Below are 57,977 nucleotides of genomic sequence, written 5' to 3'. Positions count from 1 at the left end.
CCTCCGCACACCTCCCGGCTCTGCCAAGATCCATGCGGCAGTCCTGGGGTGAAAGCAGTAATCCTTCCAACGAGATCCAGGCCTGGCACCGTTCCCAAAGCACCAAGAGCCTGGGAAAACAGGTCATGGCAAGACCGGGAAGCACGATCGGAATGTAGCTGCCTGTCAGCACATTCCTCCCAGAATTAACTCCTTTGTGGGCTCTGGTCAGAGCCTCCTGCTTCTCCTCCAGCTGCTCTTAAGGGCTGGATCTGGCCAGGGATCCTGGGGTCATGTTACCAGATCAAAGAGCCCTGAGCCTCTCCTGTGAGGTAGCCAATATAATAATAATGATAATGATGGTATTTGTTAAGCACTAAGTGCCAAGCACTCTTCTAAGCACTGGGGTAGATACAAAGTAATCAGGTTGTCCCATGTGGGGCTCACATCTTAATCCCCATTTTACAGATGAGGGAATTCAGGCACAGAGAAATTAAGTGACTTGCCCAAAGTCAAACAGCCGATAAGAGGCAGAGGTGGGATTAGAACCCATGATCTCTGATTCCCAAGCTCATGCTCTTGCCACTAAACCATGCCGCTTCTCTTACCATGCCTTGCCATTGCACATAAGCAGGCCACCCCTGCAGCTCAGTCCGTTAGCCAGCTTGACCTCCCAGCTGCTTCTTTCACTCCTGAGCTTCCTCAGAAGCCCCAGGCTCTGGGAAGAAAGATGAAGGGAGGAGAAGAGATGGAAAGAAATGATAACTTTAAAGAGGGCAAAGTGAAAAACCACAGAGCGTTTCTCGACTCAGTCCACTGGAGTCTCCTCTTCTCATCCTGGAAAAGAGGAGAAAAATCAACCCCTACCTTCCCTGGTACAGACTCTCCCTGACAACCTGGTTCCCCGTGGCCAATGGCTGCCAAACCCTGGGCCTGTTCCTCCAGGGGCACATAAAGCAGCCGTTCCTTTGGTTCCCACTCACTAAGCCCCAGGTTTGAGAGCTATGGATTGAGAACTTGAGGTTCACATAGGGGCACACAGACCTTGCATGGCCAAGTGGGGTGATGAACATGCATTTCAATCACTCAATCAGTGGCACTTGAGGGCTTACTGTAAAAAGAGGTACTAATGAATTTATATGGACGAATAGAATAATGACAAGAATCAAGTAAAAAGGATGGGGTGGGTCATCAATTGTGCTTGGATAGAAGAGTGATTAAGCAGGGAAGGTTTCTTGGAGGTGGGGGCTCGAGTTATAGTTTGAGAGAGGGAAGGTAGGTGTTTTGGAGAAACGGAGAGAGAGGTATTCTTCTTCACACAAGAATTTGGTTCCAGGCTCCAAGACAGGAGATTGGGGGAAGCTCCAAGAGGGCAAGCTGGCTAGCTGAGTAGTAGCTGTAAGTAGTAAGGGTTGTAGCATTTATTAAGCACTTACTGAGTGCGGGACACTGTATTAAATGCTGGGAGAGAATACACAGGTAGGGCAGACTAGGTGATGAAGAGAGCTATATATGGCAGCAGAATAATTGCTACCTGCACCCAAACACAAGCTCCACGGGGTGGCACTTCTGCCTTTGGGCACATTACCTGATATAACCCAGGACCACTGACTCAGTAAGAGAGGCTTTCTCTCCTCTCCTAGTAAATAGAAGCTGGGCATTTAGTAGGCATTTGAGCAGCCATCCTGTTCCACAGTGGTGGGGAAAAACTGGGAAGTTGATTTCAGGCCTTGGCTCTCCTGGCTGGACCCTCCTCTTGTCTCCTTCCTAAATACCGATACAACCTGGGCTGGAGCACTGAACTCTAAGCCTAGTGTTGGGGTGAGTGGGAGATTCCGTCTCTGGAGGAGGCTAGCTGGAACTGAGATGAGAGAACGAGCAGTCTGCAACTGCAGGGAACTTAAACAGGTCAACAAACTGTTTGGGTTGGAGCTGAAGCAGGATGAGCAGAGAGGGAGGTCATGCCCCAGATGGCTGAGGAAGACAAACAAAACCAAATCCCAGAACAACATAGTAGTAAACATCCATCAATCCTTGTCTATCACTCCACAACCCTTGCAAGTCTCAGCTGTCTGCTGACACCATTCCCTAAGCCTGGTCCCAGAAAATCCATCACTGGACCACCCCCTCCTGCTCCGTCAGGGGTCGCGACCAGCTTCCCTCACCAGGAGAGAGGATCCAGTTCTGAGTTTCTGAGTATTCTGCAACCAGGACAGTAGCTGCTGCGAATTTCAGGAATCCCTGTGCTGCAAAAATTCAAGTGGGCTGGAAGACCAGGAATAGATCTTTCCCACTGTGCTTACATTGGCCACAGCCATGTTCCCAATAGCCCCCACTACACACACTGCCACCTTAGCATTCCCAGACTCTTCATCAATCAGTAGTATCTACTGAGCAGAGCAGGGGATAGAACATGGACCTGGGAGTCAGAAGGACCTGGATTCTAATCCCATATCAGCCACATGTCTGCTGTGTGACCTTGGGCAAGTCACTTAACTTCTCTGGGCCTCAGTTATTTCATCTATAAAATGGGGAATAAGAGTGTGAGCCCCATCTGGGGCAGGGACTATGTCCAAGCTGATTAACATGAATCTACCCTAGTCTTTAGAACAGTGTTTGGCCCAGAGCAAACACAGAGCAAGTACCATAATAATTATTATTAGTGTTATTAGTGGTAGTAGTATGGAACTTGTTAAGCACTTGTTTACTTATTTTGTGCCAGACACTGTTATTATCATCAACTGATTGGGAGAATATAATCAAACTAGAAGGCCCACCCAATTCCTGCCTTCAAGGAGCTTTCATCTTCCTTGATTCTGACCCCATGGGCAAGAGCCTGCGACAAGGCACCACAACGAAGCCTTGAAACTTCCTTACCCTGCTCACCAGACCCAGAGATCCAGAAAACTTGTAAAGACAGAACAAAAAAGAGGGCCAGAGCATGAGTGATTCTCAGGCTTGGTTTTCACTAGAACCACTGCTTTATTTCTTTCCACTGCCATATACCTTTAGGGCCCTGAGTCCATGGGACAGTAGATGGTTATTTCAACTAGGTTAGAGCTGTTGGGATTCAGGATTTGGGCTTGAGGTAGTGAAGTTCAGTGGGCATCAGGAGATGTGGGACTGTCTCACAGCTCTACCACTGATGCTGTGTTACCTTAGGCAAGTCATTCCCCCCCTCTGGGGCTCAGGATTCCCATCTACAGAATGGGGCAGAATGAGGGCAGGAAAAAATTGACTTTCCAGAATAGAGCAAGGGACCAGCTGGGGCCTGGCACCCCTATAAGTAAAGCGGCAAGAACACCCACTCAGGGGTCAGGAATGGGCATGATGCAACTCTCTAAATAATGGGCTTTTCCCAAACTGACCAAGTGGGAGTGACAGCCTGAATCAATGACTGAAGACAAGAGTCCACTCTCTAAGGCTGAAAGTTGTGCATTTCCACACTTCCCAGATCCCTTGGGTGGCAGCTGGAAGAGAATGGGGGGCGGGGGGGGATGAGCAGGAGAATTTCCCAGAAGTTCATAACTTCAGCCAGTCCTGCCCAAGAGATTAAATCAATCCATCAGTGGTATGTATAAAGTGCTTACTGTGCAGAGCACTGCATAAAGTGCAGTATCAAGTTAGTACTAACTACTAACCTGATTACTTTGTATCTACCCCAGCACTTAGAACAGTGCTTGGCAAGTAGTAAGCACTTAAATACCATCATAGTATTATTAAGTGCTTAGGAGAGTAGGACACAACAGCATTAGTAGACACATTCCCTGCCTACATCAAGTCTACAGTCTAGAGGGGAGCCTACAAAGAAGTAACTCAAAAAAGAAGGAGCTTGTGGGTTAATAAAAAGAAAAAGTCACTCCATAACAGCTTATGTGTTGTGATATGTGAGGAGATATGGCATAATGTGGAAGGATACGAAGGTTCTGTATGGTAAGTGGGCAACAGAAAGATACCCAAAGAGCTGCTGAATGAAGAGCTGAAGCAGAAAGGAGGAAAGAAGAAACATTTTAAGGTTGCAGTTCATTCATTCATTCAATCATATTTATTAAGCACTTACTGTGTGCACAGCACTGTGCTAAGCACTTGGGAGAGTATGATACAGCAATAAACAGTGACAATCCCTGTTCACAACAAGCTCCCAGTCTACAGTTCCCACTTTTGTTTCATGTTATTTTATGGTATTTGTTAGCACTTATTATTTGCCAAGCACTAGTACTAGCCTAGTCACGTTGAACACAGTCCAAGACCCACATGGGGCTCATAGTCAATCTCCAGTTCAAGGCAATCAAGAAAGGAGACAAAAGGGCAGAAGTTTCAGAAAGATAAAGAGATAAGATGACAAAAACGAGGGTGGTATTGATGGGGTACTGAGGCAAGAGGGGTCACAAGCAGGGAATACAAAATGGTGTCGGGCAAGGTTTCCTGTTCAGGTCTTCCTGCTTGAACTTGCTGAGTCATTGAAACCTGGAGGTAGAGGAAACCCACCCCAAATAAGGAAGATCACCCCACGCTCAAGACACTGCCCCTGCGGCAAAAAAAAGGGACCAATCCAGGAACGCCCGCATTGCTGAAGAAGAGAGAAACTGCAGCAACGCTTAACTATAAAAGGCTGCCCAGCCCCAATGGTGGGGCACCTCATTCCCTTAAGGAGAGCTTGCCTACCAGTTGTGTTACCCACTATTTGGCTTACTCTGGATCCCCAAATAAAACCATTTGCTTTGTTCTTCTTCCTCTCAAGTTTTGGGTCAATTCTTTGACCGCGTGCGACGTTGGGATCTTGGGCAAAAGGCTTCACTCCGCCATCAGTATGAGGTATTACAAAACAATAAACATGACAATATTACAAGAGACAGTCTATGTCAAAACCTTGGGTCCCACATTGACCTTTTCTGCCACACAAACATCCCCGCCTCCCCCCCCCCCCCGAATTTCACTGTCAGTAGCATCTTTTTCAAGTATAACGAACAACTACACAGGAAGTCCTCAACCTAAGACATTTTTAAGTAAAGATGATTATCATTTACAAAGTTGCTAAATTAACACTCTATTTCAACTTTACAATATGACTTCCAACTTTATAACTCTAGCTGCCACTATTGCACAGGCAATGGGGAGGGTGGTGGAGGCACATGTGAGCTGTCAGGTGGTCAAAAGTTTGGAAGCACTCAGCCTGAGCTAGATATGGCAGGCTGATCTGCTATAACCCAGCCCACATGTTTCCCTCCACTAATGCCAACTTACTCACTGTACCTCAATCTTGTTTGTCTCACTGCTAACCTCTTGCTCACATTCTCCCTCTGGTCTAGAATTCCCTCCCCCATCACACCCAATAGACCACTACTCTCTCCACCTTCAAAGCCCTACTGACTTAGTGGAAAGAGCCTGGGCTTGAGAGTCAGAGGTTGTGGGTTCTAATCGCAGCTCCACCACTTATCAGCTTTGTGACTTTGGGTAGGTCACTTAACTTCTCTGTGCCTCAATTACCTCACCTATAAAATGAGGATTAAGACTGAACCCCATATGGGACAACCTGATTACCCTGTATCTATCCCAGTGCTTAGAACAGTGCTTGGCACATAGTAAGTGCTTAACCAATACCATTATTATTATTGTTCCCTGGAGAAGTTTTAATTTCTCCTATTTGCCCTTCCCTCTGCATCACCTGCATCTTCCCTTAAAGAGGTTTGATACTCCGTCTCTTGCCCCACATCACTTATTCTCTGCCATTTCTCCTACCTCTAATTTATTTTAATGAACCCACTCCTCTAAACCGTAAACCCCTTGTGGATAGAGATCATGTCTACCAACTCTATTTTACTGTGCTCTCTAGAGTGCTTAGTACAGTTTTCTGCACGTAATAAGCGCTCAATTTTTACCACTGATTGATTGATGGCCCTGGAATGCGGCTTGAAGTGTAAAGTTGCACTCTGACTTCAAGAGTCCTTAATGACTGAGAAGTCGCCTTCTACATACCACTCAGGACTTCGCTTTCTTTTATCTCTTTCTGCGGCTAAAAATCAAGTCACTGTATTGGCCTTAGTCTGAAATATCCTTCATGTGCATGCACTTTGCGACAGTACCTCGTTTGCTACAGGGACTCAAAAGCTGCTTGTAATGTTCAAATAGTCACAAGATGTCGCTGTCCGATCATACACGTGATTACTTCGCTGTGTTAGACACTTGCCTGAGCTTCAGGCTGGATCTGGAAAATCCCGGTGGTTTGGCCCTGACCCTACCCAAATCGTGACTATTTACTTCGCAAATTAGACAGATACTAGAGGCATCTCAGTGAAGAGAAGCCGGGGTGGAAGAAGAGGACCAAGATGGGCAGACTAGAGCAGGGCAAAGAACAGAGAAAGACAACTAGAGGATGGAGAATTTTCCCCTACTCTTAATTCTTAGGCTTTTCGATATAAACCATTTCTTAACTGCTCCTCCTTGTAACCACAAGGGGCCGGTCTGGGAAGGAGGAGGAGAAAGGAGGAGGAAGGAAGAGGGAGGAGAAAAAGGAGAATGAGGAGGGGGAGGAGGAAAAAAGAGATGGAAGTGGAGGAGGAAAAGGATATGGAGAAGGAAGAGGAGGAACAGCAAGAGAAGGAGGAGGAGGAGGAGGACACTCTCTCCCTGTGCAGGTTTTGCAACTGAATTCTACAAGATGTGACTGGCTCTGAAAATCGGAGTCCTGATCTCAGCAGCCTCCCACAAGTTTAAATTCCCCCAAGTTTTGTGTTTCAGTTCTGTACTTTGTGCATTAGCCTCGGAGGCAAGTTACCCACTTCAGGTTTTCACTTTTCTGAGTCCTGATTTCTGCTCCTGGCTCTCCTTCCTCATCTCCTCCCTCAGCCACTGTGATATACCTTCCTCTCATCCCCTTCCTGGGGCCTCTCTTTCCCCACAGGTTGGGACCCAGAAGCTGCATACAGCAGGAGCAGCAGTTTCAATCAATAATCAATTGTATTTATTGAGTGCTTACTGTGTGCAGAACACTGAACTAAGTGCCTGGGAGAGTACAATACAACAAAATTGGTGGACACTTCCCTTCCTATAAAAAGCTTACTGTAAAAAGGGGCAGACAGACATTAATATAAATAATTTGTAATATATAGATATATGTACATGAAGTGTTGTAGGGTTGAGGGTGGGGCAAATATCAAGCTGGTCACAGATTCATGACCAGATTCATTCTGGTCATGTGTTCTAATTTTGGTTTCGCCACTTGTCTGCTGGGTGACCTTGGGCAAGTCACTCAACTTCTCTGTGCCTCAGTTACCTCATCTGTAAAATGGGGCTTGAGACTGAGCCCCATGTGAGATAATCTAATTACCTTGTATTTACCCCAGCGCTTAGAACAGTGCTTGGTACATAGTAAGTGCTTAACAAATACCATAATTATTATTACTCATTCATTCAATCATATTTATTGAGAGCACTGTACTAGGCACGTGGAAAGTACAATTCGGCAACTAACAGAGACAATCCCTACCCAAGAGGCTCACGGTCTAGAAGGGGGGAGATCCAAGTGCATAGATGACATAGAAGGGAGAGGGATCCAGGGAAAAGAGGACTTACGGAAGGTCTCTTGGAGAAGATGTGAACTTAATAAGGCTTTGAAGGTGGGGAAAATGGTGATCTGGCATATATGGAGGGGGAGGGAATTCCAGGCTAGGGGAAGAATATGGGAAAGGGGTCAGGGATAAGATAGACAAAATGGGGGCACAGTGAGTAAGGTGGTGCTAGGGGACCCAAGAGTGCACCCTGGGCTGTAGTAGGAAATCAGTGAGGAGAGGTAGGATGAGATGAGCTGAATCGAGTGCTTTTAAGTGGATAGTAAGTAGTTTTTGTTTGATGTGGAGGTGGATGGGCAGCTAATGGAGGTTCTTGAGGAGTGGGGAAGACACTGACTGAGCAAATGATCCATACAACAAAGTGAAGTTTGGACTGGAGTGGGAGGAGGGAGGTCAGTGAGGTGGCAGATGCAGTAGTCAAGACAGGGGAGGATAAATGCTTGGATTAGCAAAACAGCAATTTGGATAGAGGGAAAAAGGGTGGATTTTAGCAATTTTGGGAAGATAGAATAAACAGTTTGGTGACACATTGAATATGTGGGTGTAATGAGGGAAATAGGTGGAGGACAATACCAAGATTACAGGCTTGTGAGACAGGGAGGACTATTGGTATTGTCTACACTAATGAAAGGAAAGGGAGATAATGAGTTTTGGATATTTCTAGTTTGAGGTGTCAGTAGAACATCCAAGTAGAGGTGTGCTGAAAGCAGGAGGACATGTGAGATTGCAGGGAAGGAAAAAGATCAGAACTGGAGATATAGATTGGGGTATCATCTGTGTACAGATGGTAGTTGAAGTTATGGGAGCAAGTGAGTTCTCTAAGGATGTGGATATAGATGCAAAATAGAAGGAGACCTAGAACTGAACGTTGAGAGATTCACACTGTCATAGGCAGAGTTCACCTCTGAACCTTCCTAAGATGGCCACCACTTAGGACATTCAAAATGGTGTTGTCATGAACTCCAGGTTTGTACCAACCAGGATCTTCCTGGACTGGGGCAGCCTCAGTGACACATAGTACAGTCAGACCACACCTCTACCAAAATTACTGTGGAAAATTTTTTTACTTAGCTTTACCAATGTGCAAGGGAGTGACACACACACATACACACTGACTCCACCAAGAGTCCAATACCAGTCTGCTGGTCAAGGGAGCCCATTCTGCCCATGCTGCTTCTTTCTACTTCCAAGTGCTGCTCTCCAGCATGCCTCTATGCACCTCTGTACTGCTTGCCCTTTGCATGTTTCCTTGTGATTCAAAACAGGTACCTTTTATCTGCTTTAGGTGTTACAGCTGTGACTCACGTAGCAGTCACTGATTGGTCCAGGCCTGTAACTAGGTAGAACAGGGAGAGAAAGCCACGACTCCCTCCATGCTCTGCTCCCACAGGCCCACAATCACCTGCAACAGGTATAGCCCATCAGTGCCTTCTCGAGTTTTTTTCTTCTTGTTTGTGAGATCAAAGACAGTCACTAATAAGGCAGCTTGTTGGGGGCTCACCAGAGGTGTCATTTCAAAGTTCTGATCAGGATGGCTACTACACATGCCCCAGATTGCCACCTCCACTCTCTCCACTGCCATATGCTTCCATCTTTAGTTTTCTTTATTACAGGACTGTCCATTTGCCTCATTCTCCCCTAACAATACAGTTTATTTTCAGGCTCATGAAATAAAGGCATTCTCTAAAAAGATTTACTTTTGATTTTTTATTTAAGCATCAGGAAGTCACAGGGCTGTGGGGGCTCAGGCCTGACTGGCAACCATAGGCTGGGTTTGGCTCTACTGATTCTGGGGAAGGATAGTTGGAGAGGCCAGAGTGGAGGTCTGAGAGAGGCTCTCCCTGCTCCAGGAAAGTAAGACTGGCCTGCAGACCAGAGATCCCAGAGGTCCCTAGAGACCCAGTGGCCTTGTCCTTTGTTCCTGTTTCTTGCCTCTGCAGGGGCCAAGTCAGAGCAACTGCACTGTAGCTAAAATTCTGGATGAGTCCAGCAGATCTCACCCTAGAGGGGTGTGGGCTGTGTCAGCTCCAATTCAACAGAAGAAGGGCTCTCACTTCAGGGCTCTTGACACTGTGAGGGCAAGATCAGGGTGTTACCTCAATCAATCAATTTAACAATCATATTTAATTAGTGCTTACTGTGTACAGAGCACTGCACTAAGTGCTTGGGAGAATACACTATAACAGAGTTGGTATACATGTTCCCTGCAGACAACAAGCTTACAGTCTAGAGAAGGAGATGGTCATCAATATAAATCTATAAATTATGGATTTGTATATAAGTCCTATGGGGCTGAGGGCAGAGTGAATAAAGGGTGCAAGTCCAAGTTCAAGAATGATGCAGAAGGGAATGGGAGAAGAGTAAATGAGGACTTAGTCAGGGAAGGCCTCTAAGTGAAGACCTGAAGCAGCCATCCCTAGTGCTGGTTCTGAGTTGTCACAGTCCCATCCAGGTTGTGACTCATTGCCTTTTCCCAGGCTATTGTTGGGGCTCTGCAGCTCCCTTCCCCCGACAGTCTTTCAGTCCTCCCCTGCCCGCAGACAAATCCCCCTCAGTTTACATGATAGCCACCCCCACCAGCTTCCAGACTCTCATCCTGGTCCTATCTGCCCCAAACCAGCACTACTGGGTGATTACTACAAGTCCCTGGCTGCAGGCAGCACCGGCAGGACATCTGGTCCTCTGCCCCTTGTGGGTCCTGGGCCAAAGCCACAGCTGCGACAATTGGAGGCTTGTGTACATTTCTGATGCCCCTCCTGCTGTCCTCTGAAGCAAAAATGTTTTGGCAATTGCCTTTGTTATAATTTTTTTTTAATTTAAATAATCGATCCAACAGTCAGGTCCAGTCCTGGCCCTACCCCTATTGCTTCCTGCACCAGGACTTCTGCCCACCTGGACCTCTCACCCAACAGTGACTCTGAGCCCAGGATGGCCATGTATCTTCACAGCTGCCATCTTGGAAATGTTGCCTCAGGTACTACATGGAGCAAGGAGAGAGAGGTCCTTCTGAAGACAGCCCCAGCTCCACCCAAATTCCTGCCCCTGCAGACTATGTCCTGCTTCTCCATGGGACCAGAGTACCTTGGTGACCCTGCCAGGTGACCACTCTCCAGAGAAGAGGCCGCTCTCCCCTTTGGAGCCCTTGTTTCCACATGTTCCAAAGAATTCAATGAGTCTGAAAAAAGCAGCTGCATCTGAGAGAAGCAGCATGGCCTAGTAGATAGAGTCCGGGCCTGGAAGTCAGAAGGGCCTGGGTGCTAATCCCAGTTCTGCCAACTGTCTGCTGTGCGGCCTTGGGCAAGTCACAACTTCTCTGTGCATCTGTTATCTGTAAAATGGGGATTAAGATTCTAAACCTTATGTGACACAGGGACGGTGTCCAACCTGATTAATGTGTATCTACCCCAGTGCCTAGTACAGTGCCTGGCACATAGTAAGCACTTAACAAATACCACACACAAAAAAAGCCACACACAAAACCTAAACTTCTTGTTTAGCTTTCAACCGGTGAGGTCCCTGACATTAACATCCCCAGTGAGTCCAGAAATAGGGAATCTAGCTTTATCTTGGGAGGTTGGAGTGGAGGAGCAGCGTGGCTCAGTGGAAAGAGCACGGGCTTTGGAGTCAGAGATCATGGGTTCAAATCCCGGCTCGGCCATTTGTCAGCTGTGTGACTTTGGGCAAGTCACTTAACTTCTCGGTGCCTCAGTTACCTCATCTGTAAAATGGGGATTAAGACTGTGAGCCTCACGTGGGACAACCTGATTCCCTTATGTCTACCCCAGCGCTTAGAACAGTGCTCGGCACATAGTAAGCGCTTAACAAATACCAACATTATTATTATTATCATTGAGTCATTCAATGGTATTTATTGAATGTTTACTGTGCAGAACACTGTACTAAGCACTTAGTACAGTACAACAATAAATAGACACAATTCCCTGCCCACAATGAGCTTACAGTCTGGAGATGCAGGAGGAAGAGGGACAGAGACATAACATACTAAATAGTATTCATTCCAGGACAGGAGTAGAGTGGGCTGCACAGGGCTCTGAGAGTTATGAGTGTGGTCTGGGGCTGTAAGTGTTGTATATTGCTCTGTAGGGGTGTGTAGGGTTGTAAAGGGCTTTGAGAGCTGTGTGGACTGTGGACTGACTGTTGTGTAGGGCTATGCAAGTCTGTGTGGGTTGTGAGGTTTTGTGTATAGCCATACAGGGGTGTGTAGAGGTGACTGAGTAAGGCTGTGAAGGCTAGAAGGGCTGAACAGCTGTGAGTGCTACCTAGAGCTGGTTGGATAGAGGGCTGGGAGGGCAGAGAAAAAAGAAGGATGGGAGGGTAGAGAGGATGGGAGAGTGGAAAGGGAGGGAAGAGCAGGGAGGATGAGGAGGACCAGAGGACAGATAAAGTGGGGAGACTGGGGAGGGTAGGGAATGGGGGAGGGCTGTGTGCAGAGCTGTGGGGACTTGGGTACCTCATGTGGGACAGGGTAGGTGAAAACTCCCTATTCTGGACTGCCCCTCATTCACAGCACAAGCACACTCCACACATTGTTTTATTCAAATGCTAGGACAACACTTACCATTTAGGTGTATTTTTAAATGTCACTATTTTAATTTTTTTTTCAGTCTCTAAAGGAGTGTGTGTAGGAAGCACATGGAGAGGGAAGATGAGGGAGGTTGCTTAGAGCTGAGGGAAACAGTCGAGACACTGGGGAGAGGTTATTAAGGGTCGAGACACCAGTGGGGGCTCAAGTAGCCAGAGCAAGGGCAAGGCCGGGTAGGAGAGGGGGAGAAACCATGGATCTCATGGGTGACTGTCTGACTACGCAAAAACTGTCCTTGGCTTCCCCACCTTCCTGGGGCTGGTTTAGAAAGGTCAAGTGGGATCCCTGCCACAAGAATGGGGAAACTTCCTGTGTTTGGCACTGAGAAAAGGGGCTCCCTTTGGGCTCCATGGAGTTCAAACTCCCAACACAGCTCTGAGGTCCCTTCAGTTCCCAGGGCAGTGGCGAGTGTCTCCTGAGGTATAAATGCCTGATCCACCTGGGCTTCCCGGAGAGCAAACACAGTGCTGTCACAGAAGCTTAGACTTAGGGGGCACAATCACAGCTCCCCACCCATCGCTGTGAGGGAGGGAAGTTTGGAGAGGAAGCAGGGCTGGATCATGGAGAACCAAGGAGTCATGGAGAACCAAGGACCTGTCTCCCCAGTCTCTGCCATTCAGCTCCCCTGGGGCCCAGCTGTGAGGCAAAAGCATAAATCACTGGTCTCAGGTTGCTCCTTGTTTATTTTAAATCCAAAGTCCAATATGAAAAGAAAACATTTACAAAGCCTGCACAAATACCTCCCACCCCATCCCTTCTAGGGAGGAGAGGGGACTGAATGCATGCAGCACAGAGCAGACAATCACAACATCCTCGGAGTGAAGGTGGGAACTCTGATTTGGGCTCAGGGTGAGCCTGGCTCCTCACCACCACCGCCTCGCCCCGAGGGCCTCATTGGCTGCAGAGCCCCTCTTCCCGTCTGGCGCCGCCTCCATCAACCACTGGAGGACTGGGGCCAGGTCCTGGGTACAAGGACAGGGCAGTCCTTCCCACAAAGGACAGGCAGAGCTCAGCTTCCAAGTCAGCTGCCGTTGGGCTCCTCACCTGTCAGAGGAGGCCGTCCCATGCTTCCTCTCCTTCTACCTCCCTCCTTGGCATTGGGCTCTCACAACCAGGTGCCCCAAGGTGGCTCTGCCTTCTCCCCAGGACACGCACACACACACCCAGGCCATGCCCATGGCCACACCACACTACTTCATTGCCCTGAAAAGCGCCTCCAGCTTCATGGCCACGTTCAGGTCCCCCTTCACCCGGAGTCGGCCACTCATGTAGGCAGCTAGAGGCCGGAGCTCCCCGGAGAACAGGGCCTGCAGGTCTGCCTCTGCCAGCTCCAGGACCACATCTGGGGGGCCTTCAGGCACTCCCTTTCCAGCCTTCCCGGCCCCTGCAGTCAGGAGAGAAAGTTGGGGTGGTTAGATTGAGGGACAACTGGACCTTTTTCCCAGACAGCAAGAACTCAGAGGACTAGAAGGGAGGAGGCTAAAACCAGCTCTGACACTAACATGCTGGATCATCTTTGCCAAGTCACATTGCCTCTCTGGGCCTTGTTTCCTAATTTGTCCAATGCCCTAACCTCCCTGCCTCCTAGGGATGCTCTGAGGACATATGAGACAATGAGGGCAAGTAATGCCACAGTGTAGGAGAGAGACTAGACAGGTTTGTAGAATTGTGACTGGAGCAGAACCCCTACAATCCTCCACCCCTAAGGATGGAGTTTTATGGCCTTGGCCTCTGAGCTACCTCGAAGGCCTACTCTGGGGCAACCCCTCCCAGATGACTTCCCCCCCAGGAAGGGCTACGTGAGGCCCAGGGGGTCTGACCTGACAGAGAATGCTACAGAAAAGGGCCGAGACCTGAGGCGAGATCTATGAAGTAGGTGCTCTTGGCTTTGGAAGGGTGGATGATATCAAACTGGTAAGAGGCCCCCACTTGGTTGACCAGGGCCTCTGACAGGAAGAGCTCCACTGCAGACAGCAGCTCATCCACGCTGGGCTTTCTCTGGCTACTGCTGCTGCTGCTGCTGCTGCTGCTACTGTTGGTGCTGATGACAGGAGCCGGAGTTTCTGTTTCATTCACCGTCTCCACCGAGTCCACTGGGAACAGACGAGACCAGAGAGCAGGGGAGGAGGGAGAGGGTGAGAGGTGCAGGGTTCTTGGGTGGGAGCAGTGCTAACGGCTTCAGAGTTCTCCCTCAACTCACCTCACCTAACATAGCTACTCCCTGTAACTGCGGCTCCCCAGCCTGATTTCTTGGCTCCTCCCATGCCATCCTTCTAACTGCACCTCACTCTTGAATCCCCCACCTCCTTCCCCCAGCTCATACAATTCCCACTGCTTGGAACTCCCTCCGGCCCTAAATCTAACCACAGACCACAGCTCTCCCCATAATCAAAGCCCTTCTGGAAGCCCCCCTTCTCCAACAAGTGAGGCGCAGTTTGGCCTGGTGGATAGAGCATGGGCCTGGGAGTCAGAACTACCTGGGTTCTAAATGCAGCTCCTCCTCTTGACTGCTGTGTGACCATGGGCAAGTCACTTAACTTCCCTGTGCCTGTTGCCTCATCTGTAAAATGGGGATTACAACTGTGAGCCCCATGTAGGACATGGACTGAGTCCAACCTGATTAGCTTGTATCTACCCTAGTGCTTAGTACAGTGCCTACCATAGTAAGTGGTTAACAAATAACAAAAAACATACCAAAACACCCTGCAAACCAAAAGCCTTTCCTGATTCTCAGAATCCCAACTGTAAGCCTCATGTAGGATGGGAACTGTGTCCCAAATGATTAGCTATATCTACCCCAGCACTTAGAACTGTGCTTGACACATAGAAAGTGCTTAACAAATATCATAACCATAATAATATAAACCCATCAGCCACATATTTTCTCATACCTATCCTCAGCATTTATGTACATATGCCTTTTCAATTGTACATTCAAGTACTGATTTTGGTAGTTCGACATGCAAATACTTTTGTTTCTGTATCCCCAGTTAAAGCACTCCAGGAGTAGCTGAGACCAGGGTGAGAGCAGACAGGGCCGGGGCTGCTCACCTGCCTCAGGGCCACCTGCCTCAGGGCCACCTGCCTCAGGGCCACCCCTGGGCCCGGAGGCTCCAGGCACAGCAGCACTGCCACTGAAGAAGTGAACGGCGAGCTGCTGAATGGCGCTGTCCAGCCCGTCCAGTCCAGGCAGTGAGGGGCTTGTGGTGAGGCCTTCCTGGGGCGGTTGCAGCACGGCCTCGAGGATCAGTTCCACCCGGTCGACCTCCAGCCCCCAAGACTTGGTCGTATCATTGATTTCCAACTGATGGCAAAGTGAGAAGTGAGGAGGACAGGAATGGCTACCGCCCACACCAGCTGGTGAGATAGGGCTTCCTCCATGCCCCAGGCACCAATGCCCAGCAGATCTAGCTATGGGCTTCCCTTCTGGGGACCTCAGGCTTCACCCTGGGCACTGGGACTGCAGGCCCAGGTATCAAGGACAGGTTACAGCTGAGGTCACAATCTTCCTTTTTAAACAAGCCTTTGAAGAGGGGGCATCGGGGTGTGAGATTCACAGGCTGTCGATTCGCTTCTTAGCTTCATCCCTAATTGCCTTGCCAATGACAGCAAGACCCTTCCCCTCTTCCTGTAAAAAATGCCCAGGATCAGTCAGGGAGCCAATATCTGGTGTTAAATCCTGGCAGGACTCCCATATTCTTCTAGCCTCCCCAACTTCCCTGTCCCCTCCATTTCCACCTCTGGTTCTGGATAAAAACTTAGGAGGAAAACAATTGGTGTGTAGTCCTGCTTGGAGGCAAGGGGCTGGCCTGATTGATCCCTGCCAAGTTCCCTTCCAGGCCTATGATGTGGACTCCTGGGTGCTTGAGTGCCCTCCAATTGGTGTAGTCTTCTTTCAGTTCCCCAAGTCTCAGGAATGTGACAAGAATCTCTTATGCAAAGTTCCCCTCCATGCCCCACACCACTGGTTTTCTTAGCCTTGCCCGCCAGACCCTGAGGTTGCCTGCGAGTTAGAGGATCTGCACTCTTGGGCAGGACCGAAAGATAGGGAGGAAGCCCTGGCAGGGCAGAAGGCGGCCACTGGACACCTCACCAAGAGCTGGTCTCCGATCCTCAGCTTCTCCGCCTGGATCTCCCGCAGTGGCTTCTTCAGCAGGGTCTTGGTCATGGCATTCTGGGCTGTCATGCGGGTGGCCGCGTTCAGGTCCTTCACCGTCATCACAGACAGTACCGGGTCCCAGACGCGGAACTGGACATCCGCCCCGATGGAGATCACAGCTCCATCCTTGGAGGTCAGCTGCCAGGGTCAAAGTGGGACCGCTCCGTTTCTAGGACAGCTGGCCAGCCACTCGCCCGGGAGGCTACAGACTTTGCTCCCTCCTGGGCAAAGGGCAGGGATGACCATACTGACGGGGCAGGGGTGATGGGCTGTGTGAACTGAGATTGGGAGAATAGTTCAGTCAGGGATTGATAGCTGGAATCCTTAGGGAGAGGGGGACAAATAAGGCTGGGCAGGGATGAGCGAGTTTGACCTTTCTCCCTTCTCCCTCTGTCATGCCCCTGTAGGAGCAGGGGTGGCAGCTGTTGGGCTGATCCTGTTGGCCAGTCCAGTTTGTATGTCCTGGACCACATAGGAGGGAGAGGCAGACAGACCCAGGGAGGGGAAGGGGGAGTGGGAGGAAGCGTCACCCAGACAACCTCCTTCCCAACCATGTCCCAGTCATTCTGGAGGGCAGTCAGCCTAGAGACAGACAGACACACATATACACATACTCTCTCTCTCTCTCTCCCTTTTCTCCCCCACCTCCCCATCCCCCCCCCCACCTGCTCCCCTGCAAGAATCACAATGCTAAGCTGCCAGCAGGGTCCGGCCGCCTCAGGATGCGCAGGTGCAGAGACATTTTCCCAGCTTTCTGCCAGGTTTCCATGGTGAGCCTTCGCTTGTTATTTCCAGAATAAATAAGATGACAGAGCCAGGAAGGGGGATGACAGAGCAGAAGAGGCCAGGATTTTCCAAGTCCTCAGGGCCAGATTCTCCTAGACTCACCCCTCCCATCTCCTCCTAGAGGCCTTCCCCATTTCCTCACTCCCTCTCCTTTGTCCCTTTTAAGCACTTAATATGCACCCCACCCTCAGTCCCACGGCACTTATGTGCATATCCATAATTTATTTTAATGTCTAGTTCCTCCTCTAGACTGTAAGCTCCTGGTGGACAGGGAATATGTCTACCAACTCTCTTACATGGTACTACCCAAGCACTTAGTACAGTACTCTGTACACAGTAGGTGCTCAAAATAGACCACTGATTGATTCATTGAACCGAAAGAATCAGTGAAGATTGGCTTCTGACCTGGAGTTCTCTCGCCATTCAATGACTGTGTCCTTCAACTGGAATCTGGCCAACATCACTCTCCCGAGCCTGTCCCAGCAAGAGCATGGCCACAGTCCTTTTCCCCACTGACTTTTAGATCCAGGAGCACCAGTTTCCTGGGACTGAGCCACTCATTCATTCATTCAATAGTATTTATTGAGCGCTTAATATGTGCAGAGCACTGTACTAAGCACTTGGAATGTACAATTCAGCAACAGATATAGACAATCCCTGCCCACTGATGGACACCCAGGGGCCTAAGCCAACTTCCAGAGGGGGAGCGACCCCCTCCAGCCAGCGCAGCTCACCTTGCACGGTGGGACACTGAAGGCTCTTGTCCTCAAATCCACCCGCTGCCAGCTGTCAATGAAGGGCAGCAACAGGACAATGCCTGGCCCCTGGGGGGCCCGGATGCGCCCCAGCCGGAACACGATCATCCGCTCGTATGTAGGGACGATCTATAAATGACATAATGGGAACAGAACAGAAAAGACTAACCTAGGATCAGCTCAGTGTGTCCCCTGCCCCACACCAAAAGCAGCCAATTGTTCCTTCTTGCCCACCCTTGGCTCATCCTTGTATCTGCTTCTCCTTGGCCTCACAGGGTACTGCCGTGTTTCCCAGGCAATAACCATCCTCATCTTTTGATCTCCAATCTCCAAGAAACTCAGAGCACTCTTGCCACTAATACCAGCTCCTTTCTAGCCCAAACTTCTATGGGAATCAGAGAAGGAATGAATAGCTCCTTCCCTTTTCCAGACTGGGAAAGTGAGGCACAGAGAAGTAAGCACCTTCCCCAAGGAAACACAGCACTTTGCTGAGGATGGGTCACATTACTCCCAAGAGCCAACTAGTGTGATGGAAGCCACTCAACTGGTTACAATGGTAAAGATGACCCAGAACAGTGGAGCCACAGGGTGAAAATTCAGGTAAGAAGGGGAGTGGGAGGAAGGAAGAAAATCTGGGGTGTGAAACTTGAGGTCTTCCCCAATTAAGTCCTCTTTTCCCTGACTCATTCTCCCTTCTGCATCATCTATGCACATCAATCTGTGACCTTTGGACACTTGATATTCTCCCCACATCCAACCTCAGTACATACCTTTAAATTGTATATTATAAATTACTTGTTTACTCATATTAATGTCCATCTCCCCCTCTAGACTGTAAATTCATTATAGGCAGGGAACATGTCTGCTAAATCTTTTGCACTATGCTCTCCCAAGCACACAGTACAATGCTCTGGGCATAGTAAGAGCTCAATAAATGCAGTTGATGGAATGATTGATGTGGGGGGGAATTCCGCTAAGGGGGACGTTTGAAGGTTGTTCTCACACCATAGGAAGAGCCTACTGCAAATGTCATAAATTAATAATAATTATAAAGGATTTATTAAGCACTTACTATATGCTTAGTACTGTGGAACTCAACATGAGCAAGACTGAGCTCCTCATCTTCCCTCCCAAACCCGGTCTGCTCCCAGACTTCTCTATCACCGTGGATGGCACGACCATCCTTCCCGTCTCTCGGGCCCACAATCTCGGTGTCATCCTTGACTCGTCTCTCTCGTTCACCCCACACATCCTAGCCGTTACCAAGACCTGCCGGTTTCACCTCTACAATATCGCCAAGATCCGCCCTTTCCTCTCCACCCAAACGGCTACCTTACTGCTACAGGCTCTCGTTATATCCCGGCTAGACTACTGTGTCAGCCTTCTCTCTGACCTCCCTTCCTCCTCTCTCGCCCCGCTCCAGTCTATTCTTCACTCCGCTGCCCGGCTCCTCTTCCTGCAGAAACGATCTGGGCATGTCACTCCCCTTCTTAAACAACTCCAGTGGTTGCCTATCAACCTCCGCTCCAAACAAAAACTCCTCACTCTAGGCTTCAAGGCTCTCCATCACCTTGCCCCTTCCTACCTCTCCTCCCTTCTCTCTTTCTACCACCCACCCCGCATGCTCCACTCCTCTGCCGCCCACCTCCTCACTGTCCCTCGGTCTCGCCTATCCCACCGTCGACCCCTGGGCCACGTCCTCCCGCGGTCCTGGAACGCCCTCCCTCCTCACCTCCACCAAACTGATTCTCTTCCCCTCTTCAAAACCCTACTTAAAACTCATCTTCTCCAAGAGGCCTTCCCAGACTGAGCTCCCTTCTCCCTCTACTCCCTCTACCACCCCCCCTTCACCTCTCTGCAGCTAAACCCTCTTTTCCCCCTTTCCCTCTGCTCCTCCACCTCTCCCTTCCCCTCCCACAGCACTGTACTCGTCTGCTCAACTGTATATATTTCCATTACCCTATTTATTTTGTTAATGAATTGTACATCGCCTTGATTCTATTTAGTTGCCATTGTTTTTATGAGATGTTCTTCCCCTCGACTCTATTTATTGGCATTGTTCTTGTCTGTCCATCTCCCCCGATTAGACTGTAAGCCCGTCAAACGGCAGGGACTGTTTCTATCTGTTGCCGACCTGTTCATCCCAAGCGCTTAGTACAGTTCTCTGCACATAGTAAGCGCTCAATAAATACTATTGAATGAATGAATGAATTAATGAATGAATGAATGAATGAATGGTAGATGTAAGATTAAGAGAGCAAACACAGGCCCTACTCCACTCAGGGATCACAATCTACCTTACTCCCTTTTTACAGATGAGGAAACTGAGGTCCAGAAAGGTTAAGTGGCTACACATAGTAGGCCAGGGCAGAGCTGAGACTTGAGCCCAGGACTCCTAACTTTCACTAGCCCACACTGCCTCCCCTCTCCAAAGTCCAAAGCCCAGACCTAGCAAAGCCTAGTACTTCCACTTCTCCAATAACACAGGGGTGGTGTTCTTAAAAACCTCTGTGTAATGGAAAACTCTTTGGTCTGTTAAGACCAAAGGGAAGGCTTCTAATGTTGGTATTTGTTAAGCCTTTACTATGTGCCAAGCACTGTTCTGAGTGCTGGGGTAGATACAAGGTAATCAGGTTGTCCCCTAGGGCTCACAGTTTTCATCCCCATTTTACAGATGAGGGAACTGAGGCACAGAGAAGTTAAGTGACTTACCCAAGGTCACACAGCTGACAAGCGGCAGAGCCGGAATTAGAACCATGACCTCTGACTCCCAAACCCGGGCTCTTTCTACTGAGCCACACTGCTTCTTGTATTGCTTCTTTCAGTTTTCCTGTATCTGACAGGCAACCAAGTTATTTTTTCTTTTATTTTTCTAATGGCTTTTTTAAGTGCTTACTACATGCCAGGCACTGTTCTAAGCACTGGGATTGATACCAAATTATCAGTATGAATAGAGTCCATGTCACACATGGGTCTTATAGTCTAAATCCCCATTTTACAGATGAGGTAACTGAAGCACAGATAAGTTAAATGCCTTGCCCAAGGTCACACAGCAGACAAGTGATGGAACCAGAATTAGAACCCAAGTCCTTTGACTTCCAGGCCTGTGGTCTTTCCACTAGGCCATGCTGCTTCATGCCAGCTGTGACCCTCTATGATTCCTGGAGCGTTTGGTCAACAATATTCTTCAGTCACTGATCCAGGATTTCTCTGTGAGGATCTCGCCAGCAGTGGAGAGTAATGAGATTCCTTCTTGAAGATGATGACAGTGACAACCTTTAGCTCCCGTGGCACTTCCGCAGTGTTCCATATGTTGAGGAAGAACTTGAGTAAGTATGTGAGCAGAGTGTCCCCCTCCATGCTTACAGATTCAGAGATCTGCTGTTAGGTCCAGGGGCACTGCCATTCTTCATGGTCCTGACTGCTGTCCAATAGTTGGGCTAAGTGTCATGTCTGTAGAGGGTAAATGCTCACGCCCTTGGGAAAATCTCTGAAAAGCCTCTGTGCTCCCTTTTCATACAGTTTATTGAGGGAGGAGATCACTGAGAACCAGCACTGCCTAGTGAGTAGAGCACAAGCCTGGGAGTCAGAAGGACCTGGGTTCGATTCCTGGCTCTGCCACTTGTCTGCTGTGTGACCTTGGACAAGTCACTTAACTTCTCTGTGCCTCTGTTATCTTTTCATTCATTCATTCAATAGTATTTATTGAGAGCTTACTATGTGCAGAGCACTGTACTAAGCGCTTGGGATGAATAAGTCGGCAACAGATAGAGACAGTCCCTGCCGTTTGACGGGCTTACAGTCTAATCGGGGAAGACGGACAGACAAGAAAATGGCAATAAACAGAGTCAAGGGGAAGAACATCTCGTAAAAACAATGGCAACTAAATAGAATCGAGGTGATGTACAATTCATTAACAAAATAAATAGGGTAACGAAAATATATACAGTTGAGCGGACGAGTACAGTGCTGTGGGGATGGGAAGGGAGAGGTGGAGGAGCAGAGGGAAAAGGGGAAAATGAGGGTTTAGCTGCGGAGAGGTAAAGGGGGGATGGCAGAGGGAGTAGAGGGAGAAGAGGAGCTCAGTCTGGGAACGCCTCTTGGAGGAGGTGAGTTTTAAGTAGGGTTTTGAAGAGGGAAAGAGAATCAGTTTGGTGGAGGTGAGGAGGGAGGGCGTTTCAGGACCGCGGGAGGACGTGACCCAGGGGTCGACGGCGGGATAGGTGAGACCGAGGGACGGTGAGGAGGTGGGCGGCAGAGGAGCGGAGCGTGCGGGGTGTTACCTCATCTATAAAATGGGGATTAAGACTGTGAACATCATGTGGGACATGGACTATGCTCCACTTGACTAGCTTGTATCTACCCCCAGCACTTTAATGCAGTGCCTGGAACATAGTGAGTGCTTAATAAATACCATTAAAAACATTACCTTTAATCCTTTCCAAGAAGCCCAAGAGATGGGCCACCAACCATGACAGGGAAGCAATCCAATTGGCCTGGAAACAAGGTGGACCACAGAGAGGAAATTCTCCACCCTTACCCAGTCGTCCCCAACCTGTGGTTTTGGTGAGGTTGCAATTACCCACGTTATTACCTTCAAAGCAAACCACCCGGAAATGGGGAACGTGACAATCAGCAGAAGGAAGACCAGGAAGCTCACAACCCCATGGCAGATCCATGACAACCAGCCCTGTCGGGATTCTGGAAGACAGAGGGAAAGATAGGGAGTGAAGGTCATGACAGAGAGGATGAGGAAGTGGTTTTTCCTGTGCATTCGAGGAAACACATTAGACTCAGTGTTGATGGGGGCAGAGAATGTGTTATACTTTTCCAAGTATTTAGTAGAGGGCTTTGATTGATGAGACTTCCTGAGCAAACCCACCAGCTGTCCTGGGGATTTGATACAGCCCTCTAACTTGGATATTTCAAAGCTGGCCCCATCTCACCTACCAGCTCTCACCACCATCCCAGATTTCCCTTTGTTGGTCTTTTCTTTTATTTCTTTTAATTTTTTATAATATTAAGGGCTTACTCTATGCTAGGCACTATACTAAGTGCTGGGGCAGATACAAGCTAATCAGTTTGGAAACAGTCCATGTTCTACATGGGGCTTACAGTCTTAATCCCCATTTCACAGATGAGGTAACTGAGGCACAGTGACTTGCTCAAAGTCACACAGCAGGGAAGTGGCAGAGCCAAGATTAGAACCTAGATCCTGCTGACCCACAGGCCCCTGCTGTATCCACTAGGCCATGCTGCTTCTCCTGTCTTCTGTTTCCTGCCAGTGTCTTTGCTGTCTTCTAGACTGTGAGCTCGTTGTGGACAGGAATATGTGTGTATGTTGCTATACTGTATTCTTCCAAGCACTTAGTACAGTGTTTTGCACACAGTAAGCACTCAATAAATATGCAAAATGGGGATTCAATACCTGTTCTCCTTTCAACTTAGACTGTGAGACCTATGTGGGACCTGATGATCTTGTATCTACCCCAGCACTTGGGAAAGTGCTTGGCACATAGTAAGCTCTTAACAGATATTCCAAGGAGATGACTTCCTCCTAAACTGCCCACAGACTAGATGGCACAACACCCATCTTGGCACTGGGGTTTGGCCAATGATATGTTGCTGCCTATGGATTTGGTTTGGTGACACCCAGAGTCCATGAAGTTTCAACAGTGAGTACATATTGAAACTGAAGCCACAGAATAATTTTCCTTCCCCAGCTGAGTGTTAGATGCTCAAAGGTTCGAGAAGAAAAGAAGTGCATCAGGAGGAAATAAGACCTAGAGTGGATAAGCTAGGCAGATAGATCCTCTAACTTTCTTCAAACCCCAGGAGGCAAATCAAAAAATAAAGAGCAGGACAAGTTAGAAGCAGGGAATCCAGAAGGGAAATCCACAAGGAAAGTTTTTCTCCCCATCTTCCAACTGAAAATTGCCATTTAACTCCTGCCTGGAGCAGGTAACAATTTCTGTCAAATCAGTGGGAATGGATGCTGATAGCATTCATTTAGCTATCAGTATTGGACTATGAGCCCCAGGTGGGACAGGGACTGTGTGAACCTGATTATCTTGAATCTATCCCACTGCTCAGTACAAGTGCTTGGCAAATAGTAAGCACTTAATAAGTGTCATTAGTAGTAGTAATTGTGTAGTAATAGTAATAGTATTGCTCCCGCCCTGAGGTGGCTGGGACACAGCAACGAGGGCTGGTAAAATAGAGGGCTGGTTGAAGTAGTAGCATTTATTTAATGCCTATTGAGTGGAGAACCACCTTCCAAACAATCCTCTACCCCCATCAGCAATACTCTACCCCCAGATATAAAATGCTACAGTTTCAGTAGCAGCATTTATTTAGCACTTACTGTGTACAGACTGCTGGGAGATGATAAACAGGTGAAAATTAGACATGGTCCCTTATCTCTCATGGGGCTCACCACTTTCCCAAGAGGGCTGCATAAACAGCAACTACTTCTTTTGCCCCATTTCACCTGGAGATGCAGCCACTCCTGGGGCGAGGCAAATAGTTTTACAGCTACAAGAGCAGCATATCACATCTCATCTTGCTGACTCGAAGGGATAGGGATGGATCTAAACACTGGGGCTTCGGAGTCTGCAGGGCCAAGAACAGGACTGTCCAGTAAGAGGAGGCTTAGCCCAAAAATAGACACCTGAGTCCTACTCCAGGGTTTGCCCTGATGGACTGCAAAACATTAAGTAAAAGCATCCTGGCCTCCCTGTGCCTTAACTGTTGAACAGTTTCTCTTGAGAACATGGGGAAAACCAGTAAGAACAAAATAAGCACAATCTAATGCCCTCATATTGGCTTTGGGGCTGTTAGAATGGGTACTCCACAGATAATAATAATAATAATTGTGGCATTTGTTTAGCACTTACTATATGCCAGGGACCGTGTACTAAGCCCCGGAGAAGCAGCATGGCACAGCGGATAGAGCATAGGCCGCGGAGTCAGAAGGTCATGGATTCTGATCCTGACTCTGTCACTCATCTGCTGTGTGACCTTGGGTAGGTCACTTCACTACTCTGTGTTTCAGTTCCCTCATCTGTAAAATGGGGATTGAGCATGTCAGCCCCGCACAGGACACGGGCTATGTCCAACCCGACTTGCTTGTATCATCCCAGTGCTTAGTTCAGTGCCTGCACACAGTAGCACTTAATGAATACCACAATAGTAATAATAACATTATTACCCAATGTGATCTTTGCAGCAGGAGAGGCTGGTTTGAGCTAAGCTAGGATCATCCACACACTCTGAGGAGGAAATCAATGGTATTTATTGAGGGCGCAATAATTGAAGGTATTTATTGAGGGTATCAATCAATCAATGGTATTTATTCTGGGCTCACTCTGCGCAGAGCACTACTAAGGCATTTAGGAGAATACATTACAACAGATGCTCCCTACCCACAAGGCTCTCACATAATGAGTGTATTTATTGAGTCAAGCACTGTGCTGAGCGCTAGGGTAGAAATCAGACAATCAGATGGGACACAGTCCTAGCCCACATGAGGCTCAGTCTAAAAGGGGGAAACACTGGTATTTATTTTAATCCCCATTTTACTGGTGGGGAAACTGTGGCACAGAGAAGTTAAATGGCATGCCCAAGGTCACACAACGGGCAAATGGCAAAACTGGAACTGAAACTCAGGTCTTCTGACTCTGGGTCTCATGCTCTTCCCACTAAACCAGGCTGCCTCTTCTAGAGGAACTCAGAAAACAGGTGCTTACTTCATGCGCATGTGCACCAGGCCCTATCTCCCATCCAAACAGTGTCAAGTGAAGCTCAGCAGCAGACTTCTCTTCCAGGCCCAGAATCAGACCTGAGTTCTTTAGTTCTTTGCCTTGTCCTGTGCCCCTCCCTGGGAGGCCTAAGTCAGTCAATCACATTTACTGAGCACTTATTGTGTGCAGAGCACTGTATTAAGCTCTTGAGAGAGCACAATAAAACAGATACACATTCCCTGGCCACAATGAGCTTACAGTCCAAAGGACAGGAGGGGATGTCCTGGAGATGCCTTCACCTGGGAAAAGACCCCGGCCTCAAACCTTGTCGCCTCCTGAGGGCTTAGGGTTCCACTCGTGATCCCCCCCCCCCCACCTCCATCCCTTGACACTCACCTGTGTCCTGCGTGTGGCCCATTGGATCCTGCCCATGTCCCAGGGAGAAGAAGCCTTTCTGAGATCCATAGAGCCCAATACTGGACTGCTGGAAGCGGTCAAAATCGCCCAAGGGGAGAGCCTGGTATCCTGACCTGCTGAACATGGTGAGCCGGCCTGGCCCGGCCGGGCCTCGAGTGGGGGCTCAGACTCACTCGCCTTCCGGGGTTCCCTTCTGGGGGTCTCCCCGATTCCCACAAAGCCTCCTGGACCGGCCCTGCCGGCTCGGCCTAGAGCTCTGACCCCTCCCGGATCCACACGGAGTCCCCACCGGAGCAAGGGCGACGGATGCTCTCTGACTGCAGGGCGCCGTTGCTAGGGGCGTTGGGAAGGACCGAGAAGCTGCTCTTTCCCTGGGAAAGGAAACCTTAGCCGAGACCCCTTCGTCCTTCGTCCTTCCCTCCAGGTGGGCGGGCTCTCCCGAAGGGACTATGGCTCTACGTCTTTTGCAGCCAGCCTTATCCGATCACCCAGATCAGATCACCCAGTCCCAAGCCCCCCGCAGGGCGAGCCGAAGGGCCTGGCGACACCCCTCATTCGGCTCCCCTAATTTCCCGCGATCAGGAGGGGAGGTTTCACCTAAGGGAAGGTCTTGGAGCTGCCGGCTGGGGTGAGGATAACCCCCACCCGGGCTCTGCCGGGATTCGGTTCTGTTGGGCGGGCAGACGGTTGACACCGCACCCCCCAGCCCCCAAGGTCCCAGCCCCCCGCTCAAACCCAGTGTCTCTCCTCCCGGGGAGGAGCCGGGCTCAGCTCCCACACCCCCATCGGCCGGGCGGCCACTGCTACCCGGGATCCGGGCCTGAATCAGCTGGGGAGGGGGCTGCCGCTGGGGAGGGGGCTGGGGCTGCTGCCAGAGCTGGGGCTGGGGATGCGGGGGAGCTGGAGCTGGGGTTGGGGAGGGGCCTGCGGCTGGAGCTGGAGAGGGGCTTGGGGAGGGGGCTGGAGCTAGGGTGGAGCTTAAACTGGGACCTCCTGGGGAGGGGGCTGCGGCTGGAGCTGGGGAAGGGACTGCGGCTGGAGCTGGAGAGGGGACTGGAGCTGGGGCTGGAGAGGGGGCTTCAGATGGGGCTGAGGCTGGGGCTGGGAGGGGGCTGTGGCTGGAGCTGGGGAGGGGACTGGATCTGGGGCTTGGGACTTGGGAGGGAGCTGGGGATGGGGAGGGAGCTTCAGCTGGGGCTGGGAGGGGGGCTGGAGATGGAGCTGAGCTGCGGCTAGAGGTAGGGAGGGGTCCGGATCTTCGGCTGGAGCTGAAGCTAGGGGCTTCAGCTGGGGCTGGGGCGGGCGCCGCCTCTTCTGCCAGGCGGTTTGTTCCGGGACAGCGGGCAGCTTCCTGCTGTTCCCTGGCCTCTGCTTGCCGGGTGCTGGGGGGCTCCTGCCTTCTCTGCCTCCGCCTCCTCCTCCTCCTCCTCCTCCTGCCCTGGGGGTGAGAGCCCCTTCGGTGGGCACCGCCCCCTTCCCTGCAGCCCCAGGCCGCTCCTCCCGCCCCCTCCTCTCGGAGCGGCCCTGCCCGGTCCTTATGTCATTCGGGAGGCTCAGCGAGGTTGGAGGAGGAAGAGGAAGCCCAGCAGGGCTTTAGGCATCGGGCGGGAGCACTGCTCCCTCTAGTCTTGGGAGGACCCAGGAGGACGGTCGTCTGCGGGCTCGTGGGCTTTCCGATGCAGGCCCGAAACTGTTCCAGAAGGAACTGGACCCTCCCGGGTGAGGACGAAATCTGAACGTTTTTATTACCCCGTCTGGCAACTCTGACAGCCAGTCGAGTTGACTGCTCGTTCATTCGATCGCATTTATTGAGCACTTACGGTGTGCAGAGCACTGTACTAAGCGCTTGGGAAAGTACAATACAACAATAAACGGTGATAGTCCCTGCCCACAACGATCTTGCAATCTGGGGGGTTGGGGGTGGGGGTAGGGGGAGACAGACATCAATACAAATAAACAGACATCGAGACAAATTCATTCATTCAATCGTATTTATTGAGCGCTTACTGTGTGCAGAGCATTGTACCAAGCGCTTAGAAAGTACAATTCGGCAACAGATAGAGACAATCCCTACCCAACAACAGGCTCATGGTCTATAAAGTGACAGATCTGGACACAAGTACTTTGGGGTGGGGAGAGGTGGGAAGAGCAAAGGGAGTAAGTCAGGATGACACAAAAGGGTGTGGGAGATGAGGAAAAGTGAAACTTAGTTTGGGAAGGCCTTTTGGAGGAGAAATGCCTTCAGGAAGGCTTTGAAGAAGGAAGAGTAATTGTCTGTGGGATTTGAGGAGGGAGGGCGTCCCAGGCCAGAGGCAGGATGTGGGCTAGGGGTCGGGGGGAGACTGGCGAGATGGAGACACAGTGAGAAGGTTAGCACCAGAAGAGTGAAGTAGGTGGGCTAGGTTGTAGGAGAGAAGGGCGGTGAGGTAGGAGGGGGCAAGATGATGGAGTGCTTTAAAGCCAATGCTGAGGAGTTTTTGTTTGATAAGGAGATGGATAGGCAACCACGGGAGATTTTTGAGGAAGGGGGCGACATGTTCTGAACGTTTCTTTAGAAAGATAATCCGGGCAGCAGAGTGAAGTATGGACTGGAGAAGGGTAAAACAGGAGGTGGGAGGTCAGCAAAGTGTCAGATGCAGTAACCTAGGTGTCCCCAGAGAGCAGCGAGCCCACCCATCTCTCCCCAGGGAGCGGCACTACCCCAGCTGTCCCCCAAAAGTAGCACAGCCCCGGCTTGTCCCTGGAAAGCAGCGCGCCCCCAATTGTCCCCAAAGAGCAGCACGCCCCCCAGCTGCCCCCAAAGAGCAGAGCGTCCCCAACTGTCCCCAAAGAGCAGCGCGCCCCCAGCTACCCCCAAAGAGCAGCGAGTCCCCAAGTGTCCCCAAAGAGCAGTGCGTCCCCAACTGTCCCCAAAGAGCAGCACAACCCCTGACTGCCCCGGAGACCAGCGCGACCCCCAGCCGTCGTCAGAGAGCAGCGTGCCCCCCAGCTGTCCCCAGATAACAGCACTGCCCCTGGCTGTCCCGGACAGCAAAGCGCCCCCAGCTGTCCCCAGAGAGCAGCACTGCCCCGGCTGTCCCCCAAAAGCAGCACAGCCTACTGTCCCCAGAGAGCAGCGTGCCCCCAGCTGCCCCCAAAAAGCAGCGCGTCCCCCCAGCTGTCCCCAGAGAACTGCACTGCCCCGGCTGTCCCCGGTGAGCAGCGCGCCCCAGCTGTCCCCAAAGAGCAGCGCGCCCCCCAGTTGTCCCCAAAGAGCAGCTCGTCCCCAACTGTCCCCAAAGAGCAGCGAGCCCCCCAGCTGTCCCCGGAGAGCAGCGAGCCCCCCAGTTGTCCCCAAAGAGCAGCGCGTCCCCAACTGTCCCCAAAGAGCAGCGAGCTCCCCAGCTGTCCCGGAAAGCAGCGAGCCCCCCAGTTGTCCCCAAAGAGCAGCACGCTCCCCAGCAGTCCCCAGAAAGCAGCACTGCCCCGGCTGTCCCCGGTGAGCAGCACGTCCCCAACTGTCCCCAAAGCGCAGCGAGCCCCCTAGCTGTCCTCGGAGAGCGGCACAGAGCCCGGCGGTCCCCAGCGCGAGAAGCGAAAGCTGGGGAAGCCCCGCCCCTGCCCTCCCCTGCCCGCCCCTGCCCCCCTCTTCCCCCAATGGCTGCCGGGCTCCCCGTTCGGCGTCAGCCTCCAGAAACGAAACTCTGTGAGCCCTCCGCCAGCCGGAACCCGCCTCCATCCCCCGGGACCCAAGCTCCGCGCCACAGCTCGGCCGCCGCCGCCGCCGCCGCAGGTCCCACCGCCACCGCAGGTCCTCCCGCCGCAGGTACCCCCGCAGGTGCCCCCGCAGATGCCCCCGCAGGTCCCGCCACCGGGTGCGGGGAGGCCGCAGGCCCGTGCGGGGCCCGGGGAAGCGCGGGGCCCCTGGCCTGCAGAGGGAGGAGAGGAGAGGAGCGGGGGCGGGGCGGGGCCCGGGGAGGTAGCGGGCAACCAGCTCAACCCTGGCTCGGCGCTGGACGCTGCGCTCTCCCCTCCGACGGCTCCAGTCCTGCCCCTGCCATGCCCCTGTCCTACCCCTGCTCCTGCTCCGCCCCTGTCCTGCCCCTGCCCTTGCCATGCCGCTGTCCTGCCCCTGCCATGCCCCTGTCCCTGCCCCTCCCCCGTCCTGCCCATACCCCGTCCTGCCCCTGCCCCTGCCCCTGCCATGCCCCTGTCCCTGCCCCTCCCCCGTCCTGCCCCTACCCCGTTCTGCCCCTGCCCCTGTCCCTGCCATGCCCCTGTCCTGCCCCTGCCCCTCCCCCTGTCCTGCCCCTGCCATGCCCCTGTCCTACCCCTGCCCCTCCCCCTTTCCTGCCCTTGCCCCTGCCATGCCCCTGCCCCTGTCTCTCCCCCGTCCTGCCCCAGTCCCTGTCCTTCCCCTGCCCCTGTCCTGCCCTTGTCCTGTCCCTACTCCTGCCCTTCCCCTGCCTCTGTTCTGCTCCTGGCCCTGTCCTTCCCCTGCCCCTCTCCTGTCCCTGCCCCTGCCCTGCTCCTGCCCCTACTCCTTTTCCCTGTCCTGCCCCTGCCCCCACCCTCCCGGGAAGCCGCCTCAGTGTGGCGGGGATCCAGCCCAGGGGAGAGGTCGGGCCTCGGAAAGGAGAGGAAGGCAGGGGTCCGGGGTGAGGGGGCGTCCTCCCACCGCGGATCCAGGCTCTCTTCCCCGGGAAGCCTCCGGCTCTGGCCTCAGAACCTCGTTAGCCCACCCACCGGGGTTCCCCTACAGTGCAGCTACAGCCCTGGCTCACCACCCTCCCCTAGGTTTACTCATTTGCATCCGTGTATCTATACCCATAACTATATTAGAGAGAGAGGTGGCAGCTGAGGGCACAGAAGCCATAGGCCATATGCCCTCAGGCGGTGCCATGTGATGGTGCCTTAAAATGTGTTTACAGGAAGTCCGACTTGAGGCTTCCTGAACTTGTGGTAAGAATACTAGAGTACATACAAATGATAAATGCAATCTTCGAATAATTTTGACCTCATAATTGGTAGATCTGACTAGAAAATCTTCACAGAGTTGTGAGTAGGATGGCCACTGCTGATATGGCACTGGACTTCTTCCCTGGTACTTTTATTTTCAGCAGTCCTCAGCTTCCGTCTCAGAGTTTCACATTTCAGAAGCATGCACATGGTTAGGAGAGGCTCTGCAGCAAGCTGGGGGTCTTGAGTCCTGCATGAGAGACTTTCCAGAATGGGATGGCCTCATACCTGCTTCTCCTCTCCTGTCCTCATGGTTTCCAGCTGGGTCAGCTTGGCCTACACTGCTTAACTTTCTAAAAGTCTCTCTGCTCCTGCCCTCACTCTCTCATGCCTTCCTTGGCTTGCAACCCTCACTGGCTCCTGGTACTGCCAAAGCAGGGTCTGGGACCAGCCTGGACAAGAAAGAAGGCGTGGGAGGGAACCACCGTCACCCTCCCTCATCCTGACTCTTCCGGCCTGGCCCACAGCATAATCAGTCCTGGGAGCTGGTTGGGGGCAGCAAGCCAAGGAAGGGGCAGGTGGTGTCAGTGGTGAGGAGATAAAATAAAAAGCAATAAAGTTGCAGGCCCAGCCTGGTGATAGTCATAGGACCAGCCTAGTCACAGGGCCAGCCTGATTGGGAAAGAGGGGAACTGTGAGAACAAAGGAGGGAAGGGGGCAGGGAAGTCCCGAGGATGGAGGAAGGAGAAAAAGGGAAAAGGAAGAAGGAAAGAAAAGAAAGAGGAGAAGAGGGAAAGGGGAATGGAGATTATATTTTCCGTTCCCCCCACCTCTCTTCACTTCCCCCATTTCCCCATTCCCATGGCCCCAAGTGCAGGGGGGAGGAGGGGCAGTGGGGAGCCAGGACTTCCGTCTTTCCAAAAGCAACTCTCCCCACCTTGCCCCCCGTGTCCTCACTTCCCACTCTCGATGATCAGATCTCCACTCTCAACTCCACCCTCTCTACTCATCTCAACTCTCTCGCCCCCCCCTTTCCCTCCGCCGCTCTCGCTCCACTAACCCACAGCCCTGGATCACCTCCTCTGTCCACCTCCTAGGCTCCTATGCTCGAGCTGCTGAGCGCTGCTGGCGAAAGTCCAAGCACCAAGCCGACCTCATACATTTCAAATTTATCCTTTCCTGCCTTAACTCTGCCCTCTTCTCCACCAGGCAAAACTTCTTCTCCTCCCTCATCGACACCCATGCCCGTCACCCCCGCCAATTGTTCCAGACCTTTAACTCTCTCCTTAGGCCCCCTGTTCCTCCCCCTCCCCCATCTCTCACCCCCAATGATCTGGCCACCTCTTTCATCACAAAAATCAACACAATCGGGTCTGAGTTCCCCAAAGTCACCCCTCCCCTTCTCCCCTCCCCCCCACCAACCCTCTCCCCTCCTTTCCCATCCTTCCCTGCAGTATCCTCAGAGGAGATCTCCTCCCTCCTCACAAGTGCCACCCCCTCCACCTGCGCCTCAGACCCCATTCCCGCTCACCTTATAAAAACCATCGCCCCTGCCCTCCTCCCTTCCTTAACTTCTATCTTTAGCCACTCAATCTCCAATGGCTCCTTCCCCTCTGTCTTCAAACATGCCCATGTCTCCCCCATCCTAAATAAACCCTCTCTCGACCCCACTTCCCCTTCCAGTTATCGCCCTATCTCCCTACTACCCTTCCTTTCCAAAATCCTAGAACAAGTCGTCTACACTCGCTGCTTAGAATTCCTTAACTCCCATTCTCTCCTGGACCCCCTCCAATCTGGCTTCCGTCCCCTCCACTCTACCGAGACTGCTCTCTCTAAGGTCACCCATGACCTCCTTCCTGCCAAATCCAATGGCTCCTACTCCATTCTAATCCTCCTTGACCTCTCAGCTGCCTTTGACACTGTCGACCATCTCCTCCTCCTCCACACCTTATCTCACCTTGGCTTCATGGACTCCGCCCTCTCCTGGTTCTCCTCTTATCTCTCTGGCCGGTCATTCTCGGTCTCCTTCGAGGGCGCCTCCTCCCCCTCCCATCCTTTAACTGTTGGAGTTCCTCAAGGGTCAGTTCTTGGCCCTCTTCTGTTCTCCATTTACACTCACTCCCTTGGTGAACTCATTCGCTCTCACGGCTTTGACTACCATCTCTACGCAGATGACACGCAGATCTATATCTCTGCCCCTGTCATCTCCCCCTCCCTTCAGGCTCGCATCTCCTGCCTCCAGGACGTCTCCATCTGGATGTCTGCCCGCCACCTAAAGCTCAACATGAGCAAGACTGAGCTCCTCATCTTCCCTCCCAAGCCCGGTCCTCTCCCAGACTTCCCTATCACCGTGGATGGTGCGACCATCCTTCCCGTCTCTCAGGCCCGCAACCTCGGTGTCATCTTTGACTCGTCTCTCTCGTTCACCCCACACATCTGATCCGTTACCAAGACCTGCCGGACTCACCTTTACAATATCACCAAGATCTGCCCTTTCCTCTCCACCCAAATGGCTACCTTACTGCTACAGGCTCTCGTTATATCCCGGCTAGACTACTGAGTCAGCCTTCTCTCTGATCTCCCTTCCTCCTCTCTCGCCCCACTCCAGTCTATTCTTCACTCCGCTGCCTGGCTCATCTTCCTGCAGAAACGTTCTGGGCATGTCACTCCCCTTCTTAAACACCTCCAGTGGTTGCCTTTCAACCACCTCTCAAAACAAAAACTCCTCACTCAAAGCTCTCCATCACCTTGCCCCTTCCTACCTCTCCTCCCTTCTCTTTCTACTGCCCACCCCGCACGCTCCGCTTGACTCGTCTCTCTCGTTCACCCCACACATCCTATCCGTTACCAAGACCTGCCGGTTTCACCTCTACAATATCGCCAAGATCCGCCCTTTCCTCTCCACCCAAACGGCTACCTACTGTTACGGGCTCTCGTTATATCCTGGCTAGACTACTGTGTCAGCCTTCTCTCTGACCTCCCTTCCTCCTCTCTTGCCCCGCTCCAGTCTATTCTTCACTCCGCTGCCCGGCTCATCTTCCTGCAGAAACGATCTGGGCATGTCACTCCCCTTCTTAAACAACTCCAGTGGTTGCCTATCAACCTCCACTCCAAACAAAAACTCCTCACTCTAGGCTTCAAGGCTCTCCATCACCTCGCCCCTTCCTACCTCTCCTCCCTTCTCTCTTTCTACCGCCCACCCCGCACGCTCCGCTCCTCCGCCGCCCACCTCCTCACCGTCCCTCGGTCTTGCCTATCCCGCCGTCGACCCCTGGGTCACGTCCTCCCGCGGTCCTGGAACACCCTCCCTCCTCACCTCCGCCAAACTGATTCTCTTTCCCTCTTCAAAACCCTACTTAAAACTCACCTCCTCCAAGAGGCGTTCCCAGACTGAGCTCCTCTTCTCCCTCTACTCCCTCTGCCATTCCCCCTTTACCTCTCCGCAGCTAAACCCTCATTTTCCCCTTTTCCCTCTGCTCCTTCACCTCTCCCTTCCCATCCCCACAGCACTGTACTCATCCGCTCAACTGTATATATTTTCGTTACCCTATTTATTTTGTTAATGAATTGTACATCGCCTCAATTCTATTTAGTTGCCACTGTTTTTACGAGATGTTCTTCCCCTTGACTCTGTTTATTGCCATTGTTCTCGTCTGTCCGTCTCCCCCGATTAGACTGTAAGCCCGTCAAACGGCAGGGACTGTCTCTATCTGTTGCCGACTTGTTCATCCCAAGCGCTTAGTACAGTGCTCTGCACATAGTAAGCGCTCAATAAATACTATTGAATGAATGAATGAATCCTCTGCCGCCCACCTCCTCACCGTCCCTCAGTCTCACCTATCCCGCCCCTGGGCCATGTCCTCAGGCGGTCCTGGAATGCCCTCCCTCCTCACCTCCGACAATCTAATTCTCTTCCCCTCTTCAAATCCCTAAAGCTCACCTCCTCCAAGAGGCCTTCCCAGACTGAGCTCCCACCTTTTTCCCTCTGGTTCCTCTACCCCCCCCTTCACCTCTCCACAGCTAAACCCTCTTCTCCCCCCTTTCCCTCTCCTCCTCCCCCTCTCCCGTCCCACCCCCTCAGCACTGTACTCATCCATTCAACTGTATATAACTTCATCACCCTATTTATTTTGTATAATGAGATGTACATCACCCTGATTCTATTTACTTGCCATTGTTTTTATGAGATGTTTCTTCCCCTTGACTCTATTTATTGCCATTGTTCTTGTCTGCCTGTCTCCCCCGATTAGACTGTAAGCCCGTCAAAGGGCAGGGACTGTCTCTATCTGTTGCCGATTTGTACATTCCAAGCACTTAGTACAGTGCTCTGCACATAGTAAGCGCTCAATAAATACTATTGAATGAATGAACGAATGACTCTCCAAGGTAAAGAGGAGGGGGCACCCATGCCAATAGCCCACAAGAGTCCATAGCTAGGACAAAATTGAAACCTCAAGGCACGAGCTCTCCAAAATCTTTCCCTCACGCCCCTGCCCCCAACTCCCTCTCAGTCCCCTTCCACCCCCTACCCCATCCATTCTCTCACCTTTCCTAAGCCATCTCTCCTGAGATCTCCTGCCCACCTTTAAAATCTACCCCCTCCAACTGCACCTCCCACCCCATCCCTTCACAACTTACAAAAGCCCTTGTGCCTCCTCTACCCTCCCTTACCGACCCCCAGCTGACAAACACACACACACACACACACACACACACACAACATCTTTTGATGGCCTGATGGCTCCCTCTCCGATGGTTCCTTCCCCTGATTTTCAAATATGCTCATATCTCTCCTATCCTAAAAATAACCCTATCATGATTCCACTGTACCCTCCAGTTATCACCCCAGGTCCCGCCTTTTTTTCCTGTTCAAGCTCTTCGGCAGGTTGTTTGTGCCCAGTGACTCCATTTCCTCTCCTCCAATTCTCTCCATGACCCTCTACAATCTAATGTTCTCCTTCAATCCACTCTAACAGTCAGTGCTCTCTCTGTACTAAGTGCTTGGAATGTACAATTCGGCAACAGATAGAGACAATCCCTGCCCAATGACGGGCTCACAGTCTAAATGAGCACTTGGGAGAGTACAATATAACAGAGTTGGAAGACATGTTCCCAGCCCATAGTGATTTTACAGACTAGAGGGGATGACAGATATTAATATAAATAAATTACAAGTATGTACATAAGTGCTATGGGGCAGAGGGCAGGGTGAATAAGTGCCAAATGCCACCTTAAGAAGCCCACACTTAGAATAGTGCTTGACACATAGTAAGCACTTAACAAATACCATCATTGTTATTACAATAGAGGTGAAAGACATAGTTTCTGCCCTCAAGGAGCAGTTGAGCTAATGGGAAAGGTATGCAAACACAAATGATTTATATTTAGTGGGAAGAATAAAGAAGAGCAAGATGTTAATAGAATAGTCAAAGGAAAGATGGGAAGAGGAACAAATATGTGAATAGGTAGAGCATGTAAATTGATATATAAGAAATGCTACGGTTGGCTGGAAGTGCAAAGGGGGAATGTATCTATAGAAGGTGGGGAATGTTGGGATTGTGTGATCTGGGGTAGTGCAGTTAATAATAATGTTGGTATTTGTTAAGCGCTTACTACAGTGCTCTGCACATAGTAAGCGCTCAGTAAATACCACTGAATGAATGAATGCTCAGTACAGTACTGTGTACACAGTGAACACTCAATAAATACGATTGTTTGATTGATTGAAGAGGCATTCAGTAAATACTGTGGATTGGAAGCAGATGAAACTTTAGGGATTTCAAATAGTCCACCCATATATACTTGAATTGTTATTAAGATGTGCCCCCATTTTCAAGTTCTTCTGACCACCTACAGCACTTATGTACATATCTGTAATTTATTTATTTATATTGATGTCTGTCTTCCCTTCTAGACTGTAAACTCCTTGTGGGCAGGGGATATGTCTACCAACTCTGTTACTTTATACTCTCTGAAGTGCTTAGTACCGTACTGTGCCCTGTAAGCACTCAATATATTCAATTGATTGAGTATCACCAGTCTGGATGAGCTATTGGACAGCTTTTATGGTCTTAGGCTTTGGAGGGTTTTGGGGTTGGGGGAATCTTTGTCATGGGGCATTTTTTAGCACCAATCTGCCTAGGGTGGTCAGGAGGTGACCAGCCTGGAGGCAAAGAACTGGACAAGGATGACCCCTTGAGGGTCCCCCAACTCTGATTCTCTGGTCCTCCCAGGTCATGGAAGAGGAGTTCCAGTTCCTGAAGTGCAGCAGCTGCCAGACTGAAGGCAACTGCCCCAAGCTGCTTTCCTGCATGCACACCTTATGTTCCAGTTGCCTGGAGACAAATGGCCCCGAAAGCCATTGCCCCATCTGCTCTGCCACCCTCCCCCTCGGTACTGACAACCTCTTGTTTGAGAGCTTACAGCGCCGGATCGACATCTACCGCAAGATCATCGGTGCTCAGGAGGCAGTGTGTGACTGCTGCAAGCAGCCGGCTGTCTTCTGGTGCTTCGAGTGTGAGCAACTCATCTGCAGCAAGTGCTTCGAGGCCCACAAGTGGTTCCTGAAGCACGAGGCCCGGAGAATGGACGATCTGAGGAGCGAGTCGGCCAAGGACTTCCTCGAGGCTACCCGGAAGACCAACAACCTGTTTTGTCCTAATCCTTCCCACCGGACACCCATCTTGACCAGGTGATCTTGTCTGTTGTGGTCACATTAGTTAGTGGATCTTGCAGGGTACCCCTCCAGGGGTCCAGGACTGGATTGTGGGCTGAGGCCCATGAGGAAGACTGACCCTTATCCCCACCTTGGGTAGCATGGAGTCTAATGGGTGAATGGTCCCGGGGGTAACACTGGGAGCAGCAGAACTGGAGACTGAGGCAGAGAGGCTGCCCCTGCGTGCCCCTGATGGGAGGGGTTTTTTCCTGTCTTTCCTTTTTTATGGAGTTTGTTAGGCTCTTACTATGAGCCAGGCACTGGGACAGATAGAAGCTAATCAGGTTGGACACAGTCCATATCCAACATGGGGCTAACTTTCTTAATCCCCATTTTATAGATGAAGTAAATGAGACACCGAGAAGTGAAGTGGCTTGCCCAAGGTCACAAAGCAGGCAAGTGGCAGAGCAGGATTAGAACCCAAGTCCTTCTGACCCCCAGGCCTGTGATCTATCCATTAGACCATGCTGCTCTATGGCATTGCTATATGGGCAGAGCCTATAGCCTTGAGGCAGCTGCAGTGGCAACTTGGGACATTCATTCATTCATTCAATAGTATTTTTTGAGCACTTACTATGTGCAGGGCACTGTACTAAGCGCTTGGAATGTACAATTCAGCAACAGATAGAGACAATCTAATGCCCAATGCCGGGCTCACAGTCTAATCGGGGGAGACAGACAGCAGAGCTAAACAGAACGAAACGAAAACAAGACAACATTATCACAATAAATAGAATCAAGGGGATGTACACCTCATTAACAAAATAAATAGGGTAATTAATATATGCAAATGAGCACAGTGCTAAGGGGAGGGGAAGGGGGGAGGGGGAGGAGCAGAGGTTGGGGTGGGGAGCAGAGGGAGAAGGGGGTAGCTCAGTCTGGAAAGGCCTCTTGGAGGAGGTGAGCTCTCAGTAGGGCTTTGAACAGGGGAAGAGAGTTAGTTTGGCGGACGTTAGGAGGGAGGGCATTCCAGGACAGCAGTAGGATGCGGGCCAGAGGTCGACGGCGGGATAGGTGTGAATGGAAGACAGTGAGGAGGTGAGCGGCAGAGGAGCAGAGCGTACAGGGCGGGCAGTAGAAAGAGAGAAGGGAGGTGAGGTAGGAGGGGGCAAGTTGATGGAGAGCCTTGAAGCCAAGAGTGAGGAGTTTTTGTTTCATGTGGAGGTTGATAGGCCATCACCTGAGGTTTTTAAGGAGGGGAGTGACATGCCCAGAGCGTTACTGTAGGAAGATGATCCGGGCAGTGGAATGAAGAATAGACTCGAGTGGGGAGAGACAGGAGGAAGGGAGATCAGAGAGAAGGCTGATTCAATAATCCAGTCAGGATATTATGAGAGCACCCTGGGCCTGCTAATGGCTGGAGCATCCTTTGACCTCTCCCTCTTGTAACTGTCCTTGAGTTTCTGCTTTCAGGAGACATGGGCCTATTCTCAGCTTCCCTGGGCAATGGCATTTCCTTGACCCTTCAGATCAGCCCCCCGCCCCCCCAAAAAAACACACATACTCCCCAGCCCTACACCTGGGGACAGCTGCAGAGGAAAGCTGAAGGCCACAATGCCTTCTTTGAAACCAGAGGCCATACTAGAATCCAGGCCAGCAGTTCAGTTCACAACTATTTAGTGAGTTCCCTCGATGGGTAGAACCCTGTGCCAGGCATTTGGTTTCTCAGACTTGAGCCCCATCAAGGATTCCCCCCACCCCTCGTGCTCCATATTAATCTTTACCTCCCTTCCCCCTCCAAAAAAAAAAGGCAGGGTGGCATGGGGACTTGGGCAGGGGGAAAGGAGGCTGGTCCACCCCTTTCAGATATCCCACATTGGTACTAGCCATTAGGTCTTTTGTAGTCCCGGTGTCTGCAACCTCCTCAGAAGTCTACCACAATCCTCTTGGCGGCCCTGACCTGCAGCTTGAGAAACATGGTTGTAGACCGCTGGCTGGGCATGAGATGAATAACCTTTGTTTCAACAGCATTTATTGCCGAGGGTGCTCGAAGCCTATCTGCTGCTCTTGTGCGTTGCTGGACAGCACCCACAAGGACCAGTACTGTGCCATCAGTGTGGAGATCCAACTGAAGCAGGAGCAGCTGGTGAAGATGACCCAGTCTCTGAGGAACCAGAAGGATATCTTCGACACGGCCCACAGGGAGCTCCAGTCTGCAGCTGCCAGCTTGAGTCAGGTGCAGCTGGAGACCCAGGAGCTGATCCGCTCCAAAGTCCGTCTGATGATGGAACAGATCCAGGACAAAGAGAGAGAGCTGCTGGAGATGGTGGACCAGCAGTACCGCCGTGGCTACGAGGAGATGGCGAGGAAGCTGACGCACACAGATGCCGTGTTGAAGAGGATCCGGGCCGGTGAGCTGATAGTGGAAAAAATGCAGCTCTATGCCTCGGACCAGGAGGTCCTGGAGATGTATCCCTTCATCCAAAAGGCCCTAGAGGGGCTCCAGAGAGAGCTCCCAATGGATATGAGACCAGCGGTCCAGGTGGAGTTTGAAGAGTGTAAAGCTGAACTGCAGGCCCTCTTTGCCCGAGTCACCGAGGACAGAGGTAAGATGGAAGACTTTCACTCTCCCCACCTTCAAACCCTTATTAAAAACCCATCTCCTCCAAGAGGCCTTCCCCAATCAAGTCCTCATTTCCTCTTCTCCTAATCCCTTCTGTCACTCTTTATTCAACTCACCCTCAGCCCTACAGTTATCCATAATTTATTTATATTAATGTCTCTTACCCTCTCTAGACTGTAAGCTTGTTGTGGGCTGGTAACGTGTCTACCACTCTTGTATTGTAGTCCACCAAGCACTTAGTACAGTGCTCTGCACATAGTAAATGCTCAATAAATACCACTGATTGATTGATCAATGGTTTGGGTTAGCAGTTTACCTCTCTTTAAGCTATGGCAATAGAAAGAACAGCCCGCCTATCCATCAGCAAACAAAACTGACTGAGGATTCATCAAAGGCAGAGCATTCCTGCAGAGGGAGGGTGGGGCTCACAAGCCTAGAATAGAAATGGTTCCTGCCCTGCAGGAGGTTACAGGGGACAACTGAGAAGCAGCGTAGCCTAGTGGATAGAGCACAGGCTTGAGAGTCAGAAGGACCTGCGTTCTAATTCTGGTTCAGCTATGTCTGCTGTGCGACTTTGGGTAGGTCACTTTACTTCTCTGTGCCTCAGTTACCTCATCTGTAAAATTCATTCAATAGTATTTATTGAGCGCTTACTATGTGCAGAGCACTGTACTAAGCGCTTGGGATGAACAAGTCGGCAACAGATAGAGACAGTCCCTGCCGTTTGACGGGCTTACAGTCTAATCAGGGGAGATGGACAGACAAGAACAATGGCAATAAATAGAGTCAAGGGGAAGAACATCTTGTAAAAACAATGGCAACTAAATAGAATCAAGGCGATGTACAATTCATTAACAAAATAAATAGGGTAATGGAAATATATGCAGTTGAGACTGGGAATCCCATGTGGGACATGGACTGTGTGCAACCTGATAAGTTTATATCTATCTTAGTGCTTAATATAGTGCTTTGCACATAGTAACCCCTTAATAAATACCATTTAAAAAAAAAACTGGCCCAGGTGGGTTAAGTGGCTTGGTACAGTGGCTTGCTCAAGGCTCTCCAGAGGCCGGCAGAGCTGGGTCTAGAATCTAGGGTTCCCAGCTCTCCATCCAGGGCTGTTTCTCCAGTCCCATTCTCGGATAGTCACAGGGACGTCACTGCAAGTGGAAGCCATTTTTTAAGAGCAAGAGAGGCAATGTGGCCTAATGAAAGAGCATACACCTGGGAGTCAGCGGATCTGGATTCTATTCCCGGTTCTGCGACTCACCTGCTGTGTGACCTTGAACAAATCATTTCACTTCTTTGTGGCTCAGTTCCCTCATCTTTCATTCATTCATTAATTCAATCATATTTATAGAGCGCTTATTGTGTACTCTACTAAGCGCTTGGGAGAGTACAGTATAACAGACACAGTCCCTGCCCACAATGAGCTTACAGTCTAGAGGGGGAGACAGACATGAATATAAATAAATTACATAAGTGCTGTGGAGCTGTGAGGGGAGAAGAACAAAGGAAGCACGTCAGGGTGATGTAGAAGGGAGTGGGAGAAGAGGAAAGGGAGGCTCAGTTAGGGAAGGTGTCTTGGAGGAGATACACCTTCAATAAGGCTTTGAAACAGGGGAGAGTTATTATCTGTTGGATTTAAGGAGGGAGGGCGTTCCAGGCCAGAGGCAGGACGTGGAATGGGAATTCAGTATTCATTCTCCCTTCTACTTAGTTAGGCCAATGTGGAATCTGATCATCTGTATCTACCCCAGCCCTTAGTACAGTGCTTGACACATAGCGAGTAACAGATGCCATCATTATTATTAAGAATAAGCCCATGTTTGCCCTCTTCTTTTTTACTCTGGCAGATGCTGCTGACCCAGATAGCACTCATCATGCTGCCTCTGGTGGACTTACTGTCATTACCACGGACAGCAACTCGGTGAGCTGGGATTCTGAACTTGGAAATGACTGGGGAAATTGGGGCAGGGAGCCAGGAGTCATGGGGTGGGGGCAGGAAGGAAGTTCAGGGTGATCAAAAGGTTAGGGATTGCTCCAAGAAAAGCAAATATACATTTTCCTGTTTGTTGCTTCATAGGAATAAGAAAAGGATGTGTGAAAAAGCATTGTAAGAGAGGGGCAGTGTCAGGTCAGTGCAGCAGGATGGAGGCAAGGTAAGTTAAAGAAAGGATTTAGAGATTGTTGGAGTCGTGAAATTCTGAAATGCCTTGTTCTGGGAAATTGTGCAATTTTCTTTTAGGAATCATGTCTTTGCCTCTCTGGGCTAGATAAGGTCCATTTTATAGGGAAAGGAGCGATAGGAATAAGAGTTAGATCAGCCTGGTTAGTATATTTCAAAATTCACTAGACCATGGAAATTGGGCCTTGTTTATAAATCCCTCACAGGTCCCACCAGTTCCTACCCCCAACCCCAGCAGACTCCACCTCCAATTAGGGCTCTCTGAATCCTGCGGCCAGGTGAAACAGCGTGGCATAGCGGAAAGAGCACAGGCTTGGGAGTCAGAGGACGTGGGTTCTAATCCCAGATCCACCACTTGTCAGCCGTGTGACTTTGGGCAAGTCACTTAACTTCGCTGGGCCTCAGTTACCTCATCTGTAAAATGGAGATTATGAGTGTGAGCCCCACGTGGGACAACCTGATTATCTTGTATCTACCCCTGCACTTAGAACAGTGCTTGGCACATAGTAAGTGCTCAACAAATGCCATCATTAGAACCCGAGCACCAGGAAGTCCTTTACCTTTAAAAACAATCAATCAATAGTATTTATTGAGCACTTACTGTGTGCAGAGCACTGTACTAAGCATTTAGGAGAGTACAAAATAACAGTGTAACAGACACATTCCCTGATGACAGCTTACAGTCTAGATCACCGGCTTCATCCCTAGAGAGGTGGATGTCTCTCCATGCTCTGGGCCAGTTCTATCCTGTTGCCTGGGAAGGGTGAGTTTGACCAGTCCTTCCCCTTCTCCAGGCCAGGTAAGGCCCACCGGGCTACCAAGGAACAGCCTGGTGAAGGGTGCAAGAGGAACTGGGTAACTGAGTAACCTCTCCCCACACAGTTCTGAAGCAGCCAGCAGTCGAGGAGCTCTTGGGTCAGGTCTCACTCCCATTCCGAGGTTCAGAGCTCTGACGAGGCAACGGGGAAAGGGATTCCTCCGGCCACAACCTGTTCCACCCTGATGCCTTTTTTTATGGTATTTTTTAAGTGCTTACTATGTGCTAGGCACTGTACTAGGCATTGGTGTAGATACAAGATAATCTGGTTGAAACAGTCCCTGTCCTACTTAGGGCTCACAGTTTTAATCTTCATTTTACAGATGACGTAACTGAGGCACAGAGATGCTAAGTGAGTTGCCCAAAGTCACACAGCAGACAAGTGGCAGAGCTGGGACTGGAACCCAGGCCAGGCCTGGGGTCTATCCACTATTTTGTTCATTCCAGCAATCTGTTTTGAGGGGATCAAAGGTGAAAAAGAGATCAGGCATATGATCAAATTGTTTCCCTTACCCTTTTTCCAAGAATCTCAGTCCCTCCCTTGGGGACTTGCTCCCATCTCCCACCATCCCCCAGTGATCTCCTTCTATGACCTACCCCGGCTCCTGGGGTTTCTTTTCTCCCGGGTTGTCCTGGCCTAGCCCCCAGCTCGGGCAGGAGAAGAACCTGCTCCAAGTTCCAAGGTGCAGAGCAACCTTTTCAAGGAGTTTGTTTCCTTCTTATGCTCCAAAGCCCAGCAAGAGCAAGAAGGCTCAGGAACACCATGAACAACTAAGCCCAGGCTAATCCAAGGTCAGACATCCAAGGGCAAATTGGGGGATAACAGCAGTCTACTACTTCAGGCTTCAGCTCTTAGGAAGGTGCTGAGAGTCCCACCATGGTCCTGACAAGACTTTACTCCATCCAAATGGCCACCAACCTGGTCCAGGCTCCCATCATATAATGCCTTAACTACTGTGTCAGTCTTCTCACTGACCTCCCTGCCTCCAACCTCTCCTGCCTCCAGGCCATACTTCACTTTGCTGCCTGGATTTTTTTTTTATATCATTCTGCAAAGCCCTCCCTATTCCTCAAAAACCTCCAATGGTTGCCCATTCCTCTATGAATCAAGTAGAAACTCCAGGTCAATCACACTTCCCCACAGCCCTTCAAAGCCCTACTGAAGGCTCACCTCTTCCAGGAGGCCTTCCCAGACTAAGACCCCCTTTTCCTCAGCTCCCGTTCCCCCCCAGCTGCCACGACTTGTTCCCTTTTCTCTATCCCCCTCCCCGCCCCACAGGACTTTTATATATAGGTACATATCTATAATTTTATTTATATTAATGCCTGTTTACTTGTTTTGATGTGTATATATAGCTATAATTCTATTTATTTAAATTGATGCTACTGATGCCCATTTAATTGTTTTGATGTCTGTCTCCCCCATTCTAGACTATGAGCTCGTTGTGCATGGTTTGTCTCTCTTTTTGCTGAACTGTGCTTTCCAAGCATTTAGTACAGTGCTGTGTACACAATAAGCGCTCAATAAATGCGATTGACTGACTGACTGAATGAATGACTGACTGAATGAATGAATGAATGGCTTTAAGGCTCTCCCCCTCCTACTTATTCTCACTCCTCTCCTCTCCTCTCCTTTCCTCACTTGCATGCTTCCAACCTACTCTCTGAGCCTCATTCTCATCTCTCCTGCCTCCAGCCTCTTGCTCACATCCTTCTTTCTGCCTGGAACTCCCTCCATTTCCACAATTGGCTGGTCACTGCTTCCCCATTGTCAAAGCCCTTCTGAAATCATATCTCCTCCGGGAAGCCTTCCCTGATTACTCTTTCTCATTTCCCCAACTGCCACTTCAGCACTTCTGCATCACCTAAGCACCTGGGTACTCATACACTTCCATGGCACTTATCTACATGTGTTTACATGCTATGTCTTCCTTCTCCCTGTGATCTGTTTTAGTATCTGTCTATGTCACTAGATTGTAAGCTCCTTGAGAGCAGGCATAGTGGCCACTAACTCAGTTGTGCTCACCGGAGCTCTGAGCACAGTGCTCTGTACACAGAAGATACTCAATAAATATGACTGATTGATTGATCTATCCTTGAAAGCTCAAATGTGTCAGTGCATGAGCCATTAAGTCAACAGAACATCATGGTGGGTTCTACAAGTCACACTAGAATTCCTCCCCAGATGGCAGTGGCCATGGTATTATGGTACTTGTTAAGCACTTACTTGTAATAATAATGTTGGTATTTGTTAAGCGCTTACTATGTGCCGAGCACTGTACTAAGCGCTGGGGTAGGTACAAGATAAGCAACTTTGACACAGCTCCTGTCCCACACAGGGCTCACAGTCTTAATCCCTGTTTTTATAGATGAGGTAACTGAGGCACAGAGAAGATAAGTGATTTGCCCAAGGTCACACAGCAGATAAATGACAGATCCAGGATTAGAAGCCAGGTCCTCTGACTCCCAAGTCCATACTCTTCCCACTAGACCATAGTGGGGCATATGGGTGGGGGCCTTACAGGACAAGCCAGTTTTGGCCACCCCTCAAGAGAGCAACCACATTAGTTAGGACAGAGAGGCAGGACCACCTTAAGAAGCAACCAGAAAAACTGCCTTATGACCCCTGGGTTTAGGAGCACTAGGGGTTCTTGTTACCTAGTGGCATCCTTAGAGAAGCAGCATGGCTCAGTGGAAAGCGCATGGCTCAGTGGAAAGCGCACGGGCTTGGGAGTCAGAGGTCATGGGTTCGAATTCCCACTCTGCCACTTGTCAGCTGTGTGGTTTTGGGCAAATCACTTAACTTCTCTGTGCCTCAGTTACCTCATCTGTAAAATGGGGATTAAGACTGTGAGCCTCATGTGTGACAACCTGATTACCCTGTATCTACCCCAGCGCTCTGCACATAGTAAGCACTTAACAAATACCAACATCATTATTATTATTATTATTGTTATCCTGTCCTTGGAAGTTCAAGCATTTTTGATCTTTCTGGTTCAGAACTTGGAGCACGCACCATGGAAGAGTTCCTAGCTCCCACCGGACATGCTCCAAGCCCAAACTATTAGTCCCAGGTGGAGGTGGGACTTTAGGCTTCCCCGACACCATACCTCTTTGTCAGATCGCTGCTGCCTTCATGTTCATCATGCTTCACACTGAAATGATGCCCTGGGACTCTCAGCCACATTGGTCCCTGGTTGATGAGGAAAGGGCTTTTACTCAGTTATTGCTTGACCCAAAGAAATTGGGGGATCTGGATAAACTCTGGACCTGAATTTCATCACTCTCAAGGAGGAATTACACCAGTTTTGTCATCATCCTAAGTGGCATTTATTGAATGCTTCCTGTGTGCAGACCACTGTGCTAAGCGCTTGGGAGAGTAAGTATAACAGAGTTGGTAGATGTATTCCCTGCCCTCAGTGAACTTACAGTCGAGCTGGGGAGGCAAGACATTAATATAAATAAATAATTTGTAATATGCAATTTATAGCTAGGTATATAAGTGCTGTGGACCGAGAGTGGAGCAAACACCAAATGCCCTTAGGTCACAGATACAAGTGCCCAAAGAAGATCATTGACTTTCAAGCCCTCAGTCACCTTGCCCCCTCCTACTACGTCCCTGTCCATACACATCACTCCTCTAAAACTAGCCTTCTCACTGAACCTCAGTCTCGTCTATCTCAAAGCGAACATTTCACCCATGTTCTCCCTCTGGCCTGAAATGCCCTCCCTCCTTATATCCAACAGACAATTACTCTCCCCATTTTCAAAGCCTTATTGAAGGCACATAACCCCCAAGAGGCCTTCCCTGACTAATCCCTCCTTTCCTACCTCAGGGGTTAATACAGTGCCTGGCACATAGTAAGCACTTTTTTAAAAATGATATTTGTTAAGTGCTACTATGTGGCACACACAGTTCTAATTGCCAGGATAGGTACAAGTAATCAGGTTGGTTACAAAGTCCCACATGGGGTGCACAGTTTTAATCCCCATTTTACAGATGAGGTAACTGAGACACAAAGAAGTAAAGTGATTTGCCCAAGGTCACACAGCAGACTAAAGGCAGAGGTGGGACTAGAACTGACACCCATGCCTCTTCTTTATCCACTAGGCTATGCTGCTTCTCAAGCGCTTAACAAATACCATTAAAAAAAAAAAGCAAATGCCAAGAGTCTGCCTGCAGCCACCAGGCTCCCCGTGCTCACCCAGCCACCCAGGCCTATGACAGTATTTAACACGGCAGTAGAAAGGGACAATAGAGCTTGTTTGGTTCCACGGAGGTAACCTGACTGATACCTTCTGGGCCTGTCCTGGTTTGCTGGAGGGGCTGAGTGTGTGGGCCAATGCTGATTTTCATCTTTGGACTCAGGGGTTTGTCACTCTATGAAAAAAGGCCCATGAACCCCTGTCATTTGTTAGTAATGGATAGCGACATTAAGACCTTGAAAGGCTGTAGCACCCACCCTCTGTAGAAAAGCTCCAAGCCCTGCCCAAATATTATCTCTTCGATCATCCCAACGTCCCTGGATGGAAAGAAGAGAGATCCCTGGCTAAGCTCTTTCGCCCCCTTCCCCAGAGCAGGCAATGGTTTGGACCAGGGGAAAGGGCAAGACAGCTGAGCTCATTGATTTGGGGCTTCATGGTCCTTTGGCTGTAATATACTTATTTTCCAGGCTGGTTGGTGTGGGTTGCTATAGCCAGGAATCCTCCTCATCTCCACCAGGTGGTGCCTTAGGTTAGCTCTGGGCTGAGTTTCATGACCTTTTCTGTCTCTTCTGTGTGTCACCTTGCAGCATGAGGAATCCAGGAAGCCAAAGATTCAAGTCCATTCCACACCTATGTTCACCTTCAGCTTTGACGACAGAATGGTAAGAGCCACGTCTGGTCACCCCTTTCCCACTACCCTCTGCCCCCTGTAGTCTCTCCTAAGCTTCGGGCTTCCATTTCCTAGGTCAGGAGTTGGCAAGGCCGTCTCTGTCCACTAGTTTCCCCTACCCCCACCCTCCTCCACACACACACACGCGTGCGCGCACACACACACACACACACACACAGAGTCCAACAGGAGGCAACTCCCCTCAGCCAGAGGGATTCTGAGAATAAAGAGAGGACGTTTTCTGAGTTCGTAGATCATGGCCAAAGTCCTATATAATAAAAAGAAACTTGGTTCTGGGAGGTAGCATAGCCTAGAGCATTGGACTGGGAGCTGAGAGACCAAGGTTCTAATCCCAGCTCCACCACTTGCCTGCTATGGCACCATGAGTAAATCCCTTAACCTCTCTTTGCCTCAGTTTTCTTATATGTAAAATGGGGTTAAAACACCTGTTCTTCCTCCCCCTTATACTGTGAGCCCTTGTATGGACAGGGACTCTGTCCAATCCGATTCTCTTTTATCTACCCCAGCACTTAGCACAGTGTGTGACACACAGTTAACACAAAATTACCATCACCATCATTTTTGTTATTGCTGTTGTTGTATAAAGTGTTTGCTCCCCTTCCCAGGCCCCCTCTAGCTCATCCACTCTAAAGAGGAAAGCAGTGCAGACCAGCATCTCCTGCCACAGCCCCAGGAAAGCCATAAAGGAGGAGGCTGGGGACAGATATTTGAAGACCAATGACGAGCTGGAGCAAGACTCCCTGGATCTGCCTGGCACCAGCAGCTCACAGCCAATGCCCCGGCAGAGCCAGGACAGCCCGCTCAGCCCAGGCCAGGGCTCCCTTGTGCAGTCTCCAGGTGAACAGAGCTCTCTGACTTCTCTGAATCAGGTAGGGAGGACACCCGGTGGGGTCACCGTGCTCAGGCTGGGGCAGGTTCCCTTGCATTGCCGGGAGGCCCCATGGTTAAAGAACTCACACATACTTAGTAGTACCCTCAGAATTCTAGCCCTCCTGGGCCCTAGAGCCCCAGGTCCTTTGAAGGTCAACTGAGCAGTTCATCTCCTCTATACCCTCTTACCTGAGTACTAATTGTGGGCAGGTCACTATCTAGTAGACGTTTTCATAAAAAACAGGGCCCTTGTTTAGCCTCCCCTTAGATTCTGGCCAGCACCTGATTGCTGCCCAGTGTGAATTCAGCACCAGACGCCTCTGTGATAAGTATTTCTATTTTAAACACTTAGTGTCCCTCTCCCTGACTCCTGCTGATAAGTCTCACAGCTCAGAAGCGGCACCTGTGTTTAAAAGGACCTGAGAGGAAAATGAAAAGATTCTGGAGCGGATAAGGACGGGATGAGTCTGGAGTCCCAACACTTCTCCCCCAATGAGGCACTTTAGGTGTAGGAATTTTTCTGCAAAATACACTGTCTTCATCCTTTACAATATTCTACATGTCCAGGTTGACACAGGTTCAGTCCCATGGGTATACCTACTGTCATTGGCCAGCCTACATTTAGTATGTAGCCCTGTGTCCTGCAATCCTTTGCTTAATATTGAGCACCCACAAAGTGCAAAGCCCTATGTGGTTACAATAGTGATTATCTGCAAAGACCAATTAATCAATTGTATTTAGTGAGCCCTTACTGTGTGCAAAGCACTGTACTGTGGACTTGGGAAAGTATAATACAGCCATATAACACAGTTATATGTGTTAACTGCACAACTGCACAGGCAAAGTGGTGCTCCCTGGAAGAAGCCCTGGGCTCCCTTCTAGCTTGACCCAGGGGCTCATACCGGTCCAACCAGCAAGTTGACCCCAGTGTTTCCTAACAGTACAGAACTCCTCAAGTTCAACCCAGGGTTTCCCCTTCCACCAAGGTGTCCTTGAGTCGAAACCCATTGAATCCCACTATTATTCCTCCTACCCATAGGCGCATGTGCACGTGCACAGACAGACAGACAGACACACACACACACACACACACAAAGTTCCCCTCTGGCCCTCCCACCTGACGGCCCACTTCTATTGCAGATCCTATTGTGGTGATCAGCAGTTCCGAGGACACCGATGATGACACAGTGGTGAGTGGACTGGTCACGCACACCCCAAGGGTCCACCTTGCTGCTTCCCCAGCTCACACCTTCTCTTCTTCTGATGATCCTGGCTGGAATCCCCTGATGATATTTTCCAGCGAAGCAACTGCCAGCTCCTCGCTGCCCTCACTGGAAACCTCCAGAATCCCTAAATCCATCAACTGCATCAACACAGCCCCTGGCTCTGGGAAGCTCCCCAGAGCTCCTGATGACTCCTCTCCCTTGTGAACCTGCTCTAGGCTCAGAAGTGAGAGAGAATGTCTTCCCCCTATCCTTGGTGGATCAAAGCTCCACCCCCAGTACCACCAAACTTCACCAGTCATGGAGACCTTCTGGGGCAGAGGCCCTGGCCCTTCACTCTGCCGCCATCCAGAAATAGGCTGGGGAAGGAGCCTGTTTCACTCAGTCCTTGATATGAGACCACTGGCCCCTTGAGTCCATCCAAGAGAGTGGGAGGGGAGCCAGCATGGCAGACACCCCTTGGGACCAGCCCAGCTAGGAAGGGGATAATAGTGAGTGGACCTGGGCCAGAGATGCAGCCCTGACTCCGAGGATCCATTCCCAGCTGAACCACTTTTTTGCTGTGTGGTTATAGAAAATTTGCTTCCCCTCTCTGAGTTGGATATTCACTGACCCAATGACCCTGGAAGCCCAACAAGTTCATTATGTTCTAAAGCAGCCCACTCTTTGGTGAATTTGGCCTTTAGGAACTCCATTTTCTACAGGAAGAGGTGGTGTGGCTTTTCAAGAGAGGAAAACACTGGCCCAGGGGTAGCTGGCCAGGAATGCCAAGGGGCAGGAAGGGTCTGGATTTTGCTCTGGACTGGTGAAGCCCCATAGTGTTATTACTGGCTCTGCTTTTAGCACATAGAGTTTGTGCTATTTCCTAACCTCTCTACTATGTCTTCTATCTCCAGTTGGATTTAAAGTTAGCACCTGCAGGCAGGGAACTCCCTCATCATAAATAGGTACTAAATCCAACATCTAAATGAGCTGAGATAGAGTCTGCTTTTATTTACTGATGTTCTTATCCCCTCCCTCAGCCCTCCCAGGGAGATTTTCACACCCTCAGCCCTCTCCACTGGGAAGGGCACTGAAGCTTAGCTCTGCATCCTGCCTGCTGGGTGACCTTGAACAAGTCACTTAACTTCTCTGTGCCTCAGTTTCCTCATCTATAAAATGGGGACTAAATCCTGTTTCCTCCTATGTAGACTGTGAGTCCCATTTGGGACAGGGACTGTGTCCAAACTAATTACCTTGTATCTACCCCAGTCCTTGGTACAGTGTTTGGTAAATAGTAAGCGACTTTATTAACAAGCACCATTAAAAAAAAATAAAAAGTGAGACTGGTCCCACTTTCTTCTTCCATCAAAACCACATTAGAGTAAAGTTGAATGGCTGATAGTGTCTTTAATAATAATAATAATAATGTTGGTATTTGTTAAGGGCTTACTATGTGCCGAGCACTGTTCTAAGCGCTGGGGTAGACATAGGGGAATCAGGTTGTCCCACGTGGGGCTCACAGTCTTAATCCCCATTTTACAGATGAGGGAACTGAGGCGCAGAGAAGTGAAGTGACTTGCCCACAGTCACACAGCCGACAAGTGGCAGAGCTGGGATTCGAACTCATGAGCCCTGACTCCAAAGCCCGTGCTCTTTCCACTGAGCCACGCTGCTTCTCTTTCCCCATGGCTCTAGAAGTTTTACTCTTGTTTTTTGTTGTTTTTCTCTCTAGTAATCCCCTGTTTTAAGGGAGAGATCATACTACTCATCCCTGGACTGGACCAATCCTGAAGCCCCAGGCGGAGCAGCCTGTTCCCTCAGCGGAGGGGAGGGCACGACCTTCTCTCTATTGACCTTCATAGCAGTTGCAAAGGACCAATCAGACATTTAGTGGGCCTAATTAGTACTTAGAATAAATGCCTCGAGGTGCAAGACTGAACCCCCACAATTAGTAAAAGATTTTGAGCATTTGTCTTTCCATCAAGAGACCAGAGCTGGTTGTCGACTGTAGATCCATGCCAGGCAGCCAAGAACCCTCTGCAGCCAGCAGGATAGGACTCCCTGAGAAAAGGGCAGTCTTGCTGGATGTAACAGAGCAGACCTATAACCGTGAGGGCTACCACCTAAATGCAGTTCAGTCTGGCTAAGCTGTTACTTGAGTGCTGCAAGGTGTCCAAGAGGGCCTTCAGTTTTATTTAGGCTTCTCTCCCTAATCTCTCTCCCCCGACACCCTGTTCACTGTCTTTGCCTGCCCTTCTAGTTCTGCGTCCCTTGGACCTTGCGATTCATTCATAACCTTGAATGGTTGAATGAACCTCAGGTCTAGATTCAAGAGCTGGAGCAGGTGTTCTCAGGTCTGCAGAAAATATAGGTACCCGTCCACCTTCCCAGGCACAACAGTTCTGTCCCTTGAACTGAAAATGGTAGCTTCCCCTCAAAAGTAAAGAGCAGAGTCTGCATTTGCCTCAAAATCTTCTGCAACCTCCAAAGGATTCCAGAGGTTATCCTGGATTCCAGAAGCTCCAATCCTCATTCTGGTGGCTTCAGGCCCTGATGCAGTCTCAACCAGATCTCAGAGCACCTATCCATTGGCCTGGGCCCCTCTGCTGGGCAACCTGAGGCCCCACATCCTTGGAGAAGAGAAATGGACTTTTCCAGTTGGACTCCTGCCTGCGACAATCAGGGAACCAAGATGCCTCAGTCCTGCAGGGTCTTGCTAACTCAAGGACGAAGACGCTAAAGGTCATTCCCACAGGAAGAGTTTGCTGTGCCATTGCTGCTGCCTGGATGTGCCTCGGGTCCGGCCCCTGTGTCTGGGCCCCACTCCTAACAACCAGCTTTCTAGCTCAGAAGGTCCATTTGGAATGGAGGGAGAGCAGCACTGCTAAAGGTGTCCTGCATATGGAAGCGGAGGACACACACCAAAGAAATAGGCCCCGCCCTCTGCAAAGAAAATGAGGATTGGAGGATCTTGTCTGTAAGGTACTTGGAGATCTTCGGGAGTCAGTCAGTCGGTTGTATTGTTGACGAGACCCGGGGCATTGAAAAACTCTGTGCTCTGCCAGAGCACATTTCAGAGAAACTCAGTGAGCTCCCTGTGCTTGGGACATGGCAATCCCGGTGGGAATGTTTATCACTCTCCCTTCTCGGGCTGACCCTGCTGGCTTTCCCTGGGTCTTCTCTCCCTTTCCCCAGAGCTCCATCCCACGCCTGACTCGGTCTCTGTCTATCTGCACACACAACCCAGAAGATTGTTCAGCGGGCAGCCATGAGTGGAGAGAACGGCTTCTGAGGGACCAATCAGCTGCTGGACTTCATGCTTTTCCCAGGCGTCACCCTAGAGACAGACCTGCAGCAATCCCTCTGCTGCCTCCATTCTGGCCCCAGGCCCTTCCTAGCCAAGTTCCAGCTCCAGTCAGGCAAACTCCCCATCTCCCTTGAGGATCCAGAGGGCCCTGGCAGTCTGGGACAGTTCCTTATGCCCCTATGCAGCCAACCCTTAATCCGCAAAGAGGTACCTGTAGCGAGGAACTGTAAACCAGATGTCTTTGTCAAGACCTACCTGGGGAAACGAGTGCATCGGGGCAGCTCCAGGGTCTCTGTCCATGCCCTGTGGGATCTCAGCAGGAATCTGGAAATCCACTCAGGACCAGGCTTGGCTCCTCATGACCTTCTCCTTTTGCAGCTTGGTGGTCTGGGCCTCTCCAACCCCTGCTGTATCAGGAGCAGTTCTCAGCTCCAGGCCTATGTACTCTTCCTCCAGGCCAAGACCCAGACCCAGATAATCTCCCTTCAGACCCAGGCCAAGGCCCAGAACCTCTTCCTCCAGGCCCAGACCAAGGCTCAGATCCTCTCCTCCAGACCCAGATCCTGGGCCAGACCCAGCCCAGATCCTCTCCCTTTGGACCCAGGTCTGAGCCAGGTTCCTCTCCTTCCATATCCAGTCCCAAGCCCAGCCCAGATCCTCTCCCTCCAGACCCACAGCCAGCCCAGATCCCCTCTTTCCAGACCCAGAACTTTGCAAAATCCTGGGGGTGATACATGAGAAGCAGTGTGGCCTAGAGGAAAAAGCATGGGCCTGGGAGAAGGACCTAGGTTCTAATCCCAGCTCCACCACTTGTCTGTATGTGACCCTGGGCAAGTCCCTTAACTTCTCTGTACCACAGTTACCTCATCTGAAAAATGGGGGTTAAGACTGTGAGCCCCATGTGGGACAGGGACCATATCCAAACCAATTATCTTTTATCTACCCCAGTGCTTAGTACAATGCTTGGTGCATAGTACTTAACAAATACTACATACACAAAAAAAATATCTGGGCATCTTGTCCTGTAAAGTGCTCTCTCCCACCCTCTCTGATTTGGAATCAATTGTCATCCACCAGCTCAAGAGAGTCGTCACAGTAAGAGCCTCCTCACACTCCACTTTCCCAGAGTACCCCTTGTATGGGATGTGTGTGTGTGTGTGTGTGTGTGTGTGTGTGTGTGTGTGTGTGTCCACCCTGGGCAATGGGGTTTGCCCCAGCTTCTTTTCTGCCAGAATGAGTCTTCCTCATCTTCTGTTCTAACAATAGTTCACTTAGTTCCAAGTTACTGTAGAGCTGAGACACCAAGATACTGACAATACTCCCTTGCCCAGGGCAAATTCCCCTGGCATGTCACCTGACCTCCTTTCACCTGGTCTTGCCCTGAGCTCCTTCATCCCCTTCCTTTCCAGTCCTCCCAGCTCTCTACTTATTGCTGTTCCAACTGTGTCCCCTGGAGAGAAAAACCTTCAAACTGCACTGAGCAGCTTGTTTCAATGCTCATTTTCATCTAGCATCAGCCCTACCATGTCTCTGTGAGGACGTCCATATTTTACAAGCAAAGGGAATGCAGGATCAGAGAGGTGAAGTAACTGACCCTAGATAGCACAGCAACTCTAGTTGAGTCAAAAAGAAAAATCCATCTCTGACGCAGCCTAGAACTCTCACTCCTAGAAGCAGCATGGCTTAGTGGAAAGAGCATGGGTTTGGGAGTCAGAGGGCAGGGGTTATAATCCTGGCTCCACCACTTGTGCTATGTAACCTTGGGCAAGCCACTTAACTTCTCTGTGCCTCAGTTACCTCATCTGTAAAACGGGGATTAAGACTGTGAGCTTCATTTTGGACAACCTGATTACCTTGTATCTACCCCAGTACTTAGAACAGTGCTAGGTACATAGCAAGCACTCAACAAATATCATAATTATTATTATTATCCTAGCAAACCCCAACTTTGCACAAATAGTTGAGGCCTATTGCTGAGAACAAAGAATAAAATCTACTCAATAGAAATGGCTTTGGCTATTGGGTACCAAGTCCTTTGCTCTGTTCTCTTCCATTTTAATTAACTAAGCTGGCAAAGCCAGAAAATAGTTCAAAGTCTTCAGCTTCCAAGCTCCCCATGCCTCTCTGACCAACAAGTGAGTGGAGATGCACAATGCCTTGCTGAAAAACTCTCTGGCGATAGGTGTGGCAACAGACCTCTCCTGCTGAAAGAAATGGCTTCTCTCTGCTCAGAGCTCCTTACTAATACCTATCTCATATCCCTGGTTAACTGGTTTCTCTTTAAGTTTCAGAAACTGATTAAGTTGATATCTTTATTCTGCTGAAATGAGTGCCATGATGTTTTCCCTTGTACATCCTCACTAGGCTTCCATTTTTACAATAAAGTTTTTTATGTCCTCTCTACCTTAGTCTATCACTGAGTGTGGACTGTTGTCCCCTCCTCAGTGATAGTGATAGTCTTTCTCTACTAACCTGGGAAGAAGGATTTCCAGTCCTCAGTTATCCACACCAAGACTAGCTTGCAAACTTCCAATGATGGAGAAAATGGACAGTGCACCTATCCTCTTCTAGTTCTTTCTCTCTGGCAGCTCATTCTCAGTCTCTATCATGGGCTCCTCCTCTGCCTCTCACCCCCTAACTGGGAGTCCCTCAAGGCTCAGTTCTGGGCCCCCTTCTATTCTCCATCTACACCCACTCCCTTGGAGAACTCATTTGCTCCCATGGCTTCAACTACCACTTCTATGTAGATGATTCCCAAATCTACATCTCCAGCCCAGATCTCTAGCCTTCTCTGCAGTACTGCATTTCTGCCTCCCTTTAGAACATCTCTACTTGGATATTTACTCATTCAATGGTATTTATGGAGCTCTTACTGTGTGCAGAGCTACCATCACCACAAACAATGTCCAAAGCAGAACTCCTTATCTTCCCACTCAAAGCCTGTCCTTTCATGACTTTCCTGTCACTGTAAACAGCACCACTATTCTCTCTGTCTCACAAGCCTGTAACCTTGGTATTATCCTAGATTCATCTGTATCATTCAACCCACATATTCAATCTGTCATCAAAGCCTGTCGATTCAGCCTTCACAACATCATTAAAATCCATCCTTACCTCTCCATCCAAACTGCTACCCTGTTAATCCAAGCTCTTATCCTATCCAGCCTTAATACTGTAACAGCCTCCTGGCTGACTTCCCTGCCTACTGCCTCTCCTGACTCCAGTCCATACTTCACTCTGCTGCCCAGATTATTTTTCTACAAACATGTTCAGTCCACATTTCCCATCTCAAGAACCTCCAGTCGTTGCCCAACCACCTCCACATCAAACAAATCTCCTTACCATCAGCTTAAAAGCACTCAATCACCTTTGTTCCTCCCTGATTTCCTACTACAACCCAACCTGCACACTCTGCTCCTATAATGCCAACCTACTCATTAAACCTCAATCTCATCTATCTCATGGCTAACCTCTCACCAACATACTGTCTCTGGCCTGGAATGCCCTCCCTCTTCATATCCAACAGGTGATCACTCTCCCCCCATTCAAATCCTTATTGAAGGCACATGTTCTCCAAAAGGTCTTCCCCAACTAGACCCTCATTCCCTCCATCCTCCTCCCTCACTCCCTGTCCCTTTTACTATCCTTCCCACTAGCAGCTCTCCTCTCCGCCTTCCTGCCTCCCCTCACCCTCTGCCCTCCCCAGGTTGGCCCCTCTGGACCCAGCAGGGAAATAGATCATGGCAGACACATCAATTCGTGGAAGTCTGTCTGAGGCTACCTAAACCTAGCCCATTTCTAGCAGAGGCTTCCTGTCTCCCCACGCTGGCTCCAGGGTCTTTGTGTTCCCCTCCCAGGACTCTCAGAACATGAGCACTACTTCCAAGCCATGGAACTCAGTGGCAGGAGCTGAGGGGGAGGAAGACAGGGCTTTAAAAATAAAAATTCCAGACATAGGATGGCCGGTGCTGTATCCATGCTGACCATGGGACAGAGTGGCTGAAAACCTGACTGTCCAGGATAAAACAGAACAAATGGCCACCACCTCTTCCCTTTCTCCTTCCCTCCCTTTCCTCTCCTCCTGTCTTCCTTCCTTTCCCCACCCCATGTTTTCTCTCTCCCTGCCCCCTTCATCTTCCCCTCTCCTCTTTCTACTCTTTCTCCCCATCCCCTCCCTGTAGAAACAGCCACCTTTAATAGCCCATTCCTGGCTTGGGAGAGGTCTGCCAACCTGCTTGTAGCCACTAGAGTGGGCAGAAGTACTCAATCAATCTATTAGTGGTATTTAATAATGTTGGTATTTGTTAAGTGCTTACCATGTGCAGAGCACTGTTCTAAGCACCAGGGTAGATAGGTGGTAATCAGGTTGTCCCACATGAGGCTCATAGTCTTAATCCCCATTTTACAGATGAGGTAACTGAGGCACAGAGAAGTTAAATGACTTGCTCACAGTCACACAGCTGGCAAG

At 50.3% G+C, this 57,977-nt stretch overlaps 2 protein-coding genes across 3 annotated transcripts; one reads left to right on the top strand and one right to left on the bottom strand.

Moving 5' to 3' along the window:
- Positions 1-12,813: 12,813 nt before the first annotated feature.
- On the bottom strand, positions 12,814-26,888 carry STOML1 (stomatin like 1). 2 transcript variants are annotated; one of them, XM_029066282.2, is made up of 7 exons: positions 25,989-26,888; positions 22,445-22,551; positions 17,830-17,979; positions 16,244-16,447; positions 15,202-15,454; positions 14,004-14,243; positions 12,814-13,534 (listed from the first exon to the last, which is right to left on the bottom strand). In XM_029066282.2, the coding sequence occupies exons 1-7, from the start codon at positions 26,131-26,133 to the stop codon at positions 13,341-13,343; spliced, it is 1,293 nt and encodes a 430-aa protein (XP_028922115.1). In that variant the 5' UTR covers positions 26,134-26,888; the 3' UTR covers positions 12,814-13,340. The 2 variants fall into 2 exon arrangements, with proteins under 2 accessions (XP_028922115.1, XP_028922116.1); XM_029066283.2 differs by having other exon boundaries at positions 15,232-15,454.
- A 2,775-nt stretch (positions 26,889-29,663) lies between these two features.
- PML (PML nuclear body scaffold) lies at positions 29,664-52,150 on the top strand. Its single transcript, XM_029065530.2, has 8 exons — positions 29,664-29,814; positions 37,181-37,638; positions 39,631-40,208; positions 42,082-42,155; positions 48,024-48,098; positions 48,733-48,964; positions 50,138-50,187; positions 51,935-52,150. The coding sequence occupies exons 2-8, from the start codon at positions 37,184-37,186 to the stop codon at positions 51,935-51,937; spliced, it is 1,467 nt and encodes a 488-aa protein (XP_028921363.1). The 5' UTR covers positions 29,664-29,814; positions 37,181-37,183; the 3' UTR covers positions 51,938-52,150.
- The last annotated feature ends 5,827 nt before the right edge of the window (positions 52,151-57,977 follow it).

This window comes from Ornithorhynchus anatinus, chromosome 5 (genome assembly GCF_004115215.2).
Source record: "Ornithorhynchus anatinus isolate Pmale09 chromosome 5, mOrnAna1.pri.v4, whole genome shotgun sequence".
NCBI lineage: Eukaryota > Metazoa > Chordata > Mammalia > Monotremata > Ornithorhynchidae > Ornithorhynchus > Ornithorhynchus anatinus.
The sequence above is the reverse complement of the archived record's forward strand: the minus strand, read 5'-3'. Positions and strand labels throughout refer to the sequence as shown.

Bases quoted from the DNA above. Each gene is read 5' to 3' on its own strand.
- PML (XM_029065530.2), top strand. From the start codon at position 37,184: ATGGAAGAGGAGTTCCAGTTCCTGAAGTGCAGCAGCTGCCAGACTGAA. The intron at 37,639-39,630 runs GTGATCTTGTCT...TTGTTTCAACAG, and splicing joins CGGACACCCATCTTGACCAG to CATTTATTGCCGAGGGTGCT. The intron at 42,156-48,023 runs GTGAGCTGGGAT...GTCACCTTGCAG, and splicing joins TTACCACGGACAGCAACTCG to CATGAGGAATCCAGGAAGCC.
- STOML1 (XM_029066282.2), bottom strand. From the start codon at position 26,133: ATGTTCAGCAGGTCAGGATACCAGGCTCTCCCCTTGGGCGATTTTGAC. The intron at 22,552-25,988 runs GTGAGTGTCAAG...TCTGTCTTCCAG, and splicing joins GGGCCACACGCAGGACACAG to AATCCCGACAGGGCTGGTTG. The intron at 16,448-17,829 runs GTGAGCTGCGCT...TGACCCTGGCAG, and splicing joins TCAGTGTCCCACCGTGCAAG to CTGACCTCCAAGGATGGAGC.